Source organism: Amphiura filiformis, chromosome 14 (genome assembly GCF_039555335.1).
Source record: "Amphiura filiformis chromosome 14, Afil_fr2py, whole genome shotgun sequence".
In the NCBI taxonomy this organism is placed as follows: Eukaryota; Metazoa; Echinodermata; class Ophiuroidea; order Amphilepidida; family Amphiuridae; genus Amphiura; species Amphiura filiformis.
Window position 1 is genome coordinate 55,898,433 of NC_092641.1, and position 72,089 is coordinate 55,970,521.

The following is a 72,089-nucleotide window of genomic DNA, read 5'->3' on the forward strand; positions in this document are numbered from 1 at the left end:
CTCGGAAACCATATTATATCTACATGAATGGTTGAAAGTGGGTGTACATCTCCAACTATATGATATAACCTTTTTTCTGAAGATAGCATTTAGTAGAACGTGTGTTAGGGTAGCCTTTTCGTTTTGATGTTTCATGTATTTTTTTAACACACACGGATGCTGATATTTTATAAAATCGTTGGCTGTATAAAATAATGTAATACGTAAACGACAATGCACGTTGTACGTCAAAGTCAAATGTGACTAACAATTCTATGATAATATACACGGACTGATGAAGGTATTTTATAAATTCGTTGGCTGTTTAAATGTAAGTAACCTCATAGATTGTACCATACGTCAATGTACGTTGTACGTCAAACTCGAATGTGACGTACAATTTTTCGATAACACACACGGATTGATGCAGGTATTTTATAAATTCGTTGGCTGTGTAAATGTAATAATCGCATAGATTGTACACTGACGTCAATGTACATTGTACGTCAAACTCACATGTGACGTACAATTCAGCGATAATATACACGGATTGATGCAGCAATGGCCAAGTGGACCAAAAAACGTGTAAGATTATACGTGTGACAAGATGGCCTCTTATACGTGTAAGATTGCATTTAAAAGGGCATTTCGTGATCCACAGCTTCATCCCCCACTCTTCTCAAAAAAAGTTGAGATTTTTATACCACTGCTGGAATCCTCTGGCTACATAATGTGTATATACCAAATATTTCTTGCAGATTATTTCGTAGAGCAAAAATATCGTCAATTTGAATTACGTTCTGGTGTACCAGAACGAAACTAACAGTGGCTATGGAGCAGTGTATCACCCATAATCATTTATAACTCACTAACGCAAAATCGGAATCAACTGAAATTTTGGGAATAACCTTTTTTCGTGGATATCTACTGAACAATGTCATAAAAAGAGGATGCAAGGATCACGAAATACTCCTTTAAGTAGTAGTAGTACGACTAAGAGTATGAGCGGCTTGAGCCGCGAATATTCTTACAAACTAGTAGGACAAACCAAAATGCTCTTATAAGTAGGAGATGTGCTCTTATAGCCAGCTGTCATGGTTTCAAACTTGTCATCAACTCCAATTTGTTTATCTATAAACCTGTCACCAACTCCAATTCCTTTACTTTTGACAAGAGTATGTACGTGCAGGGACTAGGCAGATAATTGGAAGTTCATTGCATGTGGGTCTGAGCAAGGTAGATGGTCATTGTATGTGTCTGGATTTATAGACTTGATTTGACAGTTTGTTGTTGTGTGACAGCTTTGATTTAGTTGATTCCTTCCTATATGCATTCATTTTTGCATTGCTTTCTTTCCTTCTTCCTTATTTTCTTTCCTGTCTTTCTTTGTCTTTGCAAGTCCAGAATTAGGGTATAGTGATTTACAACATCAATCTCTTATTGGTCAAGTATGTTACACTATCTGTTGTCACATTATTGAAAGGTGTTCTCTTATAAAGTTCTCTTATAAAAAGACACAACCCACAGTTCATATTGCACTGCGCAATTTCAATATGGAAAATTTTAGCACTGCTGGAAAAACTTGGTACGATGTGCTACTTCATTATGTAATAACCGCACCCATTGCGACAATATATACGTAATCCATGTATTAATTAAGGACTGAATTTTAATTTAAGCTTCAATTTTGGTTAACTTTACAGATTCAGTCTTTTTATTAAAAAAATGTTGAAAAGCGACGCCGCTATTTCAGCGCCAAAACTAGCATTAAAACTTGTTCCGTTAGCAGTAATTCGAACAGGGCCTACTTTTCTTGTGAAATCGAATTGTAAAATATTACATATCTATTTTAGTTATTTGATAGGTTAGCATCTTTCAGTTAAATCAGAACATGCCATAATAGCCAACCTCACGAACAACATGGTCCCTAAGGACACCATGATATTGTGTCCGGCCAGTAGTAGTCTGTGTTACAGACCGTGTACCTATATTATCCATAGGGAGAGAAACTACTGGGAACCACACACTCTCGGAAACCATATTATATCTACATGAATGGTTGAAAGTGGGTGTACATCTCCAACTATATGATATAACCTTTTTTCTGAAGATAGCATTTAGTAGAACGCGTGTTAGGGTAGCCTTTTGTTTTGATGTTTCATGTATTTTTTTAACACACACGGATGCTGATATTTTATAAAATCGTTGGCTGTATAAAATAATGTAATACGTAAACGACAATGCACGTTGTACGTGTATGGATGGCTATTCGGGTCATTACGTGTATTGATACGTGTATTCGAAATTCGAATACGCGTAATAGAATAGGCCAATCAGCGTTTAGATTCGAGAACGTGGGTTACAATTTCGACCTCGTGAGACTGCCCGCATGTGATATCAAAGCAATTGGCACTTGTCCTCGTGCACTAATAACAAACTTCACTTAATAATCAAAAGGCTTATACTTATTACAAGAATAAGAAGCGGGAGAAGAATGTGAATGAAGATTATTTTGAAACGGACCCGATATAGCATTCATTTCTACATACTTACAAAGTATGATGTTTTGCATAACTTTTATTTTGCAAAAAGAAACACCGCGAGATGTGAGTTGTAAGGGTGCAAACTACCAAATTACTGTTTCTCATCATTTATTAGACATTCGGATAATCATCCCTAAAAACAGAAACATATAGTCATGCAGCGTACACTTTTAAAACATGTGTTTGAACCTGAGGTAGGCATAATACTAGTTCCAGGTTTGAACATAAACACTAACTTATGCAGGATACACCCCATGCAGCCTACGCCTATACGGTAGGTATGACAAAACACGGAGAAGCTGAAGGTCACTCTGTATATTTTTCTTCTACCTGACCAGCATGCAAATGCATCAGAATATAGACAACCGCAGGTCAAGGCTGTGTATGTGTTGTTCGGTCGGCCGCTTTAGGGGCAGGATACGGTCACTGTTCTAATATTCTCTACTTTCAAAGAATAATTCATATTATAATTTATATGTAGCCTAGCCTAATACTTTAGGATTCAATGTGGAGACAGATATATACAGATATTGCTAATTCATTTGTTACATACACTATCCGCTGTTTAAAATGTTTTATTCCAGGACGGAATAAATGTAGGCCCTATTCCACATAGAATAAAGTTGGTACTAAGAGTGGAGTGTAGGCCTATCCTATCTATTTTTTGCTACATCAGAAAATATTTCAACACGGAATAAATGCATAATTTCCCCCAGAGAATTTTTGAAAAAGCATTTCGTATAAAGGAAGCCGATAGGCCTACCTTTAACCCTCAGTTCTCCCCTTAAAAGGTATGAAAATACCAAAAACGACTTTATTCTCTGATCTTTTAGCATGTTCTGTTCATTCCCGTCATTTCTTACAAACAACCGCGTGATGTAGCACGGTGAGGATTAAAATTATCTCCGAATTTTTATCTGCAGTGAACGAGGTTGTTTACGTGCCTCGATTTAAATACACGGGCTTTAAAATTTCCCTCCCACGTTCTCGAAACTCAACGCTGATTGGTCTGTTCCATTGCGAGTATTCGAAATTTCGAATACACGTATTAATGAACGTTATGATCTGTTTAGCCAACCATATACGTCAAAGTCAAATGTGACTAACAATTCTATGATAATATACACGGACTGATGAAGGTATTTTATAAATTCGTTGGCTGTTTAAATGTAAGTAACCTCATAGATTGTACCATACGTCAATGTACGTTGTACGTCAAACTCGAATGTGACGTACAATTTTTCGATAACACACACGGATTGATGCAGGTATTTTATAAATTCGTTGGCTGTGTAAATGTAATAATCGCATAGATTGTACACTGACGTCAATGTACATTGTACGTCAAACTCACATGTGACGTACAATTCAGCGGTAATATACACGGATTGATGCAGCAATGGCCAAGTGGACCAAAAAACGTGTAAGATTATACGTGTGACAAGATGGCCTCTTATACGTGTAAGATTGCATTTAAAAGGGCATTTCGTGATCCACAGCTTCATCCCCCACTCTTCTCAAAAAAGTTGAGATTTTTATACCACTGCTGGAATCCTCTGGCTACATAATGTGTATATACCAAATATTTCTTGCAGATTATTTCGTAGAGCAAAAATATCGTCAAATTTGAATTACGTTCTGGTGTACCAGAACGAAACTAACAGTGGCTATGGAGCAGTGTATCACCCATAATCATTTATAACTCACTAACGCAAAATCGGAATCAACTGAAATTTTGGGAATAACCTTTTTTTTTTGATATCTACTGAACAATGTCATAAAAAGAGGATGCAAGGATCACGAAATACTCCTTTAAGTAGTAGTAGTACGACTAAGAGTATGAGCGGCTTGAGCCGCGAATATTCTTACAAACTAGTAGGACAAACCAAAATGCTCTTATAAGTAGGAGATGTGCTCTTATAGCCAGCTGTCATGGTTTCAAACTTGTCATCAACTCCAATTTGTTTATCTATAAACCTGTCACCAACTCCAATTCCTTTACTTTTGACAAGAGTATGTACGTGCAGGGACTAGGCAGATAATTGGAAGTTCATTGCATGTGGGTCTGAGCAAGGTAGATGGTCATTGTATGTGTCTGGATTTATAGACTTGATTTGACAGTTTGTTGTTGTGTGACAGCTTTGATTTAGTTGATTCCTTCCTATATGCATTCATTTTTGCATTGCTTTCTTTCCTTCTTCCTTATTTTCTTTCCTGTCTTTCTTTGTCTTTGCAAGTCCAGAATTAGGGTATAGTGATTTACAACATCAATCTCTTATTGGTCAAGTATGTTACACTATCTGTTGTCACATTATTGAAAGGTGTTCTCTTATAAAGTTCTCTTATAAAAGACACAACCCACAGTTCATATTGCACTGCGCAATTTCAATATGGAAAATTTTAGCACTGCTGGAAAAACTTGGTACGATGTGCTACTTCATTATGTAATAACCGCACCCATTGTGACAATATATACGTAATCCATGTATTAATTAAGGACTGAATTTTAATTTAAGCTTCAATTTTGGTTAACTTTACAGATTCAGTCTTTTTATTAAAAAATGTTGAAAAGCGACGCCGCTATTTCAGCGCCAAAACTAGCATTAAAACTTGTTCCGTTAGCAGTAATTCGAACAGGGCCTACTTTTCTTGTGAAATCGAATTGTAAAATATTACATATCTATTTTAGTTATTTGATAGGTTAGCATCTTTCAGTTAAATCAGAACATGCCATAATAGCCAACCTCACGAACAACATGGTCCCTAAGGACACCATGATATTGTGTCCGGCCAGTAGTAGTCTGTGTTACAGACCGTGTACCTATATTATCCATAGGGTGAGAAACTACTGGGAACCACACACTCTCGGAAACCATATTATATCTACATGAATGGTTGAAAGTGGGTGTACATCTCCAACTATATGATATAACCTTTTTTCTGAAGATAGCATTTAGTAGAACGCGTGTTAGGGTAGCCTTTTTGTTTTGATGTTTCATGTATTTTTTTAACACACACGGATGCTGATATTTTATAAAATCGTTGGCTGTATAAAATAATGTAATACGTAAACGACAATGCACGTTGTACGTCAAAGTCAAATGTGACTAACAATTCTATGATAATATACACGGACTGATGAAGGTATTTTATAAATTCGTTGGCTGTTTAAATGTAAGTAACCTCATAGATTGTACCATACGTCAATGTACGTTGTACGTCAAACTCGAATGTGACGTACAATTTTTCGATAACACACACGGATTGATGCAGGTATTTTATAAATTCGTTGGCTGTGTAAATGTAATAATCGCATAGATTGTACACTGACGTCAATGTACATTGTACGTCAAACTCACATGTGACGTACAATTCAGCGATAATATACACGGATTGATGCAGCAATGGCCAAGTGGACCAAAAAACGTGTAAGATTATACGTGTGACAAGATGGCATCTTATACGTGTAAGATTGCATTTAAAAGGGCATTTCGTGATCCACAGCTTCATCCCCCACTCTTCTCAAAAAAGTTGAGATTTTTATACCACTGCTGGAATCCTCTGGCTACATAATGTGTATATACCAAATATTTCTTGCAGATTATTTCGTAGAGCAAAAATATCGTCAAATTTGAATTACGTTCTGGTGTACCAGAACGAAACTAACAGTGGCTATGGAGCAGTGTATCACCCATAATCATTTATAACTCACTAACGCAAAATCGGAATCAACTGAAATTTTGGGAATAACCTTTTTTCGTGGATATCTACTGAACAATGTCATAAAAAGAGGATGAAAGGATCACGAAATACTCCTTTAAGTAGTAGTAGTAAGACTAAGAGTATGAGCGGCTTGAGCCGCGAATATTCTTACAAACTAGTAGGACAAACCAAAATGCTCTTATAAGTAGGAGATGTGCTCTTATAGCCAGCTGTCATGGTTTCAAACTTGTCATCAACTCCAATTTGTTTATCTATAAACCTGTCACCAACTCCAATTCCTTTACTTTTGACAAGAGTATGTACGTGCAGGGACTATGCAGATAATTGGAAGTTCATTGCATGTGGGTCTGAGCAAGGTAGATGGTCATTGTATGTGTCTGGATTTATAGACTTGATTTGACAGTTTGTTGTTGTGTGACAGCTTTGATTTAGTTGATTCCTTCCTATATGCATTCATTTTGCATTGCTTTCTTTCCTTCTTCCTTATTTTCTTTCCTGTCTTTCTTTGTCTTTGCAAGTCCAGAATTAGGGTATAGTGATTTACAACATCAATCTCTTATTGGTCAAGTATGTTACACTATCTGTTGTCACATTATTGAAAGGTGTTCTCTTATAAAGTTCTCTTATAAAAAGACACAACCCACAGTTCATATTGCACTGCGCAATTTCAATATGGAAAATTTTAGCACTGCTGGAAAAACTTGGTACGATGTGCTACTTCATTATGTAATTACCGCACCCATTGTGACAATATATACGTAATCCATGTATTAATTAAGGACTGAATTTTAATTTAAGCTTCAATTTTGGTTAACTTTACAGATTCAGTCTTTTATTATTAAAAAAATGTTGAAAAGCGACGCCGCTATTTCAGCGCCAAAACTAGCATTAAAACTTGTTCCGTTAGCAGTAATTCGAACAGGGCCTACTTTTCTTGTGAAATCGAATTGTAAAATATTACATATCTATTTTAGTTATTTGATAGGTTAGCATCTTTCAGTTAAATCAGAACATGCCATAATAGCCAACCTCACGAACAACATGGTCCCCAAGGACACCATGATATTGTGTCCGGCCAGTAGTAGTCTGCGTTACAGACCGTGTACCTATATTATCCATAGGGAGAGAAACTACTGGGAACCACACACTCTCGGAAACCATATTATATCTACATGAATGGTTGAAAGTGGGTGTACATCTCCAACTATATGATATAACCTTTTTTCTGAAGATAGCATTTAGTAGAACGCGTGTTAGGGTAGCCTTTTTGTTTTGATGTTTCATGAATTTTTTTAACACACCCGGATGCTGATATTTTATAAAATCGTTGGCTGTATAAAATAATGTAATACGTAAACGACAATGCACGTTGTACGTCAAAGTCAAATGTGACTAACAATTCTATGATAATATACACGGATTGATGATCAAATCAATCAAATCAATCAAATTTATTTCCATGTCATATTACAAACATAAACATTATACATATAAGTCAGTACATCGGTTAAATTATATTATGTTAATGAAGAATTAGACAAAAATAGTACAAGTTATTCTGTTATCATGACATGGAGGAGCTGTTCGAAAGGCCAAAAGGCCAGCAGTGAACGACCCCTTACTTACGCTACGTTACGTTACGTTACATTACCTTACATTACATTGTAAATTAATTTTGCAGCAAACATGAGAAAAAAAAGATAATACCTTATGCCTAATAAAGAGTGATATTACAGATTATAATCAACCAATCAACTGAAAATGCAATATTTTTAAAATGAAAATAAAAAGCATGGACCCACGAAGAATACTAAGTATTTTCCCTGACTATTAAATCTAGTAAGACATGATAATAGCATTTCTAAAGTGTGATTTGAACATATTTAGAGATTTAAGAGTTTTGGCATCAGAAGAAAGTTTATTCCAATGAATAGGGCCAGTGGTTCTGACACCTTTGGATGAAAAAGTGGTTTTATTTCTAACCAGTTGGTAATTATTGATATATCTAGTGCTGTAATTATGAATGTTTTGCATTAGATTGAAATAGCTACTGAATATAGATGGAAGCATTCCCATGGAATACTTACACATAAATACACATAGATAAAACTTGTACATGTCCTGTATTTTAAAGAGCTTGAGATCTTTAAAAAGAGGACTGGAGTGAGATCTGTAGTGAGACAATGTTATATTTCTTACTGCTCTTTTTGAAGTTTAAATACTTTGTCTAGATAAATATTATGAGAGTTACCCCAAGCCAAAATACCGTAAGAAATATAAGGTTGTATTAAAGAGTTATAAATACATAAAAGATTACTTTTGGACACAAAATATTTAAGCTTATTTAGAACACCGATGGTACAGGAAATGGTATTCGAAATAGCTTCAACATGGTGTTTAAAAGATAGGTTTTCGTCAATAATTATTCCTAGAAATTTAGTCTTGTTTACTCTAGACAAACAAATTCCGTTTAGAATCACGTTAATATTGGTTTTGAATTTAAAGGTCTTCTGTGGAGTGCCCATGATCATGTAATTTGTTTTAACCGCGTTTACGGAGAGCTTGTTGGCTTTAAACCAATTTGTAACTTTCATTAATTCATTGTTTACAATTTGAATTTTGCTAGCCAGGTCCTCATGTGCGAATAGAATTGTTGTATCGTCCGCAAACAAGACAAAATTTAAGATAGAAGAAGTGTTGATGATATCATTAACATATAGTAAGAAAAGGAGTGGCCCTAATATTGAGCCTTGAGGTACTCCGCAAGATATGCTCTTAATACTTGATTTACAACAATTATAATACACATATTGAGCTCTGTCACTTAAATAGCTTTTGAACCAATCTAATACGATTCCTCTAAAACCATAATGTTCCAGTTTATGTAGTAGGATGTTATGATTTATGGTATCAAAAGTTTTTGATAGGTCTAAGTAAATACCCAATGTTGTTTTCTTATTATCAACTGCTCTGTAGATATTGTCCACTAGTTCAATAATTGCCATCTCAGTTGAATAACCTGATCTAAAACCAAATTGCTTGCTATTTAAAATCTTATATTTATCCATAAATGATAGGCATCTGTTGAATATGATACGTTCTAAAATTTTAGACAAACATGGTAAAATTGAAACAGGCCGATAGTTCGAATATGATTCCCTATCGCCCTTTTTGAAAATAGGAACGACTTTAGCCAATTTTAAGTCCTTTGGAACAGTACCTGTTATAGTAGATAAATTAAATATCTTGGTAAGAGGTAAGCATACTTCATTGGCTATCCTTTTAATTAATAGGTTGCTAAGGCCATCATGACCAGGGCTTTTGTTAGAATCCAATTTACCAATTATTTTCAAAATTTCGTTTTCAGATATAGGGGACATGAACAAATTACAAGGCAGTGGATTCGATAAGATTTGATGAAGGTATTTTATAAATTCGTTGGCTGTTTAAATGTAAGTAACCTCATAGATTGTACCATACGTCAATGTACGTTGTACGTCAAACTCGAATGTGACGTACAATTTTCGATAACACACACGGATTGATGCAGGTATTTTATAAATTCGTTGGCTGTGTAAATGTAATAATCGCATAGATTGTACACTGACGTCAATGTACATTGTACGTCAAACTCACATGTGACGTACAATTCAGCGATAATATACACGGATTGATGCAGCAATGGCCAAGTGGACCAAAAAACGTGTAAGATTATACGTGTGACAAGATGGCATCTTATACGTGTAAGATTGCATTTAAAAGGCATTTCGTGATCCACAGCTTCATCCCCCACTCTTCTCAAAAAAAGTTGAGATTTTTATACCACTGCTGGAATCCTCTGGCTACATAATGTGTATATACCAAATATTTCTTGCAGATTATTTCGTAGAGCAAAAATATCGTCAAATTTGAATTACGTTCTGGTGTACCAGAACGAAACTAACAGTGGCTATGGAGCAGTGTATCACCCATAATCATTTATAACTCACTAACGCAAAATCGGAATCAACTGAAATTTTGGGAATAACCTTTTTTCGTGGATATCTACTGAACAATGTCATAAAAAGAGGATGCAAGGATCACGAAATACTCCTTTAAGTAGTAGTAGTAAGACTAAGAGTATGAGCGGCTTGAGCCGCAAATATTCTTACAAACTAGTAGCACAAACCAAAATGCTCTTATAAGTAGGAGATGTGCTCTTATAACCAGCTAAACAGTTATGTTTGTTTTTTGTTTTTTTGCTATCAACTGAAGAAATAATTTAAAGGCTTATATCTTCATGAATGGTTGAAAGTGGGTGTACATCTCCAACTATATGATGACCTTTTTCTAAAGATAGCATTTAGTAGAACGCGTGTTATAGGAAAGCCTTTTTGTTTTGATGTTTCATGATTTTGTTCACACACACGGATGCTGATATTTTATAAAATCGTTGGCTGTGTAAAATAATGTCATACGTAAACGACAATGCACGTTGTATGTCAAACTCAAATGTGACTAACAATTCTTCAATAATATACACGGATTGATGAAGGGGTTTTTATAAATTCGTTGGCTGTGTAAATGTAATAACCGCATAGATTGTACCATACGTCAATGTACGTTGTACGTCAAACTCAAATGTGACTAACAATTCTTCGATAATATACATGGATTGATGAAGGTATTTTATAAATTCGTTGGCTGTGTAAATGTAATAACCGCATAGATTGTACCATACGTCAATGTACGTTGTACGTCAAACTCGAATGTGACGTACAATTCTTCGATAACATACACGGATTGATGCAGGTATTTTATCAATTCGTTGGCTGTGTAAATGTAATAATCGCATAGATTGTACACTGACGTCAATGTACGTTGTACGTCAAAGTCAAATGTGACGTACAATTCATCGATAATACACACGGATTGATGTAGCAATGGCCAAGTGGACCAAAAAACGTGTAAGATTATACGTGTAACAAGATGGCATCTTATACGTGTAAGATTGCATTTATAAGGACATTTCGTGATCCACAGCCTCATCCCCACTATTCTCAAAAAAGTTGAGATTTTGGAATCCTCTGGCTACATAATGTGTATGTACCAAATATTTCTTGCAGATTAATTCATTTAGCAAAAATATCGTGAAATTTGAATTACGTTCTGATGTGCCAGAACGAAATTACAACAGTGGCTATGGAGCAGTGTATTACGCATAATCATGCATAACTCACTAACGCAAAATCGGAATCAATTGAAAATTTGGGAATAACCTTTTTCGTGGATATGTCATAAAAAACGGATGCCAGGATCACGAAATACTCCTTTAGGTAGTAGTAGTAAGACTAAGAGTATGAGCGGCTTGAGCCGCGAATATTCTTACAAACTAGTAGCACAAACCAAAATGCTCTTTAAGTAGGAGATGTGCTTTTATAGCCAGCTGTCATGGTCTCAAACTTGTCATCAACTCCAATTTGTTTATCTATAAACCTGTCACCAACTCCAATTCCTTTACTTTTGACAAGAGTATGTACGTGCAGGGACTAGGCAGATAATTGGGAAGTTCATTGCATGTGGGTCTGAGCAAGGTAGATGGTCATTGTATGTGTCCGGATTTATAGACTTGATTTGACAGTTTGATGTTGTGTGACAGCTTTGATTTAGTTGATTCCTTCCTATATGCATCCCCGGGATATGCATTCATTTTTTGCATTGCTTTCTTTCCTTCGTCCTTATTTTCTTTCCTGTCTTTCTTTGTCTTTGCAAGTCCAGAATTAGGGTATATTGATTTACAACATCAATCTCTTATTGGTCAAGTATGTTACACTATCTGTTGTCACATCATTGAAAGGTGTTCTCATATAAAGTTCTCTTATAAAAAGACACAACCCATTGTTGCACTGCGCAATTTCAATATGGGAAATTTTAGCACTGCTGGAAAAACCAGGTGCGATGTGCTACTTCATTATGTAACTTGAACCGCACCCAGCGTGACAATATATAGGTAATCCCTGTATTAATTAAGGACTGAATTTTAATTAAGCTTCAATTTTGGTTAACTTTACAGATTCAGTTTTTTTAAATGAATGTTGAAAAGCGACACCGCTATTTCAACGCCAAAACTAGCATTAAAAATTGTTCCGTTAGCAGTAATTTGGACCCAGGCCTACTTTTCTTGTGAAATCGAATTGTATAATATTACATATCTATTTGAGTTATTAATAGGTTAGCATCTTTCAGTTAAATCAGAACATGCCAACCTCACGAAGAACATGGTCCCTACGGACACCACATTGTCTTCAGTAGCCATATACTTTTAACCGGAACTCATCCCGGGGATGGAAAACGCACTTTACTATGTGCAGAATATCACACCACGTTCATCCCGGGGATGGAAAACGCACTTTACTATGTGCAGAATATCACACCATGTTCATCCCGGGGATGGAAAACGCACTTTACTATGTGCAGAATAACACACCATGTTCATCCCGGGGGTGGAAAACGCACTTTACTATATGCAGAATATCACACCATGTTCATCCCGGGGATGGAAAACGCACTTTACTATGTGCAGAATATCACACCATGTTCATCCCGGGAATGGAAAACGCACTTTACTATCTGCAGAATATCACACCATGATCATCCCGGGGATGGAAAACGCACTTTACTATCTGCAGAATATCACACCATCTTCATCCCAGGGATGGAAAACGCCCTTTACTATGTGCAGAATATCACACCATGTTCATCCCGGGGATGACAACGCACTTCAATATAACACCATGTTCATCCCGGGGATGGAAAACGCACTTAACTATCTGCAGAACAGCATACAACATTCATCCCGGTGATGAAAACCGCACTTTTTTTTTACTAAACTCCTCAACAAAAGTTTGGAAAGTTTTTTCAGGTATCTGTATCTCCAATTATTTGTGACATATTCATATCGTGTTGCATATTACTGGATAGCTACAATACTCCCCTTTACAATGACACCCCATTTGAAACAACAATATTTTTCACGGCTGAGTACACGCCTTGTGAATGTAGTGGGGTCTCAAAAAGAATTTGCCAAATTGACCATTATTCTGTGCAGCAAGCTGCAATCTCATAACTTCACAATCTGGGACCTAATGCAATCCTCCAAGATGACACCGCTCACCCCACATAGCCACGGTAGTCAACGACTACCTAGAGAATATGGGAGTAGAGTCAAAATGGCCTGCCATCAGGCCAGACCCGGCAGACCTCAACCCGATTGAACACTTGTGGGACCAGCTTGATCGTACTGTACGTGCCAGAGAAGCCCATGCAACCACATTGAATGACCTGCGACGAATCCTTGTTGAAGAATGGAATTCCATCCCACAGTAACGTGTAACCAGGTCGGTGAGCAGCATGAGGAGAAGGTGCCTGACTATTGCGACTGCCTGTGGTTTTTCCACCCGATATTGAGGTTAGCGGCCAGCTTGTTTGAGCACAGAATAATGGTCAATTTGGCAAATTCTGTTTGAGACCCCACTACATTCACAAGGCGTGTACTCAGCCGTGAAAAATATTGTTGTTTCAAATGGGGTGTCATTGTAAGGGGAGTATTGTAGCTATCCAGTGATATGCAACACGATATGAATATGTCACAAATAATTGGAGATACAGATGCCTGAAAAAGTGCATTTTTCATCCCCGGGATGAACATGGTGTGATACTCTGCACATAGTAAAGTGCGTTTCATACTGCAGTTACTGTCCGTTTTCCTATACACAATACACAGTGCTCTTTCCCATTGACGCGTGACCTTTACAAATAGCCCTACGTTAACAGTATGGGGATATGACTAGTTAACGTCGCTGTGTGAAAAATAACCGGCCAATATTAAAAGTACTCTTCTAAAGTTCTAGAAAATATAGTTTTTAACATGTCCTAAATTTTTAGCTAATTTAGATGTTTGGAAATATTCGTACTTTGGTGTTTTAGTTAATGTTATAGGTAATAGTACATTGCCTAGTTAACGTCGCTGTGTGAAAAATAACCGGCCAATATTAAAAGTACTCTTCTAAAATTCTAGACAATATAGTTTTGTAACATGTCCTAAATTTTTAGCTAATTTAGGTGTTTGGAGAGGGTCGTACTTTTGTGTTTTAGGAAGGACATGTAAACGACAGATAACACCAAAAATATGAAGAAATTATTTCCAAACCGTGTTAAGTCAAAAATCATTATGTTGCTCATTTTCAAGAATGCTGGTTTACAAAAAGCACGCCATTGTCTGATTTCGTGAACAAAGCCACACATAACATTGTTTCCTTTCGTTTCCTTTATAATCGGTTACCCAACTGAAGCTATGAATACCAGCTTTATTGCGATATCGCACATGAAAACAGTCACTTGTGCACAACCAGAGAAGATCCGATTTAATCAGTTGAGCTGTTTCAATGAGTGTTATCTTGGTTTAATAGCTTTTAATGGGGTTAAGTCCTGCAAAGGTCGAGATGAATTCTACTGTAGACATGACTGCATCATGTTCCATCCCTGGGATGAACATGGTGTGATATTCTGCAGATAGTAAAGTGCGTTTTCCATCCCCGGGATGAACATGGTGTGATATTCTGCACATAGTAAATAAATATTTTGATAAGGGGAGGGGGTCATACAATCATCCACCCAAAGTTTGACATATAAGCCTATACAAACGGTAATTTTGGCTTTAAAAGTGCAAAATTTTGCCCTCTTCACACGCATTTGTTCCACTTGTGCACTATATTTCACCATTTTGACGTCAATTATGTCAATTTTTTCGCAGAAAGTTTTTTCCAGCCCATCCGCCAATTTCAAAAAGAAATCTATACGCCACTGTGGATGTGGTCTATCTTGTATGTACGCATTTGTCCTGGATCGTAATCGTCCAAAGGTAACTGATATATGGATACAAAGTCCTTGTTTGGATATGAAACGCTGCTATATTAAACCTTTATTAATAACTTCTCACATATACACTCGAATTGTTGTTTTGTGTACGATCACTTGCTTCTACACATGCTATGAACAAAAATGGCCGATTCGAAGCTGCTAAACCCAGGAGGAACTGCTGGTAACGTGGATCTTGTCAAATGCGGCATCTGTCATGCTACTATTGATAAGCCTAAATCATTACCATGTCTTCATACCTTTTGCTTGAAATGTCTCGCAAGTTGGGCTGACAACTTGGCAAAGAATGATCCTGAGAACTACAAGAACGCGGTATCGTGCCCCACCTGTCGCGAGGATTTTCCATTACCACGAGGTGGTGTAAAGGAACTCATGAATAATTTCTTCGTCAGCAAATTGAAAGAGCGAAATGAGATTTTGAGAAAATTGAACGAGAAAGATGCCAAGATACCATGCACCTCGTGCAATAATTCTGAAACCCAGGCGGTCGGTCGGTGTGTAGAATGTAGTGACTTCTTGTGTAAGCGATGTGCAGATAATCACAAAGACATGCGTATATTGCAGCAACATCATGTTCTTACCTTGGAAGAGCTTCGCACAGGAAAGTTGACTATCCATGATCTACCAGAACAAGAGATGTGTCCAAAGCACTCGGGAGAGGTATTGCGATTTTACTGCGCGACATGTGATGAACCTATGTGCCGAGATTGTACCGTCGTAGATCACCCGCGTCCCGATCACAATCAGGTTGATTTGAAGAGCACGGCCCTGGAGAAAAATGACAAACTCCAAGAACTATTCAAACATGCAGAATCGATTCCAAAAGCTCTTGATGTTGCTACGGCGCAGGACGAGAAAACGCTGACAGAACTGGAAGCTAATGTAGCAAAGGCAATCGCTTTATATAAAAAGACATTGAATATAGCAGAATCGGAATTCGAGCAGAAAATGGCAGAACTGGAAGCAAAACGAAGGAAGGAGATAGAAGGACATAGGGATGGTTTGCAGTTTCAAAAATCGCGTCTTTGTACTGCATTGGAGATTACACAACAGATTAACAAGATCGGATCCGAGCTTGATGTTGCCACCATGTATTCATCTCTCGCCCAAACCATGGAGAAAAACACATTGAATGCCAAAGGTGTCAGGAGTTCAAAGGGCAAAGTTGCATTTATACCGAGCGAAAGTCTTGGCAACGGTCTCAATTCTCCTGGTTCGATCAATACCTTCGAGCAGTGGACTTTTAAAAAGACAATCGCATCGGGGCAGTTCAGTGATGGAAGATACATCGCTTTTGACAGAAATGATGATATTGCAGTGGCATCTAGCAACAATGTCCAAATTGTTGATGAAAACGGAACACCCAAACGGAAAGTTCCACGTGGTATGGAAGGCAGCTCGTTTTCGTTTGGTGCCCCCAAACCGGATCCGCCTTTGTTTAGTTCATCATCGAGTACGTCGTCCGGGTTTGCGTTTGGTGGTCGTGTTGGTGCATTACCTGCGGCAGCAACTTGGGGTCTGGCAATCGCGCAGAATGGTGACTACTTCATTACGGACACGCATCATGCGGTGAAAGTTGTCGATGCTAAGGGAAAGTTCAAGTACAGCTTCGGAGCTCAGAAACCGGCCGCGGGAAATTTCAACATAGGCCTACTAAGCAATGATAATTCACGCATGTCCGGTCTAGCCATCGACGCTAAGGGTCGCGTGTATGTCGGAAATACAACTCAACAGTGCATTAGCATCCATAATCAAGATGGTAGTCTTGCGTCCAGCTTCAAACTAGATAACTTGACTCCGTATTTCATTGCCGTTACCCCAGATAACCACGTTATTGTTAGCGACCATGCTAACAATTGCACAGTTCACGTTTATGACACCAATGGCACTCACCTCCACACGTTTGCCACTCCACCTAGAGACGGTCGGCCGCGGTTCGGAACTGACGGTAACTTTTACCCTACCGGATTATGCGTAGTCGAAAATGAGGTTTTCGTCGCCAGTTACCAAGGAATTCCAGCAGTCTACCGTTACTCTCTCACAGGTGACTATAATGGAATTCTGACCAAAGATGTCACGTCTCCCTGGGGAATAGCAATCAAAGACAATGGTGAACAACTTGTTATTTGCGACAACAACTCCATCAAAGTATTTGAACTGAAATAGGGACATTCCATCATCATAAGTAGGCCTAACAGTCCCGGCATTCTGTGTATCCGCAGGTATTCATACTCGTCGGAAATATCGCGAAAGGAGATATTTCAGATGAAGAAACGTGATTCCGTGTATCCGCGGGTATTCATACTCGTCGGAAATATCGCGAAAGGGGATATTTTAGTGAAGAATAAAGCACAAAAATGGGGTAATTTTTCATACCTCTTGTTCGCGAAATTGATCAAAGGTGCTCTTCATTTACGAATCACATGCCTAAATCATCGTAATTTCATTATTTTTCATACAAAAATGGGGTAATTTTTCATACCTCTTGTTCGCGAAATTGATCAAAGGTGCTCTTCATTTACGAATCACATGCCTAAATCATCGTAATTTCATTATTTTTCATACATGCAAATAATAGTTATAATCCTCTTACGTTTCATTATTCCCATTCGGCGAACATTACATCACATCCGTCCAATAAATGACTTAATGAAATCTTTAAATTGGACAAAATTGGATGAAAGGTGGAAAAATCAGCTTCTTGTTGTAGTGTTTAAGTGCCTTCAAGGTTCAGCACCATCTTATTTGAGTTCTCAATTTATTTTTACTGAATGTATGCATACAAAAGGTACTCGTAGTCAATCTTCAAAAACTTTAGTTGTTCCACTTTGGAAGAACACTCTGGGTAAACGTACATTTCACTATAGAGGAACTAAGTTGTGGAATAACCTTCCAGTTGGTGTGCGTTTAGATTATGACTCTTTGAGTCTACACATGTTTAAAAATGCTATTGTTTAAGTAAGATTCATAATCGCATGATTGTTTTTTCAATATGTTATATGTATTATTTGTAATTTTGTATACTTATTTTGTTAACATTTTGTATGTAACAGTTATCTGGACCTCTTGGGAGACCAGTACATATGTATTGAAAGAGCTATCCAGAATAAAGAAAGATTAAATAAAATAATATCCTACGCGTTTCCGTCAGAAAGAGATATCGTTCGCGTTTTTCTTAATTGCAGTCACAAAATTCAAGTCGAAGCATTCAAAATTTGGAGTATAATAGGACATGGGGTTTGCTCATAAATTTAGTTTTTTTATGTTAAATTTTGATAATTGGTGATAAGAGCTGTTTTCCAAAAATCAGATTGCATAACCTGAAATTAGTCTCAGTGCAAGTCTTAATTGGGCTTGATTGGCAGGGCATCCAAAAACACCATGTAAAAATACATGTTTTTCAGGCATGAGAATGATCATCCATGAAAAAACCTAAAAAGTTTGAAAAAGCCTGAAAAAGCACATGAATGAGGCTAAAAAGGCCCAAAATTAAAAGAAAGTGCAGAAATTTGGACCACAAAAAAGCAGGAAATTTCTCATGCCTGGTTTTTGGCCCTTATTTCCAAAAAATTGACCAAATATTAAAATTTGACTTTTATTGCCAGTAAGAACTCAAGGATTAGGATGTACCTGTTTCCTTTGGTAAAACAGGATATTTTTTAATCCCAAAAATTAGAGCTGAATTTTTCCGAGGCCAGAATTGGGAGTAGTAGCCTCCCAGCAAACACAAAACGTTTTACAGAAAACTGTTATAAATGTCAGGATATAATTATAAAGGGTATAAAACGTTTTAAGGGCTGGGGTATGAACGTTTGGACAGTATTTATTTTGGGACATTAGAGCACATCAGACATATCGAATCGCATTCTGAATACGAAGAATGTCATTCTGATATCAAATAATTTTGATTTTTGAAATTGCAATTTAATACACATTTTATGGCAAATCATTAAAAATTGATATTTTTGATATTTAACAGTACTAAAGTAAACTTTATAAATCTGATGATTTATACTTAAAGTGTATGTAGGTGGGATGAAAAGCCGACGATCAATTGAAAATTTTGACCTTTCATTATTGAAGATATGGATTTTTTTTCCAAAAACACCAACAAAAAAGGTCTTTTGGGAAAAAATCCATATCTTCAATATGAAAGGTCAAAATTTTCAATTGACCGTCGGCTTTTCTCCCTGTTACATACACTTTAAGAATATATCATTAGATTTATATAATTTACTCGAGAACTGTTATATATCAAAAATTAGAAAAATATCAAATTTTTATAATTTGTCATAACATTTGTATTATATTGTGATTTTCAAAAAATGAAAATTATTTGATATCAGAAAGACATGCTTCGTATTCAGAATGCAATTCGATAGGTCTGAGGTGCTCTAATGTCCCATAAAAAATACTGTCGAAACACAATAAACGCTCATTTTAGATCCCTTAATATTATACACAGAAAAAAAATTGAAACTTGCTGTAAACCATTTACATGTACATTTGACAAAATATTTGGTAAAAATGCTTTCCAAAAACATTTTGTAATAAGATTTTTGACAAAATGTTGTTGTAATGTTGTTTCATATACTTACAAAACCTTTTAAAATGTTCCTCACAACCTTTATATAACCTGACATTCTTGAAATGTTATTAAAATGTTTTGACCAAAAGAAAATGACAGTACAGTTATTACACCCTGTAGAATCAGCAATAGATAAATGCAATGCCTAAAAAATTATTTGATTGGCGTAACCCGACTGACCCTAAAAGTAGGCCTGACACTAGAATTTTTTTTGCAAGAAAAAAAATCAAAAGAAATTATAAAATAAATAAATAAAAAAAGTTTCAAATCCAATTTACGGAACCCTGTTTTTGCCCTGTAAAAAACGAAACAAAAAATCCCTACAGCTGCCTACCCTAATGTTACACCAATCGAACAATTTTTTTAGGCCTAATGGTCTTCACCTGTTGTGTGATTATGGATTTGACATTGATACAAAATGGGCTATTCCAGTTGAAATCCACACTACCCCTGTGGAAGATTTTGGAAATATCTTGAATAGAGGGAGTATGTTTTTCAAATATAATTGGTCAGGGTTAATCATTTTGAAACCCATACTCCCCCTGTGTTATGGCTTTACCCATATCTTACGCAACTGGAGTGAGTATTTCAAATGGAAGTTACCAGATTGTCTACTTTATTCAAAACTCATAGTACTCCCTTTGTGAAAGACTTCCACAGGGGTAGTGTGGATTTCAATTGGAATAGCCCATTGATATGCCTCTTACAATGATAAATTCCTACAAACAATTGTTATGTGTAGTGTAATTAACGTGGTATGTCAGCTATGAGATATTATTTTATAGCATTTTATGTCAAGCGACTAAATATTTTACAGAACTGCTTTATTCAAATGAGTTATTATTTGCTGATATTACAAATTAATGTGACAAGTATTGTGTATAAATAAAGGACAGTTTGAGTTAATACTGTATGCACACTACAATCATGAATGTTTTTTTTGTTCACCATATTAATGCACTTTGTATAAAAAACAAAACAAATTTATGTACATTGTACTTTATATCAAAATTTATTCACAACGTTATTTTGACAAATTAACAAAATACTTTATTTTGTTTTTAAATGAATGATTCTGAATACAATGTATTGTAAGTAAAAATAACACACATATTTCAGTTTTAATCAAGGTATTAACAAAATACAAAAACCTAAATTATATCATCAGATGGGATGGCACATGCAATATTATATAATTTATATTATTGGTCAAAATATTACAATGCATCTAGCTCAGTTGACTAGTACAAATAATTATGAACTGCTTACAGATAATCATAGACTTTGTCTTTGTTTTTTGCTGCTTATAACTAAAAAAAGTTGTTTTAGTATGATATGGATGGGTAATGTTTTTCAACACTTTTAGTCAACTTTTTCAAACATACAGCCCAATTTTTTGCTATATATTGTCATAGGCGTAGATCCCGGGGGATGGGGGGGATTTATCCCCCCTATTTTGCCAGGGGGGATGCTCCATACAATCATCCCCCCCCAATATTGATGCCTGAATATAGGTTTCTGACCAAATTAACCTCATATTTGCCCATTTTAGCCCCAAAAGTGCAAATTTTCGCGCGCTTCGCTCGCATTTATTCTACTTTTGCACCATATTTCATCAGTTTAGCTTCAAAATAGCAAAATTTTTTGCGCGCATTTATAACATCAACTTATTCTGTCGCCAAAAGGGGCTGGATTCACTATTCTTCAAGAATTTTTTTCAACACCATCCCCCCAATGTCAAAAAGAAATCTACGCCACTGCATATTGTAGCCACGATTTTTTGAAATGTGATAACATTTTTGCACAATTTTGTAAGAACTGTGATTGTTTAAATTTGCCAGATATTTGGTCTCTAGGTATACCAATTGGTCAAATTGTCTTGGAAAATTGGTATAAGGATGGGTCCTTTTTATTGATTATCAGACACACCTATATGTACATGTATACTACACAAACTACACTTGAATAAACCCCAACCCCAGGGGTTTTACCTAGAGAGCTACATACACTGAATAAGACCTATGTATGCATGCACACATACCCAGATTAGCTCCTTTATACCAAAACATGCCAACAAGCTCCCGACATCCCTCTGAATAAAATATAACAGAAATATACAATAATCTACAGAAGAATAATAATACAAAACCCTGACTTAAGTAATGGATATAACCCTATATTTAACATTCAAAACAAACTGAATATATTTTGCAATGTTTATATTTTACTTTTTTCCATTTTGATATATATCCTTTTTTTCAAATAAAATCAGAAATTAAAATTAAGGCACACTTGGCTGGACATTTCAACCAGATGCATAAAGACCCACAAAAGAAGTTTGTCTCAGCTTCATTTGGCCTAAAACCATAAGCCAAAAAGGCTATGCATACATGTATGTGGGCTTTCTTTTTTTTCAATCACTTTAGCCCATTTTTTATGTATTAAAAAACAAAACAAACAAAAACAACTTATGTACTATGGAGCAAAACATTTTGAAAGAACAAGGGGAGAAGGTCTCCCTTCTTGCTCGAAATACCCTAACAAATCATGCAAAAATTTACAAATTGTAGCTTTCTTTAAATCTTTAGCCCTGTTTCTCAGAGACCAAAAACTATAACATTATTAAAAGTTGAAAAAATATTGTTTTACTGATACAGATTGGGAAGAATTTTCTCCTTTTGCTAAAATCATCAACTGATTTGGATAGACAATTTTGGACAAAATTCAGAATATTTTACAAATATGTTTGCAAAAAATCATCAAATGTTTGCAAAAAATCATCAAATATTTGGTAGATTTTTCAAACTTTTCGTGATATTTTATACCATAAGTGAGACAATTTTTTGCCCTTGGAAATTTCGCCCGGTATACCACTGAAAGACTGGTCCATGATAACACCACAAGAATGGCCTATAGAACATGGCACATGTAAACCTCTTACATTTCAAATCTAATGAAAAAACTACCATAAAATGATGAAAGAGTTGTAGTACTGTTTATATACACATAAATATACACTTCAAGTATAAAATAGAATTGGTTATAAATTTACAAAATTAACACACACATAATAATGTATGTTTTGTTTTTGTTCATATTGTGCTTACTCACACCAAGGAAGTAAAAGATGACAGGAACAACAACAGATAAACCTTTTTTTAATCATTTGTAACTTGAATTCTCACACAGGTTGCAAAATATTTCACCCGAATTGTGAGTCAAAAAATCAAAAGGTTGCCCAATTTTTCTCTTAACCATTGTGTGCTATGGGACAGGAAACTACAGAACGTCGTGGGCAACATTTTAAAAAAGTTGCCCAATTTTTTTATTTAACCATTGGTTTCTATGGGACAGGAGATTGCAAACGTCGTCGGGAAAATATTCAAAACTCGCCCAATTGGGCTACCAAATAGCAGATTAAGTGATTCGAACCCACAAACTCGAGCTACCTTGCGATTATGAGTTGGAATCTCAGGCCACTGTGCCACATGCCACCCTAAATGGAAACTAAGGCTTCTGCATACAAGTTCAAACCGATGGAATCGGATAATTTTAATTTCCAAATTTGGCGTGTTTGTTTGTAGCCAAGTTTGATAATTTCCTCCAATAGTCTGTGAACAGTCACACTCTATAGCAGGCCTCAACTAACTTCCATGTACGTGAAGTACCACCTTATAATTCTAGAAGCGTGACTAGCCATGATAGCTTAGCGCCTAACAGACCGGTCCACTCCGTCCAGAGCCAATTTTCCATTTCAGGGGGTTTTGGTAGCCGAGATGGGTTATATAAGTACAATTTACAAAGTATAATTTGTTTCATGTACTTCAATTCAATACCAACATTTGTCTTAAAACGGAATTACAATGTATGTGGTGCACCACAAAATAATGGCATGTTTTCCACCAGAGAGTGCCAGGTTAGCAAAAGGAGTCGGACCAAAGTGATTCGCCAAGGAAAAAAAATTGACAATTATTTTGCTATTATGTATTATTTCAGTGTACCACAAAGTAGATTAACTAATCCTTAATACCTTTGTTGTTCCTCTCATCTTTTACCTCCATGCTCACTGCTCAGACATCACAAGTTGATTCAATATATCTTCCCAGCATGCATTACAAAGTTGTAAATGTAATAAAGGATTATTTAGTTTGATCAGCTCGTAATCGACGGGCCGTACAACATCGCAAATTAATATCAATATATTTTATGAATTGTCGTATGTATGACATCTCACCATAAGCACCACAATTCCTGCTAATTACAAGCTGATCAAAAGTTAATTATTTCCACAGGCTCAAGAAGATGTTAAATTTCTAGGATATGTACGCATTGAGGCTTATCTTGCTGTGTAACAAACCTTGACCCATACATGTATATACAGCACTGTCGGCACAGCATGATATCCCTTCAATGCTATATCTTCCCAGCATGCATTACAAAGTTGTAAATGTAATAAAGGATTATTTAGTTTGATCAGCTCGTAATCGATGGGCCGTACAACATCGCAAATTAATATCAATATATTTTATGAATTGTCGTATGTATGACATCTCACCATAAGCACCACAATTCCTGCTAATTACAAGCTGATCAAAAGTTAATTATTTCCACAGGCTCAAGAAGATGTTAAATTTCTAGGATATGTACGCATTGAGGCTTATCTTGCTGTGTAACAAACCTTGACCCATACATGTATATACAGCACTGTCGGCACAGCATGATATCCCTTCAATGCTAGTTATGCCTAGCAGTCAAGTTAATCAGCTCAATCGATAAGGCGTTCGACTATGGTGCGAGAGGTTGCAGGTTCGAACCCTGGTGGTGCCTTGTAGGCCTATGCTCTCGTGGAAAAATTGAGTTAGCTTCAAATTCCCCTAGACAAGGAACTCACTGCTAATTTGTCTCGTTGTAACCCGTACGAAACTCGGGGAGCTGATCCAGGTTGCGATGATTATTTGTGGTATGTCTAGGGTATGCACTCTTGAAGCAGCAAAGTCCCTGAATTGTTGTTTAATGGTTTATGGAATGATGTGGGGCCATAGTGGTCAGCGACAACCTGTAAAGTGTGCTGAGGCTTGTGGATCAACGTCTAGGCGTTGTGCCTGTGCGTAGCGCACTATAAATCACTGCGCTTTTTTTTTTTTTTTTTTTTTTCAAACTTGTGGTTGATTAATGGCTGCAATAACTTGCAATGCATTCTGGGATGGAATCAACCTATGCTCAGACACTGTCTTCTCTCACTCTTCTTTATAATACTGCATACAAAATGGATTGATTACTGTATCTTAAAGGCCTATTCAGTGATCCCAGCGAAGGTGTAGAAAAAAAAAATTGTTTATAAATTTCCTAAAAGTGAAGGATAGTAATACAGATTCATTTACAATGTTTAATTTTCTATTTAATACACAGCTTTCAGTTAACCCCTAGCAGGCTATGTTAGTACATCTAAAGGTAGCAAAATCTGCTGAATTTTGATGATTTTACGATAATCCGGATGAGCATATCACTGAATGGGCCTTTAAGTGACATAGAGAGATTCCTATACACTTTAAAACAAATACTTGGTCTGAATGGTGTAGATTTTAAATGGAGTCACTCATTCAGGGAACCTCATTTGAAATTCACACTCCCTGTGTGGAAGATTAAAGTTATGTCTTCCATAGGGGGTGTATGGATTTCAACTAGAATATCCCCTTATGTCCCTTTAGATAACCCCCTCTCCTTTTTTCCTCAGCAACTTAGAATATGTTTTATTTTTATTGGACATTATCTGCTCATACACCCATTAAAAAGAAGCCCTTCTTTTTTTGCTAAAAACAATCAATGAATGCTTATTGTTGATAAAATGGGAAGGGGATAATAAAGTTTGTTCTATCTAGAGTAGACCTAACAAGGTTCCATATAGTTCAGTTTCTATTTTGCATGTAGCAAAAACCGATGACAAAACCCAGTTCTTGGGTCCTTTGTAAAGTTAGCACCATACCACACTTAAATTCTTATAGTTTTGTATTGGTTAATTTCTGCAATCAGAAAAATTACGACCAAACAAAAAAGATGAGCTTCTTTTTTGGGTACACCATTTACAATGTTCTACAATACACCTACATATCATTGTACTCTTAATTTTTCACTAGTCTCGTGATCATTCTTTCTGTTTCCTTTTGACGATCTTATGTGTTTGTCGTAGTAGCGGTACATGGCGGAAATGCTTGTCTTTTAGAATGATGTGAGGCGCTTTGCTTGGATGAATACCTGTGCTTCTTGCGGAGTCCACTTGTATACCTGCAGGAGATAAAAAACACGATTTCAGATAACTTTCGCTGGATTGATCCTGGATACTCATCTTCATTTCATCCTCATTAAAACCATTATGTACAATTTCCATTAAATTTGTATTTTGTTATTCTTTACCAAAAATGTAGAAATAATATAATATTATAAACTATCAGGATGGGTTTCTGTCTGTTTTAAGCCAAAATAATGAGATAACATGTATACATAAACCCCACAGGCTCTATGACTGTTTATCGTGGAGTTCCATATGCATGGATTTAATGTGGCAACTACTCTACCACATGGTATTTACCACATTATGTTGACATACAATCACAACAAATTTGACTGATGTAATCAGGAGTAATTTGGGACATGTGTAAAAATAAATTTTATGGGCATTTTCAAAGATTAATCAGCCAAGACATGACTGATTGGATGATTGCTTGGTTGATTGCAAGGTCTTAGGTAGGATTTGAAGGTTTGGGTGTGTAAATTAAAAAAACCTGGGACATGTAAATTAAAGATCTGCGTACAAAGTATAGGTCATGTGGGCAAAAACTGGGTGTGTATTTACAAATTTCAGGGAATGTCTTTTGGAATTTGCAGGAGAGCATGAAATAGCTCTTCTGCAGCATTCAAGGAGAGCTGTTTAAAGCATTTACAATCGAATGTAAGGAGAGAATGGTCAACTAAGGAGAGCTAAAAATCACTCTCCTATATCAGATTTAAGGAGAGCGATAGAGAGCGATTGCTCTCGCTCTCCTTAAAAGGCAGTTCCTGAAATTTAGGTATATAAAACACTCCCTGTAACATGGCTGGCTGCATAAGCCCTCGGTTGATTGATTGCTTACTTGATTGAGTAATCAAGTATAATTATTGAAGATGGCAACACATACCCAGTGGCGGCGCTACGGGTGGGGGGGCAAGGAGGCATTTGCCCCCCCACTTTTGAGGCAAAAACCCCAAATCACGCAAATTTCCACTTTTTGCAAATTTTGCCCCCCCCATGAAAATCACTTTGTCCCCCCAATGCCCTCCCGAAAAAAATTCCTGGCACCGCCACTGCACATACCTCCATTAGATAACACCCAACCAGTGTGACACTCCGACTCCTGCCAGCTTTACAGTGCACATAAACACTCTCTTGTTTCCTAGCTCTATCTAGGATAAAATGAACTCCTTGTTCTATGCTGTCCATACTAGGTGCTTCCGAAAAATCCACTGTAGGCAGATGAAGTTGCTCTACTCCGACTTGGGCCCATTCCTGTATTACAAAAAAGAAATGAAAACTTGTTTAGTCATGAAACAGAAGAATTCTCGGAGAAGGTCATTTTCCCAGCCAGTGCAAAGTCAGAGTAGATCTATGTATGAGGGTTGATTTCAAACCCGGGGGATCACTCACATAAATGGTCTGTACGCATGCGTGACCAAAAAAACAAGGAAAAGGGGGTGTTATTTTAGGCAAGGCAAGCTACGCGAGTGACGCATTTAGGGTCTAAAAAACACAGATTTTCAAGAATAAGGGTAGTTTTCTGAAACTGAACAACTTGTTAGGGTACCTTTTCAAATTTTTGGTAAATTACGAGTCCAAAAAGGGTACATTTTTTCATTTTTACTAGCCATAAAACTCATTAGGGGTACGTTTTATATTAAATTACCTTATTAAGGGCCTATAAATTTGCTGGTAGGGTAAAACACGTTTAGGGGATGTTTAAAGAAAACTTGGTCATGCATGCATAGATTGCATACACTGTCATACTTGAGTGGCCCCCCTGGGATTTCAAAGCACCCTCATACATGTGCATGCACCCTAATTTTGACATAAAACTGTTTTAGTTCGCTCAGACTAATGTTGGCAATTACTACGAAACTGAGATATAGCCAGAAATAGGTTATGGTTATATAGTTAGTCATACAAAATCAGTTATAAACATGGGGTTTGCGACTGATATAAAAGGGAATTTTTTTACTTCATATAAACCTGATAATAACTCAACTTTGAAAAGAATATGACTTAAGCCTGAGTGGACTTGATCGGTCATATCACGGCTTTCAAAAATGTATTCTTTGACACCAAATTACATTTTCTTTAAAACCTGCTTTAAAAAACTAAATTTTTTTGGCTTGAGGTCAATACCATTCACAGGATACCACAATTTGACCAACTAACAACCCACTGAGGCTGGGAAAAGCTGCGACTGGGGAATTAAAGCCAATGGAAGCTACATGCAACAGATTCTCCAGCCAAGCTGCCAATGGGCTCCTAGCATTTTATTTCATGACGTTTTTAAAGCTCTGACAATACAATTTTAAAACAAATTACATTACGAGAATAATTACCTCAGCAGTGGGTGAGTACTTGAGTTCATGTTGCTCATTTAGAGATATAACACCCCGGACATTCTCCTTGTTAACAAGCTGTACAGAGGAAGAAAATTTGTGAGTAGTAGGCTACAAATGTGTACAGGATGTGTTTTAGTAGGTACATGTATGCTAGGTGAATTCAAATTTGCCATTTTTGCATCATTTTATATATCAAATTAAAGCCCTCGAGTAAAGAAAGCCAAAACTGAAAACCTTTTTGTCATAGCACTTTCCGTAGCAAAGTTACATCTTGTCAAAAATTGACTTTCATCAAAAAGATTCTGCTAGCAAAATTCCCCAAAACAGCATTTCGGTGCTGTTTCTAGATCTTAGTCTCATGATGATAGCAGCTTTTATTAATGGAACTGCTATCAAAATCCCTCTCAAATTCCATGTGCGATTGTCTTATCACCATAAAAAATCATATATTTGGGTCAAGTGAAGTACAGAAAACATATTTATGTAGGTTTCCTTGACCAGCCTGTCCAATCTGTTCTTTCAAATTTCTATGTAAATATGTATTGTGTTTGGGCCCCAGTCTAGGCGAATTTGGCTGACTAGCAAATGTGTTACCTAAGGAACTTTGCCTCTCATACCTAGTTTTAGGATGGTGTTATTTTAGCATACTAAAAAAGGAAGTATTCAATGGAAATAGACAGCCTTACTTATTAAGCCACACAACAACCAATTTTATAGATTATTATATAGAGAAGCCATAAAGAAAGGTTTGTTCCATTGACCTTTGCCTGTACATTTTGGCATATTTTTCCTTTTCTGAATCAGTGGCAATGGAGACATTTTCCTTCCTTGGATCTTGCCCCCTAAATTCAAGTTCCCCCTGGTACTGCCACTGTTTTAGAAGTGAGAGAATATTTTTGTCTAATGATTAAAAAAACCAAACAAACTAAACCTTGAAAAAAGCGACCAGGCCCGTAGCCAGGATTTTTTTTGTGGGGGGGTGCTAATTTTGAAGAAGTGGACTTTTTATCACAATTTTGACCTTTTTGGACGGGGGGTTGGACATTTTGGACCAAAAGGCATAAAAACCTTTATTTTTTAAGCTCGCTACACTTGCAAATGACACTTTTTGGGTAAAAAAAGGGGAATTTTTGTCGCTACCCCCTGGTTACGGGCCTGAAAACGACATGAACAAAAATGAAAAAAACAAAGACAAAACAAACAAATACATGTATGTGAAAAAGTAAACTGGCCATTTCAAAACCTTTCTGGCTTGCAAGATGCTGATGCGAACATGTGCATACACTCAACTCATTTACAAGCTAAATGGCACAGTAAACTCTCATTGTCTATCCTATGTACACTTTACGCTCATCAGTACTAGTCTACTGTAGTAGACCATTTTAATTTATTATCCCTAATCCCTCTGACCATGGAAAATCAATCCTGTTCTGATCCAATAGTTCCGCTATCCATGCATGAGAAAAACGGTCTACTATATTTACAATGAACTATGCACTCTAATACTGGGTATGATGTTACCTCATTAAAAATGCAGTCTTGGTTGTTTATACATAGATCTTGTGGTTTATGTTACCTGACCCAGAGCTACCCCACGTGGGTTGGGTTCAGTGAACACAGTGGGTTGGGCTAATGCATAAACATGTATGCTTGCCAATTTGTATATTGGTTTTAAGATATACCACCCACATTGATTTTTACTTCATTAACATTCATCTCAGATGAAAAGGTTGAGAGTATGTGTTAAGATATGGTTGGTGGGTCACACAGGTCATGTTCAACTAGAGCAGTCCCCTTTTTCTAGGATGCATTGGAAAGGTATGAATTGTTTATCAAAAAAGGGGAATGCAGAGCAGTCTACATCAGTACAGGGGTAGACATAAGCAGCAATAATCACTAATCAGCTTGCCTTCAGGCCAGCTGGGAAGTTTTCAGGCTGGCCCAAGGGAAATCCACTGGCCCAGATTCTAGTTCATTGTGTTTATAATACTGTAACATGTCATAATTATGCCAAAATCCCAAGTGGCCCACTGGGCCATCCAGATAGAAAATATCCTGCCTCAACGAGAAAACTACTGGCCAGGGCCAGCAGGCCAGTGGCTAACTTGACCACTTACCTCATCAGTATAACTCCTGAATGGCAGAGCTCCTACAATAACAGCTTTGTCAATCCTATCATACCATCTCCTTGACGATACATTCTTCATAAACACATTCCACATCAATGTTGGGTAGAATGCCATTCTGGCCATGGTAACGCTACAAGATGAGATGCTGGCTTTGATGTATTCACTAAATGGTTCCATGCAATTTTAGTCTTCAGTAGAAGATGACTGTTATGGTATTTGTCAGCGCATTTGAATAGTCATGAAGTAGCTCTTTATCAGATGATATCAATTTCAGCTGCATTTAAAGTAAATAACTTCGTAATATTAATGAGTAATTAGTTTGCCAGGTATTTAATGTTTTTAAGGGTTTATTTGAAATAAAAAGTGAGGAGGACTTCCTTAATGTTTTTCAAAGATCTCATTTCTGCATAATTGTTACCGTATGACTTATGTACCATACCGAACCATACTTTATAAATTATAGGAACAAAATTAAGGCTTTAGACTCTAGTTGTCAACGCTGTCCAACCGAAAAATGATATTAACATACTCTGGCATCGAATGCGTACAACTATTGTTTGTAATTATTCAAGTTCTTGAGTAAAATATATGCAATGAATGATGATCAGATCATTCATGGCATGCATGGGTACATACTGCAAAGTAAGCTTTGCGTTACATGTAGATAATATTTTGAACAAGCTGAACAAGCTTAACATATAACTTTGTTGTTCCTCTCAAGCTAGTTGCACATTCTACAACACCACTATTCATCATTGGAATGCTTTGCCAAAGGGAATCAAGCAAGTTAATAAAATCAATACTTTCAAAATATTAGTCAAAAAACACCTTGCTGGTCAAGCTAATTAATTAATTTAAGCTGGTGCAACATTTCGTGTTGGTGTTTCATATTTTTTGTCTTCACTGTTTTTTGCATTCCCCCTCCCCACACTTGTTTAAGGACCCAATGGAAATAAGCTTTTCTTTTGAAAAGCTTTTTGGGCTATCCTTGGTGCTCTGCTGTTTTATAATGTTTTTATAATGTTTTATCATCTAAATGTGTTGTTTTTAAAATGTGTGCATCTTTTATTGTTGCTAATTCTCTATTTATATGTAAACATTGTAATTTCTGAGTACCGAATAAAATAAAATCAAATCAAATCAAAATCAACTTTTGAACTTTCATCACAGTCTCAGACATCGACATCGTCATCCGTCTTTAATTAATCAGTACCGTAGCCCATACTTAATTTCTATTTATAATTTAAGTCACACAAATGTACATGTACACACTGACACAAGTGAAGTCAACACTAGACAACAGTTAGTCTCAACTTCAACTTAGACTAAGCAAATTCAAGTTCAATTTCAAGTTCAAATCAACTTTCATATATATATCATTCATTCATTTAATTTTAATTTTTAGTAAGCTTACTTACGTTTAAAACTTAAACATTTAGTAGCAAAAACACTGAACATATTATTAATCCGGAACTGTAAGCAAGAAACTAGTTACATGTACATATCACCCATGCATTATTCCACACACACACATTTATACACTAATAAAACTCACCGACACGTAAAATGCCATTGGCCGTGATTATTCATTGCCAATAAATTTCACAGCTGATTGCACATGGTAAACATTTCAGTGCTTCTAGGAATAAAACATTCAAAACTGTTTTTTCTCTCAATTATGTACAAATACTTCATTCATTATTGTATAATAGTTTGTTGGTAACTTAATTTTTGTAATTTTATAACCAGAAATGAAAAGAAAGATTAAATCTAATTGTTATTTTTTAGATTATTTTATGAAAAACTTTTCTACTAATAGAAAAACACAACTGACCCACCATGAACTATGACCCTAATGTGACCTTCAAATACGCATGAAACAGCAAAATGGAAGAAATTGGCATCGTAACTGTGGACAAAGAAAAGGTAAAATTGTTAACAAATTATAAATTATTTTGATAAATTTTTAAGGTAATGTTAAAAACATTTTATTCTAACTATATGTTCATTTTTGTGTGCAATTAGACGTTGCTGTTGACAAATATTTAATTACAAAGTTACCACATTATGCAAAGTAGTAAAATTCGGCAGCCCTTTTCAAACTAAAATGTCACACAATAATAGTGCCAAAATGGTCCACCAAATGGCTTCAATTTGCAAAAGTTTCTCACTTCTCAGGGGGCACATCCCCCCTCAGACACCCCCCTGCGTATACAACTTTATGTAAAACTTAATCTAAAGCAATATCGGATAATTTATAAAGGTCAAAACTTGTCCACGAATGACTTCAAGTTCATTTGGGCCGTCATTTCGCAAATTTTCGGCCTTTTCAAACATAAAATTGTACACAATAATATAGTGCAAAAATAGTCGACCAAATGGCTTGAATTGGGTCTTCATTTTTCAAAAGTTTCTAACTTATGAGGGGGCACCCCCCCTCAGACACACCCCTGCGTCGCGCAAGCGCTCCGGGATGGCCGCTTCCCGCTCAAAATTGCCCCCCCTGACTGCTCTGGAATCCGCCACTGCGCGCCATTCACGCAATACGCAAAGCGCAGTTCGCGTAGGTGCTGCGCCCAGCTGTTTGTTACGCCATTCTATGAGTCCCGCCTATTACGAGCTGATCAGACATGTCAGAGTATAGGGCTGGCTAGGCAGGCTCTCCTTTTCTCTCTTTTTTTTTGGGAGGGGGCCGGGCCCACCCCCCCCCTGAATCTGCGCCTGATGGCGCGTGCTTTTGTGAATTTACGTGTGCGTAATGCACAAATCAATTGTAGTCCGGGGATAGCGGGGACCTACCCGGGGATGTAATTTTGGAAACTGTTACAAACATGTTACAGTCCCAGCGCACAATCAAACTTCTTACCAAGTTAAAATTATGCAAATTTCCTAGCACTGCCCCACGCACCCACTGCATGACATCACGTGCACAGAACTGACGAATCATGTGTGTAGGATCGGTGAAATTTTTGTAAAATTTGGCAAAAAACAGCTCGTGCATATTGTCCGTCTCCGTTGATAAACTGCAATTGCCGCAGTGAAATCCATCATGACCACTTGAAATAAGCTTCCAGCCAAGTCAGAAAAAATATTCCATGTCCAACAAAAAATTATAACCAAAATTACAGATAAATGAAATTTGAGTATCTTCAGTCATCCAAATTTTTGCTCATTTGACGCCAGAAAAAAGTCAATTTTCAAACGGCAATATTTTCCGAACGGAACCATTGATTTTCATTCTGTTTTCGCCATAGCCGAGCAGCCATCTTGAATATTACAAAATCACTGAATAATGCATGTCTGAGCCCAGTAAGGTCAAAAATTCATTCATAAAACCGTGTCGGGTCAGTTGCAACGATTCTGATCGGCCGAATAAGACCACGTGTTTGTGACGTGTTGGGTTCATGAATATTTAATGAGCAGCCTGACACGGTAAATAAAGATAACGGGGATCACCAAAAGTCCGATGCTATGCACTTTGCATGCTTAGTGGTGCCTGGCGTGCTAACTGGCTCCTTTAATTCTAACTTCGTACAGCGTGAATGGGGGTAGTTCGTTCGTGCAGCGTAGTCCCCGCAGGGCGGGGCACTATTGCCGTGTATATCCCCGGCCAAGTCCCTGCCCCCTAGGCTAGCCCCGGGCACCATGTTCAAAGTCCCCGCGAGTGTTTCCCCATTGAAAGCTGTGTTTATTATCGTTAACTGCACAAGTTATGTGTGCAATTCTAGAGAACGTTGACTGACAGAGGGTGTCAATATAGGCTTACGTGTCGCTTTTGAAAAACAGCGAATCATGCGCATGCTCAGCAGGCAAATATGACAGCGATTTAGTACACTGATCATGCGTGTGATTCAGGTTTCTGCAAAATCGATTGAGTATGCATCTTTAGAATTAGAAATGACCAGCGATTGTGTGTTCTCAAATGGGTTTTATCATGTTAATTAGTGCCTGACACTATTGTATTGGTTCGATCAAGCATTGAAATGCTTTCATTTTTTGTACTGGATCGTTCAAGCATGCCCAACAAATTTTTCAATGTAAGTGCCTCTGGCCCTAGTGGAAGTAAAAACGGATACTATGGCCAGAGTTCTAGTGCTAACCAGACACAAGCCAATTCTACCTTTAGAAAAGCCGGCAGCCTTATTTCTATAACCTCCCTATATAATGAGTTGCGACCTTTTAATACAATTTTGGAATTCAAAAAATTATGGCTTTACCCTACAGATACAGGCAGGTACAGCAGAGAAGATGTAATAAAGAGGAGGTTGAACAAGCTATCCTCAAACAAAATATGTGTGAGACCGCTCATTCAAAGTAAATGATGAATCACCCTATTTAGCTGCTTTACAATAGAATACCACAATGGGGTTTGAACCGGGATGGGTGTGATACAAGTTGCAGCTAACTGCTTTTAGGGATAGGTCAGTGTGTGCATGTCATCATGCCATGCACACCATGCATGCAGACCCTGTCATCTTGTCAGATTTCGGATAAAATATGACTGAAGTTCCATGGCAAATTATAATGTTTGCTGCTTGTTGCCACTTTCAGCCTCTATTATTTATGATAAAGAACGTTTTCAATTATCAGAATATCTTTATTAGGTTTGCAGGAAATGACAGGAAAACACATAAAATAAAAAAAATAGAAATGTATATATTTACAAAAAAAGGGCGGATTTGCGGGGAAATTTTACAGCACTCGATTTCTTTCTTGTATTATCCACACGTGGTATTCCATCCAAGCAGCAGGTCCTTAACACACGCGTTTCATACTTTTCAACAAATTCTCTATAGAAACATTGGAAATATTTCCAATTCTGAAGTGAAAATCGGTCAACCATGGGCGGTCACACACATAACATCATAGGATATTTCAAGTGGATGTTTAACTTTAACTACTTGAGAATAAAGGACTATGAATAGATGCGACAGGATTACCTACGGGATTATCTCAAGGATATAATTCTGTTGACCCTCCTCTTTATTACATCTTCTCTGGGTACAGCTATAGACTTTTTAAAAGTTTAAACTTAACTTATGATTTTTAATTATTTTGCAGACAGAAGAAGCTCCTGTGGCCAAGGTGGAGGAGGTTTCTTTGTCCAAAGAGAGTACCGATGATCTATACAGCAGATACAAGGTAAATTTTGAGCTCCGTTAATGCACATGTTCACCAATAAAAGAAATATAATTTAAATATTGATACCTGCTTTGCCATGTTGTCAAATGTCAATAATCAGCGACCTACAGCAAAAGTCACGGCATTCACCTCTGCATGTAGCTTATGGAAAAATGTGGTAACGTCGCGATATAATACGTACGACATTAGAACTGTTTGATGACCTGTTGTTGACATGTATTTCGTCATCAGTATACAACACAGGGAATACCCTCTGTCGAGTGATCGAGCCGAAAATGGGATTTACAGGATTAATTTTGAGAAAAAAGGGAACTAAATTGAAGTTTATCGGCATTGTTATCATGATTTTTGTTGATGAATTGGCTGTGGTAAACTGGTAAGCTTACGAAATTACACTGAGAACTTTTTCTATGGTTGTCCATCGGACAACTGCCTTTTTAACTTTTACTTAATTATTTTGGTTGTCCCGAACAATCAGACAACCGCTTAATTTGAACGCTGCTCACAATTATGTGTTATATGGACATTAGGAAAAAAAAAAAGGTTTGTCTCAAAGCTTGTGTGCGCATTTGTAAAATCGCGCAATTTGACAAAAAAGAAATGCGCAAATTTTTTTTATTTCAAATTTTTTTTTTAGTTTTAGTTTTTCCAGAAAAATTCTGCGAAAATCAGACTTTTTTCCTCAAAATACCGTAAAAAAAGTCGGGAATAAAATAAAAAAAAAAAAATTGCATTTCGCATTTGTTTTCAAACCACTCGTGATCTTAGAGACAAACCTTTTTTTTTTCCTTACTAAAAAGGGGTGGGGTTGGTAAAAACTGTTCGACTGGATTGACTGAATCAGTGAACCCCTACATGTACTAGGATGCATTCTATTTGGCACCAATGGATAACTAAATTGGGAAATCCTAGCTCATTAGATTTTTGGTTTAAATACACACTAGCTGCTGGAATAGCCCTATTGGTCATCAGATGGACATCCTAGAAAGAGAACATGTTCTAAATTCTGAACATGGTACAATTAGGGATTCAATCATGTTTCACCGTTGTTCATCACCGTTTAAACGGTGATGAACAACGGTGAAACATGATTGAATCCCTTTCAACAACGAAAAGAAGCTGAAGATCGATAATTCACGATTATTTCACGAGGAAATGTCAGTTAATCATTGTCACTAAGCCTTACAAAAACTTCGATGATTTCTCTGTTAATATCAGCAATGACTACAGAATAAAACGGCAAAGTTTAGCCGCTACCTAAAAAATACTGAATTCAACTTGTAAGCTTGCATATGCACAAAGGTTCCAGGCATGACGAATTTTACGCGCTCTCGCGTAACGCGTAGTCTCGCTCCAGTAAAAGTTAGCGTAGTCTCGCTACAGTAAAAGTGTGGATTCATCACGAATTAACAACGGTTAGCTCCTGTACAAAGGTATAGGAAGAGTTGTTGAATATTTCAACAAAGACATTATGTTTTTTTTTTTGTTGGACAGAAACTTCAAAGGCAGCTGGAGTTCTTGGAGGTGCAAGAAGAATACATCAAAGATGAACAGAAGAATCTGAAGAAAGAATTCCTACATGCCCAGGAAGAGGTGAAGCGCATCCAGAGTGTACCACTCGTCATTGGTCAGTTCCTGGAAGCTGTAGATCAACATACAGGCATTGTAGGCTCAACTACAGGTAGGTGATATGGGTTAGAATCAATGTGGAAGAAAGTCTGCCAATTGAAGATCTTCCGGGCTTCAAGCGGCTCTATATTTTTGAACTCTTCAGGATATTTTCTGTATTGTTAAAAATGTGCTATAATTCCTATAGTTTTTTCCCAAATTTAGGAAATTAACAAACACATCCATCAAAAAATTATTGTCAATGCCATCAAATAAAATTTTTTATTGAAACAGAAAGTGAAAAATGTTTCATATTATGTGGATGTGGTCAAAACATCAACAGTATTCGCTAAATATGCGCTGCTTAAATGTGACTAAAACACTTTCTTGCACGCACCACATGTTACACACCAAAATACTGAAATCCTTGTACAGGGAGCTGTCTGATAACCACTAGGCCTAACATTATTATCGTAGACCTCCTCATTACTTACACAAAATCTAAAAACTTACCCACTTTGCAGACAGGAAACTATTTACCTGCCATATAACTTGTGGAAAATTTACTGATGTAGCTAGTGTGAGGAAGACATTTGAAGTGACAATGCCTTGGTTCACTAACCACCTGAGTGAACAAATTCTGTAATGCTTTTATTAGCCAGTTTATGATATTGATAAACATTTCCTCACATGGACTTCATCTCTGTTACTAGAAAATACATTGTGTCATCATTATCAGTTTCATTCTTAGTGTGATCTTTTTTTTTTTTTTTTTTTTTTTTTTAACGACATGGCATAACTGGGCATTAACAGCAGAGACAAATAAATCATTTAGAAGCTGCTGACGAGGATGCACCCAGAAAGCGATTAACCTCCCTGCTAAAGCTGGCCCTCGATCTAATGGCTGGAATTTGGGCAGGTAGAGAATTCCATAATTGGGCTGTAGATGGTAGAAATGATCTTTCATGGCTGACAAGGTTTGATCTTGGGACTTCCACTGCTAGGTCATGGGATCTCACAGACCGTCGCAACCTGGGGTCATGGACATGGATGTCTGGCATCAGCTGGCATAACAACTCTACGAGGAAGGATTTCAATAAGCTAACATATTCTTTACACACTATTTTTGTGTTTCATACAGGGTCCAACTCGTATGTGCGCATCTTGAGCACCATAGACAGGGAGCTTCTCAAACCCAGCGCATCAGTAGCTCTACACAAGCACAGTAATGCACTGGTGGATGTACTACCTCCTGAGGCTGACAGCAGCATTACTATGCTGGGTGCAGGTAAGATGACTAATGAATATTCACTAGTGAATAATGACTAATGACAAAGCTTGATACTAGTACAGCAGGCTAGTACATTGATTAACTGGCATATTTGAGATTCTGGTAGATAAATTTAATAGTGGGCTACTCCATTACAAATCCATGCTCTCTCTATGGAAGACATGACCGTAATTGCTCATACAGGGGGTTTAGATTTCAAATGGAGTCACCCATTCAGGTAACTCCATTTGAAATTCACACTCCCTATGTGGAAGTTTGAGGTCATGTCAACTGTAATAGGGGGTGTATGGATTTCAACTAGAATAGCCCAGTAGAGCTTTTAGTGTACATCTAGGCTACTCACTTTGCATGGCAGTTTCATTGAGAAGTCTAGAAATTTGTCAGGGAAATATCAGAGAAAACTCCGGGACTATTGTTGTGTAAGATTAAACAACAATTCAGGGAGTTACTGTTTAGAAGCACACACCCTGCACAAACCACAATAAGCCATCACAGCCAGCAGCAGCCCCTGGATTTTGTAAGAACAATCAGCAGTGAGTTCTTTGCTCAGAATTCAAGCAAGTTAATTGTTGTTTACAAAAGCAGACTAAAAAGGTTAAAAACAAAAAATTGTTGTATTGGAGTAACCTGCCCTACCTTAAAATTGGGCTCAACCCAAGACTTTTTTAACCCCCAACAAACCAAAAAAACACTGTGCGGTGCTCCTCTTTAAAAAGGAATGCAACTAACACAGAAAATATGCGATTGCAGAACACAGAGATACAAAATAAAGCATTTTTCAGAGTTGGCAAAAACCGTTTTGTCAATTTGTGATTTATTTGACTGTGAGATCGAGTTACTCAATATAGTACAGAAAGTGAAAAGAGACAAAAAATTCACCCACCCTAACCTATTTTGCAATGGCCAGTTACTCCAATACAACAATTTTATTTTGCCTAACGACACTGCGGGGAATTGAACTTGTACCGTCATGCATCAGTCTAGTGCCTTATCATTGAACTAAATTGCATTTATTTACTCATGTCCGCCGCCGTTTGTTCCTGTCAAAGCCACTGGGCAATGTGTAGGCATCTCTCTTGGTGCATGAGTGATGCATTTGAGTGACATCAGTCATGTTGATGTTATGATGAGCTAACTTGATTACTATAAAAACTTGTTTTCTCCCCCCTCCCCACCCTCTCCAGATGAGAAACCTGATGTGTCCTACTCAGACATAGGAGGTATGGACATGCAGAAGCAGGAGATCAGAGAAGCTGTAGAGTTACCACTCACCCACTTTGACTTGTACCAACAGATTGGTATAGATCCTCCTAGGGGAGTACTTATGTATGGGCCACCAGGATGTGGTAAAACTATGCTGGCTAAAGCAGTAGCTAACCATACTACAGGTGAGTTAATTAGACTTGGGTCACTTTGAGTAACCCTACAGACCCCTGATACTTTGATTAAGATCATTTGTATTTGAAAAATGGTGTAGACTCATTTCAAAAATTTAGTGCTGTATTTTTCCGGAATGGGGAGTAATTTTTGAGTCACTTTAGTTAAGACTTGGGTCACTTTGAGTGACCTTTATAGACCCCTGATACTTTGAGTAGGATCATTTATATTTGAAAAGTGGTGTTGATCCATGTAGAAGGGTACTTAGGATGTGAAAAGTATACTAGGGAAAGTAGTAGCTACCCACATACAAGTAAGTTCGGAGTCACTTTAATTGACCCTCTAAAATCGCTGCAAATTATGAGGTTTAAGTAAAGGTAAAGGAGGTGATCCTGTATAAACAGTGATTGGACTGACCATCTCTCTTTTATTGGCGATTGGGCCAGACTCCTCCATGTAATGTTGTTATAGGGGGATCGCTACACCTCCTCCACAGCAAATCTGTAACATTCCCAGCATTTAAGAATGCCGGAACCCATTTATACACCCGGCTGGAGAGGAGTAATCGAGATAAAGTGCCTTACTCAAGGGCACAACATCGAGATAAAGTACCTTACTCAAGGGCACAACACGATGGCGTCTACGTCATATGAGGTCTACATCATATTTCTGTTCTGTCAGGTGGTAAATTAATCTTTATATTTTCTAGAAAATCACAATCACCATTTTGCTTCACCCAGGCAACTCTGTATGTATAACCCTAACCGGTTTACATTTTAAAATAACCATCGTAACTTGGATCAGCTTTACTCGTAAACCAAGACAGTCTGAAGATAGCTCACTTTTTTCATGAGAATTTTTTTTTAATCTTCATGTATTTTTATTATCAAAAGAAAGAAATCACAGAAAAATCACAAGAAATCACATGAAAAAACACAAAAAAAGCAGCATACAAAAATAGATTACAGTGGTACAACTAAAACATTGTACATGTGAAAAACAAGATCCACAATGTGCATGGGGAAAGAGGGAGTTATAATTCAAATCTCCATTTTTTAAATGCACAGATAATTTACCTTAAAAAATACCAGAAAAGTTTTAAAAGAAACGAAAGTAGGTTTTTTGTCCTGAAATTTACACAGATGGATATATTTCAAACATATGTACATAATATATTTATCTAAGGGCTAGCAGGGCACTCCAAATAATTTACCAAATGTTGCAAATCAAAATATAATGTCATGCTTAACTTTGATAACTTGAACAAGCGCCTCCCAAATAGGTTTAACAATATCACAATGGCAAAAAATGTGAGAAGAAGTTTCCGGAACTTTATCACAAAAAGCACAGTTGGGAGAATTTTTTCTTTTGTTTTAAAATAAAAAATCATTAAAAGCAATGGCATCATGAAAAAAATGTTGAAATAAAATGAACATAATTTTATGAGAAAATGTTTATGGCTGCAGGGGTGCAAACACTTTAATTATCTGTTGGGCTAACCTAGATGAGATGTCTGTGTACTGATTGGTCTCTCATTTCAATTTTAGCTCAACTCAAGCGTACCTTTACAGTAATGATTTCTATGTGTTACAAAATTTAAAATCTGTGTTACAAATTGGACGATTTCCGTGATTTTCCGTTTTCCACTATAAAGCACTGAAAAGTTCCAACAAACATGGTTTAGTTCAAACAAACATGGTATTTTATCTTTCTTTTTACTGTAGTATGGCCAGACTCTTGCATTGTAGCCCTAGAATTAATGCTGTAATGGATTGTTTAACTGTTGATTGCTGCTAAAAAATCCCTTTTTTTTTTATAGTTTTATTTTGCAAATCAATACAAAAGTTAGACATTTTACACAGTTTTTCACTATTTTGTGGCATTTTCAAATTTCCATGAGCGAACCCCGAATTCCGTGAATGTAGGCTTAAAATAGCTGTGATAATCTCTTTAGATTCACGCAAATCAGCTCAGGAGAAACTCTGCCAAAATGGATTCTCAACAAATTTCTGATCCTGCTTTACACTTTGCCCTGTTTCTTTACAGCTGCCTTCATTCGTGTTGTTGGCTCCGAGTTTGTACAGAAGTACCTGGGTGAAGGACCAAGGATGGTAAGAGATGTATTCCGATTAGCCAAAGAGAATGCTCCCGCCATTATCTTCATTGATGAGATTGACGCCATTGCTACCAAAAGATTTGACGCTCAAACTGGAGGTGAGATCATAATTGTTTCTGTAATAATGCTGATTTTGTAAAATGTTAACAGTTGTTGGGGTAATCTTTTAATTAAATGACAAGGAAACATTCAAAGTCTTTTTTTTTTCTGGTAGGAATGTCTTATAAATAGGCTTCCCCATTTTACCTGCTTTGTGAGAGGAGGTATGAATGGTTAATCATTTTCTTGACAAGTGCAAAATTGACCATTGACTGAGCGTAATAACTATCTGAACACATCACGGTTTTTTGATGTGATCATTTATTATTTTATCTAACAAAACATATAAATTATAATGTTCAATTCTAGACCTGAAAAATACCAACAGCTATCACAATTATAGACTGTATATATACACATAGATTTGTTAACATCATTGTTCAACTTTTCTTAAAAATGACTCGGTTTTACATGCCATCAAACAATATGTATGTGGAAGACTTCAGGCCTGTAATCAGTAAGTTGTTGCTCTGAGGAGCAAACAACTGGACCTCCAGAGATATGCACCAGTTGGAGTAGGAAACAGGTTCCATACATTTTCATGTCCTTTCTGTCCCAATTTTACGTGAACATATTTTTAGAGGAGGCAACCCCCGCCTTGGTTACCTGTGGTGGGTTTGTAATGTTGTATGACAGCTGTTGGATTAACTTTTGTTATTGCCTTTATTTTTTCAGCTGACAGAGAGGTGCAAAGAATTTTACTTGAACTGTTGAACCAAATGGATGGCTTTGATCAAACAGTCAATGTCAAAGTAAGTCTTGCGGCTAGGGCATTGTGCACAAAGAGGGCCAATTGTCTAGTTGATAGCTAAAATTTGGGTTGATATCAGAGTTAACAAGGTTTTATTTCCACCAAACAAGTTTTGTTTTTGTGGCTGTTGTTGACATAAAAGTGCAGATCACTAGATGGGCTGATTTGCAGCTGGCATAAACAATGAAAATGCCAAATTGATATCTTTAGTATGCTTGCTTCAAATGACAATATGTTTATATCTTATGCTGTGATGTACTTGGTGCTTGTGCAAGGCACTCCCCATCTTAAGATCGCTTGCCTAATTTCCAAGATGGCCAATTAAAAAAAAGTAGTACAGTTCAACCTCCATTATTCAGACCTCTTTTATACCATCTCTCTGTTATCCAGTCACATTACCTTACTAGGAAAACATGTTTTGATTTTAAGGCACTGGTTAAAGTTAAAGAAGGGCATCAAGGCCAACAAGTAATGAAGAATGCCTTGAAGTTGACAAAGATCTGGGGTTTCAAGACCTTGTTTGTATACTATTGTTGGTGAAAATAAACTGAAACTGAAACTGAACTGAACTGAAAAAGAACATGCAGGCAATGGCTTTGGTGGCCTCCCTGAAATGTAAGCCCTGACCTTGACACCTTAATATATGCACTGAAGCAATTAGAAGACAATATCTATTATAATACTGCACAACACTCATGTACCATTTCATAGTGTAAGAACCCTATACTGGGTAATCTTTTTTTTTGTCCCAAGTTTAAAACTTCAGTCATTAAAGTCAAAGTTGCACATGTGAGTAACATAATGGAAGTTACCTCCTCAAGCAACCAACACCAAAAACACTAATTTCCAGTCCCACCCCTGATGATCACTGTCACTTTTCATTTCATTACAGGTCATCATGGCAACCAATCGTCATGACACTTTAGATCCAGCTCTTCTCCGTCCAGGTCGTCTTGACCGTAAGATTGAGTTCCCAATGCCAGACAGACGACAGAAGCGACTCATCTTTAGTACCATCTGCACCAAGATGAACCTGTCAGATGAAGTAGATCTGGAAGATTGTATCCTTTCATATTCAAAACAAATCACCTTATTCTGTTATAGGCAAAATTTACTCTCTTCACGCGGGTGTCGACTGCAGACGATTATAGTTTAATGAGCGCGTATTACTTGTTGAGAGAGAAATTAGACCGAAAAAAATACATGCGCTCTGATGTTGATGCACACCGCAAGTGCATTATTTTGTCTAATTTCACGAGCAATAAGTAATACAAGTTTATTAATCTATTTCATACACGAGAAGAAAAAAAAAACACGTGATTTTTACTTTTTTATATATCAAATTATCACTAAAAATGTTGGAAAATAGAACCAAATTTAAATGCATCAACCCGCCCGAAAAATGACTCAATCCCACGCGACGCGAACGCGCGCGAAACACTGCGCGTAGTACGCGGAGTGCACAATATACACAATCAATGCATGTTTCGTACTTTTCTAACATCTTTTCTGATTGGCTGCTTTGATATAGGAGTGTATGAACAAGTTTAAAAAAAATTTAAATTCAAAAATTTCAGAAATGTAAATTTTCATGACCATATTTGGAATCAGCATGAAAAATGCATTAAAATGAGTACAAACAAGCCTAGTATTGATTCAGTAGTTCTTAAGATAGCTCTTGATATTTTGAGAAAATATTTTAAAACTTTTTCCATTGAAGCGCATGGCTAGCACGCAGAGCATGTAATTCTCGATCATGAGAGGATGTACCTTCTTCATCCTGTAGCGTCTGGCATACTTTTTGTTGAACAATGCAATCATGCAACTGAAGACCATGATTGGATGAGCCCTATGTGTAATGTAGGAATGTACAAATCCACCCTTGAAGACTTTTAACAGGGTGCAGCTCCCTCCCCTAGTTTCGCCATTGATTTAGAGCAAGCTAAAGGTGTTAACACAGACTTCTACAGATCATGTATCAACAGTCTAAAGGCCCTGTGTATTGTATGCTGTGAATTCTTGCATATTCATGAGGGCCAATTGTTCGATTGTGCTGTGTCTAACAATCACGCCAGCCTTGTATGCCTTTGCGTATACGCAATAGAGTGTTACGTGCCTACGTGATAGACCGTAAAATATGTGGTAAGTGCATAGCAGTTTTGCCTGTTGCATTTCATAGAACAATCGGCCCTCATTATTGGGTGATGCTGAGAGGTGTACGCAGTCTGTTACCTTTTTTCGTCCATGGGGGCTAATTGCTTGATACTGTAGTTGGATGTTTTCCTTAACGGTAGTGATCAACAGATGTTGCCAGACCAGACAAGATTTCCGGTGCTGATATCAATGCTATATGCCAAGAGGTAAGACAGAATCAGGATTGTAATAATAGCTTTAATTTGACACAGTCAGTCTTGCATAATGTTGTGCAATTGAATTACATTGGCAATGTTACAAACTTTGTTCAACACTAAGTGACCGTGCAATAATTAGGAACGCTCTTTGGAAAGTTTACCCCAGCTCATAATTATTGCGCAGCCCCTTACAGTAGGTAAAACTTGTAACATTGTAGATTGATGTAAAATGGCTTGGCCTTACTAATAATTACAGTTGGACACGGCACCAAGTGTAATTTGCAAATTGTGTGAGTGGTACATGCTTTTTGAGAGTATGTGAGACTTTATTTACAGGTAAACTAGTAAATACCAAATTGTTTCCACTGTTTAAAGTTGAACATAGTATAAAATAGGCAGGGATGTTGAAAATAAACAAAAAACACAATTATAATAATGGCAACAATGGCAAATTGGCTTGTTCCAGTTGAAATCCATACACTGCCTATGGAAGATATTAACTTAACCTCCCACATAGGGGGTGTAAACTTCAAATGGGAGTCTCCCATTCAGGTAACCCCATTTGAAATTCACACTCCCTGTTTGGAAGATTAAAGGAATGTCTTCCATAGGGGCTTATGAATTTCATCTGGAATAGAACATTGCATTGCCCCATACCCTTGCCTTAGTGCCCCCAAAAATGCTTTCGTTAGGTGTCTGACCCTTCCCTCTGCCCTCAGTGGCCATTTTTACCCCTCCCCATGTAACAAAAGGATTTTCATTTCCAAGATGTTATCAAAGTTTTGGTTTGTTCCCTAACACTTTTTACTTGAACTTAAGTTTCCCAGTTCATTTCATGGAAAAATTGCAAAACTTTGTTTAATGCAATATAATCATCATGATGCTTTATCGGAAGTTCTTGATAAATATTTTCCCTTTGAAAAATGTGTAGTTTCATATAGCATGCTAAGGTAAAAAAGGGAGGGGGAGTTGGGACTTGACATCAAATTATTTAATATTTGTTTTAAGCAAGGTATATTAATGAACCTATTATATTTGTCATCTTTCAACAGGCTGGTATGCAGGCAGTTCGTGAGAATCGATATGTCATCTTGGTTAAGGACTTTGAGAAAGGCTACAGAAACAACATCAAGAAGGATGAATCGGAGCATGAATTCTACAAGTAGACTTATTCTGAATCTCAATAGTTCAATGTCGTCAATTAAAATGTGTTTAAAAACACAATGATGTGGTATATTTGTCCAACATGAGGGTATGAGGCTTAATCCCATTTTTCATAATTTAACTAAAGAAGTTGACACATGTTGACATATGAGCAATTTAATGAACATCTTCAAGTGCATTTTGGGTCCAACAAGTCAGCTCTAATCCTAACTTACCTAAAAAAACCTTGTTCTTAATCCCGAATATGGACGTGATTGTTCAGCCAATTAGATTAATATACTAGATCCAACTTTGATTCGCTCACTTCTTTTAGAAGATTATTTGCTAGATTTGAACTGTGGATTTGCACTGCAAGTCTAACACCTGCATCATTCAATTGGTCAATCGGAACCCCTCTTCTGTATCGATGTATAGTGCATGTGCTGTTTTGGCAATAAAAATGAACTTTGGTAGATATGCAAATCCTTTGCAAATGAATAGGGAACTGTGTCATCAACAACAGTGCGCATCTCAAGTTGTTTTCGTTTACACTTGCAATGTAAGTGTTTATCAAACCCTGCTTGTATGTTGTACACCAGTTATCATAAAGCACTTGAAGATTTTGAACTAGGCTTCAGTATCTTGCAAAGACCTTTCGCACTGACCGGCCGCTTATCCTGATCATCGCGTAAAAAGAACCGGGTCATGAGATGCTAAGCAGCTTGATCAGCAGATGAAAAGCCAATGTGATGGATGATGTGATTCAATTAACCAATCGGAATTCAGAACCACACTTCTTGTTCACACTGCTAACAGCACCAAATCGGGCAGTGCCAAAGGTCTTTGCAAAATACTGCAGTGTTGTTAAATTACAATGTATTTTGTGGTGATTATGATTTAACCTGGCAAAAGATGACAGACACTAGTGTCTCCTAAATAAAGATTTGGACATCTTGAAGCAAATGTTTCATAAAATATGACACAAGAATTCTTCCCTCTTTAAAATGTCTTAGCCTGTTGTGTCCACAGAATTAGAGAAGGAGAACCGGGAATTGAATTCCGAGGGAAACTGAATACCCCCAATTTTTGCTCCATGCCTGTATCAAGATGGCGGTCGAGTCCTGATTCTCTTTCTTTACACAGCCGTGACGTTAGTCACGGCTGTGTCTTTTTTCTTACATGTTCTTTCTTCTTTCTTTCTTCTGCCGACCACTACATTTGCTCTAGCACTTACATGCTCGTACCGATTTTGACCTAACTTGGTCACAACCATCATTGACCATGCCCCTACATGTCATATGAAACTCGTGGGGTCAAAGGTCAAGCAGGGGTCATAGGGGTCAAAACGTGATTTCAACTCAAAATGCTTCTTCTCTCACAGATTACGTGGGAGAGTGACACCACTTGCACACATGCATTGTTATTATCCAGTGTCTATGTGGTCCTCACAGATTTGGGGTCAAAGGTCATTAAGGGGTCACTTCCGGTATAAAACGAAAAACCTTCAAAAATTTTTATTTGCTAAGAAAAACATAGGACAGTAACGGTATGTTCACAAATAAATTGTAGTTACTCTGTCCATATGTGGTATTACACAGCCGTGACGTTAGTCACGGCTGTGTCTTTTTTCTTACAGGTTCTTTCTTTAGTCTAGCCGAGCGGCGGCTAGACTCCTGTTTCCCAGTAGTTTCTTTCTTCTTCTTCTTCTTCTTCTTCTTCTTCTTCTTTCTTCTTTCTGTCAACATTTAACATAATTTGCTCTAGCTCCTTTATTATTTGACCGATTATGACCAAACTTGGGCACAAGCTCCACTACCCCAGCATTTACATTTGACATGACCCATTTGGGGTCAAAGGTCATGCATGAGTAATTTTGGCTAAAAATGTGATTTTTACCAAAAATGCTTCTTCTCCTACAGATTACGTGGTACAGTAATGAGATTTATACATTGACCTTGGCTATAGCCGGGGCCTATGGGGTCCTCACAGCTTTGGGGTCAAAGGTCATTAAGGTGGTATTTCGCACATAACCAAATACCTTCAAAATGCTTCTTTTCCTACAGATTCTATGGTACAGAGATGCGACTGACACATATGCATTGACATTAGTTGGTGTCTATGGGGTCCTCACAGATTTTGAGTTCAAGGTCAAACAGGGGACAGAAATGGTTGATTACTGAAAATCACTTTAAAATTCAATATTTTCTGCATATTACGTGCTGTGATCATCAGAATAATGCCAAAAGGGCTCTAGCATTATGTTCATATCGATTGTAATCAGATTTGGCTTAAACATGGAGGAGGGTCTGTTTTGGGGTCAAAAGGGTAAAATTCTAAAGTTTGTCCAATTTAAATGAAAATTAGTATATGTGATCTTGATATGATTCAAAATATATTGGAGGTCATTTCAAGGTCACCAGAGGTCAACTAAAGGTCAAAAGGGGTCAAATTACAAAGTTTATTCAATTTGAATGAAAATTAGTATATGTTATATGGATATGATGCAAAATGTGGTGAAGGTCATTTCAAGGTCATCAGATGTCATTTCAAGGTCACGGCTAGACTTCGCAGCCTTACTAAGGATGCAATATATCTAGTTCTTTCTTTCTTTCTTTCTTTCTTTCTGCCGACCACTACATTTGCTCTAGCACTTACATGCTTACACCGATTTTGACCTAACTTGGTCACAACCATCATTTACCATGCCCCTACATGTCATATGAAACTCGTGGGGTCAAAGGTCACACAGGGGTCATAGGGGTCAAAACGTGATTTCAACTCAAAATGCTTCTTCTCTCACAGATTACGTAGGCCAGTGACACCACTTGCACACATGTATTGTTATTATCCAGTGTCTATGGGGTCCTCACAGATTTGGGGTCAAAGGTCATTAAGGGGTCACTTCCGGTATAAAACGAAAAACCTTCAAAATTTTTTATTGGCTAAGAAGAACAGAGGACAGTAACGGTATGTTCACACATAAATTGTAGTTACCCTGTGTATATGTGGTATTTTTTTTATTTGGGGTCAAAGGTCATTAAAGGGCCACTTCCGGTATAAAACGAAATACCTTTAAAATGCTTCTTCTCCCACAAATTACGTAGGACAGTGACAACACTTGCACATATGCATTGTTATTACACAGTGTCTATGGGGTCCTCACAGATTTGGTGTCAAAGGTCATTAAGGGGTCACTTACGGTATAAAACGAAAAACCTTCAAAACATTTTATTTGCTAAGAAAAACATAGGACAGTAACGGTATGTTAACACATGAATTGTGGTTCATATGTGGTATTTTTTTATTTGGGGTCAAAGGTCATTAAGGGGTCACTTCCGGTCTGAGACGAAAAACCTTCAAAATGCCCCTTCTGCCACAAATAACATAGCAAAGTGGTGCCACGTGCACCCATGCATTGACATTAGCCAATGTCTATGGGCGTTTTCATATATTTTGGGGTCAAAGGTCATTAGGGGTCACAACACGGCTGTGTTCGTGGTCTTAGACCACAGCTAAGTCTAGTTAATTCTGTGGTTGTGTACTTGTGTCACAAGTACAATATGTTGTCGTAATGATCTGTCACTTGTGAGGTCTAATCCGAATTCAGATTCTCCGATTTACACCACAGTTGCAAAAATCATATTGATGCAGTTTGTGGTACATGTACTTATCATGAATTGGCACTATAAAATAACATGACTGGTATTAATTATAAAAAAATTTACAAATGTTTTGTTGAGATAAAAACTGTACAAATATTTGGAAGGAAATTAAAGATCATATTATAATTAATATCAATAATGTCCCATGTATTATTTTCTCTAGTGTACATATTATTTTCTATAAGGCTAATCATTAGTTGAATAAAAAAATTGGTTCAAGTTAGGGTTTAGGGGATTCTGGGTTAGGATATTAGGGATATGGTTAAGGGTTAGGGTCAGAGTTACGATTAGAGGGTTATGTTTAGAGGTTAATAACTGTGCATCGGTTATTTGGAGGGCATTGTGAAATATCTAAACATTGTGGAACAGAGGAATATCCCAATTACACCCCGACAGATATTCCGAGGTCCAAACGCAATCCAAATACGGTGGCCAGCATGCGAGCAGTTTGTTCTACACACAAAATGTTGTGCGCAGAGGTTAATAATATTTACGCTGGAACAGTTACCCATTTAGCAATTTGCCTTTGGACTATCGACCTGTATAAACCAGTTATGGACCAATTCTGGTTCTAATGACTTGGGTGTCACAACAGATTAAGAAAATGAGCAACGCTAATAGTTTTGACAGGCATGGCAGTCCTGAGTGGTCTGTTAAAAACACAATGAAATCCTATTAAAGGGGGGTAACCCTATCAGTTTAGGATATGGATTGTCTTCAAACTTACATACAATTTCAAATATTGTCCCCTTTATGCATCTATGTGAGAAAACGAGAACATTTTCAGCATAAAAGTGAATAATTAGCACAATTTGTAAGCCAATACGTTGAAATGTACGCATGCATTGCATTGTGGTCCGCATCCAGAAACAACACTCCCGTGGCCGAAAAGTGCTTCGCCATACCACTACGCTCATCATTCTTGTGACAAAATATCTCATTCTTTTTATTTTCATTTGACCCTGATACATTTCCTTTTAATTTTGTATATTATCATCACATACATTTTACACTTATCTTTTATTTTAGGATTTGTTTTAATGAATAAATGTTTTTTTTATAATATTTTTATAGTGGGGACATTTTTCTCATATTTTTTTTTCATATTCCTCGTATCATACTTAACAAGATAAGGTCTTGTTTTGTATTTATTTCATCCCTTATGTATTTCTTTATTTTTGTTTTAAGCGTTTATCATTATAGCGCCCTCATTATTTCGGACTATTTCCGTTTGTGCGAATTGGCATGGGAGTAAAACGGCTCCTATTCACGGAATCATTTTTTTCCTACCCAGAATGTCGAAGGTGGTTACCAGTATAGCCTGTTTGTTTCTTGATTTCTCGAAAATACATCAAATTGGATCGTCATATTTCAGGATGGTAATGAGAAAAATATAATCTATTAAATGATACCAAAAACTCATCAACAATGAGAAAAATCGGGGGGATGATGCTGTCGATCGGGTTACGGACCTTTAAGCAATTTGAGGAATGTCTAGGCCAATTGAGGGGTGTAGATTTCAAATGGGATCACCCATTCAGTTAACCCCATTAGAAATCTACACCCCTGTGTGAAGCAATGTCTTCCATATGGGGTATGTGGATTTCTGGAATAGCCCATTATAGCATAGACTATAGAGAGAATAGTCTATGATTATAGCAACAAAATAGCCCAATATCAAGGGGAAATTAAGTTGGTGAGTTTAGAAAGAGTGAACAGTTTACCAATCCAAAGTGTTACAATTAAACAAGACAACATATAAATACAGATCCCGACCGGCACACAACCCAACTTGAAAAAAAAAGCAAGGGAATTTGCCGGCGCGGGAATCGAACCCACGACCTTCCAATCTCTAGACGGACGCCTTATCCATTAGGCTACCAGCTCCCACTGATAAACGGTGGTTAAAACTGGGTCTAATGTTGGCAGTCGAGGTATACAATATACACAAACAAATATTACGCAAGTGAAGGAGATCATTACTGATGCTTAATCGTTTCCCCAGTATAATATATGGTGAGTTTAGGCAAAAAAAACCCCACAAGTTTGTTTCCTGTAGCGCGCATTACGTTTTTGAAGGCTTATTTTGCGTATTAGAATTTTTTTTTTCCACAAGAAAAAAACCCAGAAAAATGCAAAAAATAATATAAAACACTACTGGAGTAAACATTTACAAATGAGCATAGTGAAAAACTACTGGAGAAAACATCACACGTTTTTTTAAATACCTTTTATAATCTGCAGGTTGAAAGGGGATCATAAATATTCCCATTCCAATTTGCAGCAAACAAAAGGTATCTTTTTTATTTGGCATTTCAAGACATGGATTTTAAAAAAAAACATGCATTTCGCATTTGACTTTTTTGACCTGCTACAGGAAACATGTTTTTTTTTTTGCCTTATGAGAAGATTGATAACTTTCTATTGAAAGCTGTGTGTACTGTAAATGAATTTATAATAAATGCAAATTCAAAGTTGTCAATCCTTTTGTTCCATGAAGGCATTTATTTTTTCAGATAAACATGACAATCTGAAATCATGTCATTAGGTAGTTGACAAAGACAATAAATTCTGAACATTTTATCAAACATCAACTTGCAATTGAATATATGAATACAAAAGCCACCTAAGTCCATACTTTCGCCAAATTGAGTTAAGCATGGGAAATTGTTGCTATACATAGGCCTGTCATATGTATGAAAGAACAACTCAAATTCATCCTCTGTGTCTATTAAGCATGTGAAAAATAGCATGTATGAAAGAATCACCCAATTCCATGATTTGAGTCTTGTAACACATTGATTGAAATCCAGTATGTATAAAAGTCCACTTGTAACACATTCATTGCTAGAGAGTGACTTTTGAACAAAAAATGGGTTTAATAAAGGAAAGTGTGTGGTTTATATTACATGGCAGAATGCTTATCAATATTATACATACCTGTGTGCTTTATTTTGTATTATCTTACTAGTGGTAATCTCATTCTAACATTGTTGTCTTTGTATATGATTCAAAAACCACCTAAGTCCAAAATTTAAAATTAACCCCACGAAGTCCCTGAAATGCTAATCGTCATACGTAATACAGGTTAATCCACTCATTTGCACGTAAAACTGACAATATTGACCAGGTAAATCTAACTGAAGGAATTAAAATGATACACAGGTTTTTCTCTCAAAATCACTTCCCATGGACTTAGGTGGCTTTTGTATTCATGTATTCAATTAACAACCTCTCAGTTTTCAATCCGTGTTCATTTTTATGAAATGCGCAGTCAAAATTTCTTCATTTTATGAAATACACAGTCAAAATTTCTTCATTTTATGAAATATGCAGTCAAAATTTCTTCATTTTATGAAATACAGTCAAAATTTCTTCATTTTATGAAATATGCAGTCAAAATTTCTTCATTTTATAAAATATGCAGTCAAAATTTCTTCATTTTATGAAATACGCAGTCAAAAATTTCTTCATTTTATGAAATACGCAGTCAAAATTTCTTCATTTTATGAAATACGCAGTCAAAATTTCTACAGTTAATTTGAATTGATTGTACAGATGGATTATCAAAGATTCCAATACAATTAGCAACGGCTTCAATCATAATTGAATTTGAACCAACAATGGTTCAGGTTTTAGCCTATTACGGTGCTTCCTAAAATGGGTCGCAGCCCATATGTGGATTGTGAGTACTTCTTTGGGGGTACATGGACTTTGAAAAGGACAAATATGCGTGAAGAGATTTATCTCATTATTAAGGAAATTTGTGAGGATTCTACGCAGCTTTTGTCTCTCATCAAAGTGCAGGGTACAAGATAAGCAAATACACACATCATATTAGTTTTTGTAAGTAACAATAATTTATTGTATTCGAACCAATATTTTCCCCATGAAATTTGGGTAACCAGGATTTTTTTTTAGAAAGCCCTGTCCCTTTAAAATGGTAATCAATATATTGTTAAGTTACAAGCACTCTCTACAAATAACTTTACATTGCATTGAAAACATAAACAGCATATAAAGACCTTATTTCCAAACCAGGTCCACAATCCTATGTGTATCATTTACTTGTATGATACAATCACAATTACTTTGTCAAGTTTGACATTAGCAACAATGAGTTGTACCATCAACAAGCTAAATTATTTACCATAACAATGCTGCATAACAATATGCAGACTATTGTTTTCATTTGGGAAACAAAGGCGCACACAGTATTGTTACTGCGCATCCATCCACTGTTTGCTTTGTAATAGTGCATCCAACTGAAATTAGTATCACAACCCATTGCAATATCACACAGGGAAATCAGATACATGGGTTTGTGGACTTAACACGGTTTGGAAATAAGCTCTTCATATCCTTTTGCAAATCCCTATAATTTAAAATAATTTTGCAACTCCCCAAGAATCATAACTCTGATAAATTACCCCCTTGTCCTTTTTAATGTTAAGCCCTCTTCAATGAATACTCAGTGTGTGATCAGGGTATACAGACTGTATCACACAATAAATGATTGTTATCCATGTTTCCAGTGATTTGTTTAAGACTGCCTCGTCAAAATGGCTATTGCAGTTGAAATACATACACCCCCTGGAAGACCGCCTTAATCCTACACACAGGGAGTGTATAGATTTGTAATGGAGTCACTCATGTAACCCCATTTGAAATTCACACTCACTGTGTGGGAGATTAATGTCATGTCTTCCATACTTTGGATTTCAACTGGAATAGCCCTGTAATGCAACACAAGATCCACCTAATTTGTTTTTAGATTTTAATGTTACGAGAGGTCCAAAAACTATAATTTCTGGTTATTTCAAGAGGAACCAATTACATTGGGAAAAAGTAGAAAATTAATTGTCAGGTGCATTACATAGTGAAGGATGTCAAACCCAAGGTGTTTCATGTGTCTATTAAAAGTAGACCTTTTGAAAGTGAAGTTTATGTTGTAAAATTGTACATCTCACAAAATGTAATCCATTGCCAAAGTTATCAATGGTTTTCAAAAGCAACAACATTTTACATCTTCCTTTCCAGACAAAACAGAAAAGATAAAAAGATCTCATTTTCACTTATTTGCTAAATAATGTACAAATGTAACTTGACCATGTAGTCACTGTGGATTTCACAATTCAATGGATTTTACCATATTGTGCAGGTCCGCCAGTATGTAATACACCCATCAAATATCACCTTTATCCATCATCTAATTTTAATCTTTACTCACTTATTGTAGCATTTCTCAAATCACATATAATACTTTTTTATAATACTATTTTCCCTATTCAAGTTTAAAAATTGAAAATATACAGGCTGTATCAAGATGACTTGCCCATCGGATTCAAGGTGTACTCCCGGGGTGTACTGCAAAGACTGTTACATCCAAGTCCAAGATCTGATCATCTTCATTTGTAGAAACAGCTAGTAATCATAAGTTTATTACACATATGTGATGTGATCAAGCAAAATCAGTCAGAAGTCGGATATATTGATTTTGAGATACAGCCAAAGACAGGAAATATTTCCTTTTGTTTCCTATTGTTTTGGAAACTCTTTTTAACTGCTCGTACATGTATCTTGTCCAATTTCAATGGGTTTCCTACAAGATTCTGAAAATTGACTATGTCCGACTTCAGACTGATTTTGCTTGATCACACCACATATTACAAACATTATATCAACAAATGACGAGGAATCTTAATTATAATAGAGTTTGATGTGACGGTCTTGTCCATGCATATCACTGAAAACAGATGAGCAAGAATCTTATTTTTGATACAACCTGTACAGACTATTTGGAGCACACAAAGAGTGAAGTTCTGCATTAGCTGCCTGGAGCACAAAACAGGTTAGCCACCTTTGTTTAACCATAGCAATTAACCCAATTGTGCACCAAGCAGCTATTGTAGTTGCAGGGACGGATTTAAGCAGTGGCCCGGTGGCCCTGCGCCAGTTGATTTTGCCTCGGGCCAGTAAACTTCCAGCAACACTGGCCCGGTGGGCCACTAGATATTTGAGCCTGATATACCTCATGGACACAATTGGATACAGTTTCTGCTCCACCTTTGAAAAGGTGGTCTTTTGTTCAAAATTTTGACCTTTTTTGAGCAAAAAGGGCTAAAAGACCTAATTTTTTCACTCGCTACGCTCGCAAAGGGGACTTTTTGGGGTCAAAAAAGGGGAATTTTTGGCGATTGGGGAGGGGGGTGTCCACCTTCTCCCTCCCCGCCCCTGTTACGGGCCTGGGAAAATGAAAATGCTTCTTTATTTGCACTTTTTGCAGTAGAACATGAAAAGCTGGGCCAGTAAATTTATTGCAGGGCCAGTAGATTTGCCCTTTCACTGGCCCGGAGGCCCAGTAGAAAACTGAAACCTAAGTCTGTCCCTGGTAGTTGGGCTATGTGTGCTCCAAGTATTCGACATGGTATACAACCCTGGTATGCCCTGATTATATCCAAACACAAAAGTTCTTTATCAGTGGTGTAGCTAGGGGTTAAGGCGCCGGGGCAAGGATAAAAAATGGCGGCCCAAACCTGTACCGATGGAAATACTTTTTGCCCAGAAATGATTAATTGTTGACCCCAACAATTTTACCCAGAGCACTTGAGAATCTAAGCGAGGGAGGTCAGTAACTTTCCAAAAAAATTTCAATGCATGTTTACTTTAACATAGACAGCAATACGCTTCACCGCCTGGGGCACATGCCCGCTTGCCCCCCTAGCTACGCCACTGCAACATAACAATAACAACAATCATAACAATAGTTATTTTATTCTTTTTTATATTGAGTTTTATTTTTCGGTGCACCGTTTTATTTTTTTTTCACCATCATTTCAGCGCCCAGAGCATGTGCCCCTATTTTCCCCTAGCTATGTCACTGTTCATATGCATTCTCTGAAAGCTATTTCCTACAAGTGACCATTGGATCATTTGGTAACAAATTTCTGACCAACCTGTCCTCATGAATTTCTTTCCCGTGTAAAAAGTTTCATTGTGGATTTGAATCCATTTCAATCTTGCCTCGTTGTTGGTTCATGTAGGATTGAAAAAATGGTTAGGTCAGAAAAGTTTGGTCACAAATTGAGGTGGTTTTTCATAGCATAATACAAAAGTGTGATTGGCAGTCCTTAGCAGACCATATCATATTTCGATAGTAATGCTGGAAGATGACCTGGGTATACATGCTGATAGCTCTGCATCAGTTCACAGATTTTGATCAATCACATTAACCTAGGACTCATACCTATATACCAGTGCACTGTCTTCTCCAGCCAAGCTGTAGTTTACAGGGCAGAAAGTCCTCTTTTGACAAAAAGCCTGAAAAAAGCGTGAAAATGACCAGATTGGCCCTAAAACAGGCTCGAAATAAAAGAAATTGCATAAATCTGGACAACAAAAGAGCCCAAATTCAGACAAAAAGCCTGAAAACTTACATCCCTGAGTTTACGACAGCCCACAGTGTTTGAGCTCCCATTGAATGAGGGATTCCCAGTGCAGCTAGGGAAAGCTGCACACTTGTAATTAGGTATGGGCCCCTTTGGAGTTTTGTACATTCCATGTCACACACGTAGTTGTTGAAATTAGTCCAATATTGCTTCCTTTCATGGAATACAAGCCCTGAAATAAAAAACAACAAGAAAAAAGGTTTGTTATGAAGCTATTCAAATAAACCAGGGCCAAGGTGGCAAATTTGCAGGCCACATGCGGCCCTTGACAATGTCCAATGGAGCCTGTGCATGTGGAGCATTTTCTTACAAAAAATAACGGTACAATTCTGGTTTACCCTGCGCACCCTAATTTTTTAGGGTTAGAGTTATGCACAGGGTATACCCGAATTATTCCAAAATAATACATGTAGATGTAACAATAGTAATGCTGCCCATGCCATCAACAAGACTAGAGGGCCCTGTTTACATACACCGTTGATTTCTCCACATTCATGTTACTGTAAAAGTCAATATTTTCGCGATTTTGAAGATTTTGTCAATTGCGCAAGAATTAAATTTCACGGTTTTGATATTGATACAATAGAAACCTAATGCAAAAGGTTATTTTCGCGAAATTCGCGAAAATAAAAACCTCACGAAAATTTCTACTTTTACAGTATATTAAGATAGAGAGGGCTCCCTTTACTGTTACTAATAAATTTGAGTATCGCTCTTTGTCCACAAGACGCTCCCATTCCAGTGACCGCTCCCACAAAAAAAATTTGATTGACAAAACCGGAGTGAACTCAAATCTTATAGTAATATAAAGAGAGCCCTCTCTTGATAAGTTTCATAGTATGAAAAATAACGGTGAACGTATACAGTGCCTCTTTAATAGCTAGTTCATTGAGCATAGAAAAGGGCAAAAGGCAATGGTTGGAGTCCTCTCTTGATAATTGCACTGAGTATTTAGGACCCCACCCCCCCAGGAAAAAACCCAATTGGACTACATGGTGTCTACCCATCAACCTGATGGACTTCACAACATGGCCCTTAGTCAAAATAGGTTGGACATCCCTGATATCCATTTATTAGGGAACAAACCAAAAGATTGATGACGTCCTATAAACGAAACTAGTTTCGTTTAGGGGGAGGGGGTAAAAATACTCGATTACGTTTGTACCAAAACATTGGTCTGAAGAATGTGTCATTATTATTATTTTGTCACAAATTTCAACATTTCTTTATTACGTTTCTGGCAGGGAGGGAGGGGTCGGCTGAGAAACGAAACTAGTTACGTTTATAGGACGTCATCGATCTTTTGGTTTGTTCCCTTAATACTGAGTATCTGGGTCAACAATTACCAAGCTCAAACAGTATTGCTGTTTCATCAAACATCTAAAACACCACAACCGAGGATTCGTGATAGGAACTGAAATATTTTGGAGTGTACTCAGGCCCGTACGCAGGATTTCATTTGGGGGGTGCTGATTTTGAAAAAGTGGACCTTTTCCAGGGGGGGGGGGCGATTTTGTGAAAAGTGGACAAAGTGTAAAAACCTGATTTTTTTTTTGCTCGCTACGCTCGCACATTCTGAAATTTTGGGACTTTTTGTATACCTTTCCAAATTGCACAACGGAAACTAATGAAGGAAAATTTTCATTTACCATGCAAATATTTTCGGTAACGAACTGTTACCATCCTCAGGCAGTAGTGACTGGCTGATTGTCTTCTTCACACCTGGATGGTTTAGGTGTTTCTAGAAGAAGACTTTCGTAAATCTTCGGAAGATCTTGAACCATCCAGGTGTGAAGAAGGTAATCAGCCAGTCACTACTGCCGGAGGATGATAACAGATCGTTACCGAAAATATTAGGCAAGCTAAATGAAAATTTTCCTGCATTAGTTTCCGTTGAAAGTTTCAAAAATAAATCTTTTTAAAAAATGAACAACTTACTGATGTCAGCGGCTTTATAAACAGCCCGATTCCTTCAATTTGCCTACAAGTTCCTCTACTGATTCTACTTTCTGTCCCGCCTCTCTGACCGGTGGATCTTCTACTTTTAATGTTTCTAAATTGGATGCGATGTCAACCTGCAAATCAGCTGCAGTCATCTTGGCTATCTTCTTCTTCTTTGCTTTCTGAAAAATCAAGCAGTGACTGTGACAGTTTACATGCATTTCATGTGGACTATGTCATCAGGGGCCACAATGGAGGTCATCATTTATAGGCAAATTAAAATATTAAATTCTCGATCATGAGAGCCAACTGGGGTACGCACAGGTATTTGCGTCGAGTGTACTACGCAAAGACCGGCGCTTACGGCGCAAACACAGCTTTTGAGAATTGACCAATCACACTGATTGTGTAATTGTTTGAAAAGTACGCTGGTATATCCTCTCATGATCGAGAATTAGTTATTTTGCCAATAGGATGCTTCATTACCTAGGAAAAATCACAAAATAGGGCATGGTCATAGGTCCTATAGGCGGCAATGGGTGACCATTATAGCTGGATTTTGGCAATAAAAAAGCATTCGAGACAGTGCAAACTACTCATTATTTGACTTCATTTTACATGTAAAACAATTTGAGACCATTTTCATTGAAATAGGAGCACACTTAGTTTTTGACCCCTGTGTGGCCAAAAAACTGACCACCCTCAATTTTGACTTTTCTGCTTACATGTACATGTATAACTAAAGAATGGTATGACGCAGTCGCAGATGGCTCAAACTATACTTTTTCTGAATCATTGTGACCAGAAGAATACATGTACTGTGTTTTTGACAAAATCTGAGCAATTTTGAAATTTCAATCCTGTTACATACAAGTATGAAATTTGACCCCTGCATAACCCATAGGGACACTTTTTGATTTTTTAACATAGCTTATCGTTTTCTATGCACGTTTTCTGATCAAGAAACATTGATTAGAATTAGTTGATTTCCGAGGGTGCATGCTAGACCCTTCTACCAACTAAACTAATATATAGTGCAGCTATGACCCAAGTTTGATATAAAATTGGATGGTTTGAACCCAATACTACAAATTAATTGGTCGAGCTATGAGTTTTAAAATATTGGACGAGGCGTAGTTGAGTCCAATATTTTGAAACTCATATAGCGAGACCAATTAATTTGTAGTATTGGGTAAAAAAAAACCATCCAATTTTATCATTATTATGTTTTCAGAATCTTACATAATTATTTTTTTTTTTTTTGAGTCAAAATCAATTACCGTACAGTGAAAACAAATCTTAAAAAAAAAAAAATTGAAAAAAAAAAAGGCCTACATTTCCGGATTTTATTTTTTACCCCATTTCCAAAATTCCAGAAATTTCTGTATAAGACTTACACTACTAGGCCTCTACTATGTCAATTTACATCCAGGGGTTCATACACCAACATTTACGACGCTTCAGTAGCTCTTCAGTAACTTCCCGGTAACTTCCTAAGTCTAAGATTAGAAATCCATCGTATTAAACTTTCAAGTTTCAATGCATTGTCACATACTCATACATTTAATAAAGTACGGTACCGGTAAAATTATTTATGATCGATAGGTACGTCTGTCTACTGAACAACGACCCTTCGGCTTCGTAAAGTTACGACTATGGTATTGGCAGAGTGAAATGGACCCCAGATATAAAACAAACTAAAGTGCAGGCTTCAACATGTTCAATTTCACGCAAAACGGTTCCTCAACAATAATTTGGACCACCACATGACATGTTCTAGGTATCCCAGGCAAACCTTAGTTAACACATTTGCTAGTCAGCGAAATTCGCCGAGACCGGGCCCAAACACAATGCATATTTACATGGAAATTTGAATTTTTTTCAAGAATAGGCCGGTGAAGGAAACCTACATAAATATGTTTTCTATACTTCACTTGACCCAAATATATGATTTTTTATGGTGATAATCAAGTCGCACATGGAATTTTAGAGGGATTTTGATAGCAGTTCCATTAAAAAAAGCTGCTATCGCCATGAGACTAAGATCTAGAAACACCCCTAAATGCCGTTTTGGGGAATTTTGCTAGCAGAATCTTTTTGATGAAAGTCAATCTTTGACAAGATGTAACTTTGTTACGGAAAGTGCTATGACAAAAATGTTTTCAGTTTCGGCTTTCTTTACTCAATGGCTTTAATTTGATATGTAAAATGATGCAGTTTGATGGCAAATTTGAATTCACCTAGCATACCTACATGTTCATCTCTTGCATAATCATCATGATGTAAGCTTACAATTATCTTCCATTTCAATCCAAAACCCTAACGTGTTTGTGGTAATCACACACCCTGTCATGTCTGTCGAGTCTTCTAGTATTCATGGTAGTTCGAAAAAACCCATTGACAGGTAGAAATCCTCAGGTTTTGTCAGGAAATTGGATAATTTTGGTTCATTTTCTATCGAAAAACGGCGAGGGTGCAATTCGGAAGCTGTCCACATTGAGATTTTGGGCCGGTTTCACAACTTACTTTACTATTGTCACGGAAATTCACCAAACCATTCTTGTTTAACAAATATGAACAAGTAGAAAATGCTACTTTGCATTTTCGTGCCTGAAATCCTTGGACAATTCTCTGTCGCTAGAGCCATCGCCGCTGCGCTGGCTGGCTGACAGCTAAATTTTATTATTTTCATTTTCAACAACATAATTTGCACACGGTACCAAGGACGGTACGATAGTCTCATTTATTTAATTTATGGTCCCCATACGAGTGGTCCTTAAGCTAAATGTACACTGGCGGGAAATTTAAAATGTTCACGCTAAATATTTGGGTATGAGCATGTGAAAAACAGCCCCGGTTTTCAATAAATAGCGTCCAAGTGTGTGAAAAAATCGGGCTCTTCAGCTCTGTACAAAGTATAGGGACCAAGATTCTGAAAACATAATAATGGTTGCAACAGGATTAGAACTGTTCACCTGAGAACATTAATCAGAACTTAAACCAAAACTTAACAAAATTAGTCACATATTCAGGTACCCTATTTGAAATTCACACTCCCTGTGTTAAGGTCATGTTTTCCATTGAGGGTATATGGATTTCAACCGGAATAGCCCATTTGGATCCAACTCACCATAATATTCGGAAGTGTTGCATATCTAGGTTCATTCAGCCTCAAATCTGCAGTGACAACTGCTGGAAGGGTAATCTTGATTGTCTCTAAGCCTCCGTCTATTTCCTAGTGACTACTAGCGTCTTATCTTCTACATTGACTTCTGATGCAAATGTACCTTGAGGCCAATCCAGATGTGCTGCTGTCATCTGACCTGTTTGGTTGTAGTCACCATCAATAGCCTACATGTGAAAACAATTCATTTATCTTATTAATTTTGTATTAATTAAATTACTTCTGAGTTTTCATAAGACTTTTTTTGTATTTTTTCCTTTACCCCTTGTGATACTCAGTGAAATTACTTCATCAAAAGCGTATCTAACAGGTTTAGTGGCAACGTTGGACTTGATTGACCCAGTTGAATTTGCATAGTGTCTTGAGTGACTTGATTGACTCCAGCTAAAAATGTGGCCAAAAATGACATGACTTGACCAGAATGTTTGGTGAATTAGGCTATTCCTTACTACTAGTGGAAGATTTTGGAAATATCTTCCACAGGGGCAGTATGAATTTGAAATGGAATGAACACATTAGGCAGCTCCATTTGAATTTCACACACCCTCTGTGAAAGATTCTGTGAATCTTCCAGGGGGGGTTCAAATGGAGCTGCTGATGTGTTCATTCCATTTGAAAGTCATACTCCCCCTGTGGAAGATATTTCCAAAATATTCCACAGGGGTAGTGAGGATTTTAAATGGAATAGCCCATTGTTACAACCCCTGACACACTCCAGGCCTTATGTTTGGAGGAGATCTGGAGCTGTCACTGCTAATTGCTTTTGGCATGAGTTAAGGTCCGTTCATACTACCACCGCAATTGCGATGCGGTGCTTTGCGATGTGGTGCGTTGTCGCATTGCATCATACTGCAAGTACTGCATTGCGATATCGAAATAAAGTTAAATACATTTTAACTGGGAAATGCAACGAGTTGCGTTGAGTTGCGGCAAAGGTAATCGATATATCGGCATCGCAAAGCAACGCATCGCAAATGCAGTGGTAGTATGAACGGACCTTTATAAATCATTCCCCTTAATTGCAATCAGTGGAGTTGTTTTTATGACTACATCCAATAGTTTCGCAATCAGTAAAACATACGTGGTTGCATGTCACAAATAGGTCACCCAAAAATGGAGGAGCCGTAACATAAAAATGCTTTCTTCCCACTTTAAGTTTAGTTTATTCTAAAAGTATGATACCTATTTTAGAAGGTTTGGTGTCATTTTGTAGATAATTATGTTCTTTGTCAAATACAAGAAACCCCAAGTCAATTGGACAACTACTTTGAGATTTATACTTCAATATGTAAGATGTGTCAATGGAGGAGCTGGGGCGGGTGAGCCGGGGCGGGTGAGCCCCATAGGGTTGTACACAAAATTGTGAAAATATGGCAAACTTCAAACCTTTGTATCTTAAAAAGTACAACTAGCATGGACACCAAATTGCACATATATCATCCTGGATTGTTAATCTACCTCATAGTAGATCAACTGTAACAAAAGATGTAACTAATTAATTGCCTAATTAAATACTAATTAAGACAGTTTTCCCTATATGTTACTGTACAATGTGTATGCGTAATGCTCCGACATTTCTAAAGGGCCTATCTCTTGCCCGAGTCACCCTGCTTATTCAAAAGTACACATATTTTTAAGGAAATTTGATGAGGAATTCAATTATGCTATTAGTTTTAGTGCCAGACATGGAGGAAAAAAGTTTTGATTGATAATATCATACAAATTGTAAAATTATTTTTTCAATTTTTGACCACCCTGTATGTTTAACAAAAAATAACAAACTCTTTCTTCCTAATTTGTTGGAAGGGCCCATGCAATGTCTTTCTGAATCCATATTTATTTTGAGCTGATAGCTTTCAGAAAAAGAAAATATGGGGGTTTACCATGACACGAAAGATGCTAATTTTGTTGATGTTCCACCCTGTATATTTCTTACCCACCCTGTATTATGATATGATACTTTGTTGATTTGGCATCCTTGTAATATAAGCTTTCCAGAAATGTATACTTTTAATGGTCTAAATTGTATTCATTAAAAGTTGTGTTAAAGTGAATCAAGATCGGTGATATTTTTATCATAAAACATTATGTTACACAAAAGATGACCAATTCATGACATGCGACCACTTGCAATGTATTGATAAGTTTACCAAATTCAATAATGTCCCCAAATCCATCCATAATAACTGAGTAACTTAGAATGGAGGATGTCCTCTATCAGGCATTAATGTAGAACAACCTGGCTCGCCCACCACACTCCTTAACAGCTCGGCCACTCTCCTTAAAAAAAATTCAGGGGAGCGGTTTGAACAGAGAGCATCTACATTAGTCCTTCTCAACTAGTTTATTTGAAGTGCCAACTGGAAAATTATAGTGATCATGAAGTGCCAACATGTCAATGGAGGAGTCTGCGAGGTAGCGCGTATGCATAGCGGATAAGGTGTGATGCTTTATCCAGGGCCCCTGGAAGTTCGTGGATTTTAAGGTTTTTTAAAGGCCCAGATTGGGTATTTTCACCCCCTTTTTGCTCAAAATTTAGGTGAAAAAATTATTAACATTACCGTGCGCCACTTCGACTGACTCCAAGCGCCACAAGTGTCGCTCACGCCGCCAGTTGAGAAGGCCTGATCTACATATTTGGGGCTGTAGCTATGGATTCAGGCATCCATGCTACAGGAGGTTAGAGTGGTCACTTTAATTTCTGGGAAAGTCCATGGCGGCTGCTTTGAAGCTATCTTCCCCCCTGTTGACAGCTCGCCTGTAAAATTTACAGAACAAGGCCTGCCACTCACCTGTTTTCCTAATAAAATCAGATCAGCTTTTTCTGACTCTGCAAGTTTAGCCATGATCTTTGACACCTGCAGTGGTCCCAGTGCTTCATAATCTTTACCTGCTGGTATCTCTACATGAATACCACGGTCTGCACCCATTGCAAGAGCTGTTCTTATGGTTTCCTGTAAATATATGCAAAGTAAAGTTTTGATATCACCATGTTTTGATTCAAATACTGAAGTGGCATGTGACAAACCTTTTCAAATTTAAGTTTTTCGATGTTTGTTTATTAATTTTACAGATCATCAATGCACAAACACAACTGTTTACTTAGCAGAGATGCCAGTCAGTGTTGTCAACAAATCCTGAAATGGCAAAAAATTTAGTGAAAAATGTACTTTGCCTATACATTTGTACAGGATCATAGTAAAATGTCCTGAAATCAAGAAATTTTCCTGGCTAGCCTGACCACAAATCAGCATGAAAGACATGATCAAGCGTGGGTATGACTTGTGTAAGAGATCAATGTCTACATCAGTGATGCTGTTTTTTGGTCAAAATTATTTATATTGAAAAATTACCATCATAAAATTACACAACAATGTACATACACTTTTCTTTCCATTACTGGCATATTGTGAAGTGCCAAATAGCAGAGGTGTCAGTTAGTTCAATTATGTTAGGAAAATGTTTCACCTGATGACCCCATGTTGTCAAAAGGGGTACCCTGATTCGCGATTTTGATCCCCTAGCTTACTGAATAAATACCGCAAACTGCACCTGGTTTTCCAATCTTGATATGAAATGGTCTATTTTGCACACCTCGATTGTTAAAAGTAAAATTAATATTTTGAACTACAATAAAAATAAAAGCACTATGGTATAGTCAATTTGTTTACAAAAAATTTCTTCAAATATTCTTTAGCCTCAAACTCTAACAATAGCTCTTTAGCTCATAATTTAGCTTTAGCTTTATAATTTGGCCCAATTTTATTTCACTACACCCAAAAAAATATGTCAGAAGCCCAGTGCTGTACAGTGCAAAACCTGATTGAGGAGCCAATGGCTCCTAACTTTATAAATTTAGGCGCCCAAATTTTGCTCCCAGGTAAAAAATATGTGGTGCCAACTGAACAGCCATGTGCGGTTGAATGTTAATAGCTGCTGTACTCAATCTACATATTCCCATTGAACTCTACATACTTCTTACTATACACAGCATGTACAGTGTAGGCCTATATGTTTTCCAGGAAGTCCCCATTGAGACATGATAAATGCATATATTCATAGCATACATTCATACTCTTGAATGCTACATTACATACATGTTTTGCATTTGCTGGCGATTAAATGCTTCAATAGAAATTTGGTCGCCATTGGCGCCAGGGATTGAATATTTAGTCGCCATCAGAAAAAATCTAGTCGCCAATGCGCCTAAAATGGTCGCACCGTACAGCACTGCAGAAGCCCCTATTTGGTCCGAAAATCAATTCTCAGTTACCATTTAGTTTGGCGCTCTAAATTTAAGATTAGTACCCCTGGTGTATTGTTCTAGAAAATTTGTATAAATATTCTTAACCCAATGAGAACTACCTGCCGATTGGCCAAAAAGAAGTTTTCATTATCAAGTGGACCAATCAGCAACATTGTTATTAGAATGATTTCACCACACGAAAAAATTGGGGCGAATTATTTGCAAAGCTCCATTCTGATTGGTGATTAAAGTGAAGATATCATGTAATTGACCAGCCAGTGGCAATGTTAGATCGGCAGGTAGAGGTAGTGCTCAGGGGGTTAAACATGGAATGGCAATGATGCACCTACTTACCTGACTTTGTTGTGGGCCTACACTGACTGCAATTACTTCCGATGCTAGCTTCTTTTCTTTCAGTCTGACAGCTTCTTCCATGGCAATCTCGTCAAATGGATTCATACTGTGCTTGACACCTTCTGTGACTACGCCCATCTTGTCCGGACGAACCCGGATCTGCAGAAACAAACAAGTTCAAAATAGTACAGCATTAGCTTCTTTCCAGTCTAACAGCCTCTTCAATTTTAATTCTATATTTCATCAATTCAAGTGGATTCATTTAAGGTTGGTCTGAACCCTGGAATTATGGAAACTTTCGGGCCTATAACTTCTAAATTGTTGGTCTAAAGTATATAAAAGTATACATATTTAGAATGGCAAAGACTTGATAAGTTCATCTGTGAGGTCAAATTTGGGCCAAAGTGTCATTTTTGGCCCAAAATCCCAAAAATAACGGTTTTTGGCCCACTTCTTTTTCGCGCATCGTAACAGAAAAATTCTTGGGCCAAATTTTTTTTTTTATTAATTTTTAAAAACTAGATCAAAATATCTAGGACCCGTTTTTTCATTTTTTTGAATTTTGACCAATTTCACCAAAAATATTTGAAATTTGGGCCAAAATCGGGCTTTTTTATGATTTTTTTGAAAAATCAGCATTTTTTGACCATTTTTGGTGCAAATTTCTCAAAGTTGGTCGAAATTCAAAAAAATTCACCTTTGGTCCTTTTAGTTTTAGTTTAGGTATTTTCGTCTCAGGTCATGCAGGTACATTTGAACCAACATGACCATAATCACATTTTAACATGTGAGCACGGGCTTCATTAAGCTTCTTGTGCACCAAGATCCTGTCTTAACTGTGTAATCCAATAGGAAAATAAAGAAAATTTGGATTTTGCCCTCAAAACTCCAATCAGCATGAATTTTAGTATTAATTAGTATTTTGTAGAACTAGATTATTGTTGTATTGTTCTTGACTATACCTGTATGGGTTTAATGTCAATAAAATTGATTGATTGAATTTTAGTAAAACTGCATTTGAATAATATTTGATACTATCAAGTAGTGAAAGCCACATTTCATGAAACATTAGCGCATTTTTGTAAAATGGCCCTTCTAGTGCTCAAAGATTTAGCCATAGGGGAGATTGGGGTTAGTTGAAACATTTTTCACAAAATCGTCTTTTTAACGCAAACCGATTACTTTCAAGAAACACTAACCATATCAGTATAAACATATACATACATGCTACAAATACAGCCTTAAACTTTATTGGACCTGCTTATGATTATTCATATAATCCAATTTGAAAATTTGAAAAAAAGTGTTTCAACTAACCCCACCCCTGGGGTAAGTTGAAACATAGGGTGGGGTTAGTTGAAACACGGCTTGTAAAAATTTCAAAATAATTATTATTGTGTTGTTAGGGTTATACTTCCCTTGAAGGCACCCTTTAACATACAATCAGTGTGAAAAAATGAATAAATAAATATGTGGGAGTGCGGGTCAATACTTTGGACACAAGGCGACGAGTGTCACCATGGACCAAAATATGAGAAGCCTAAAATATTATAAAATTTACTTTCTGTGTGCACTTTTTGCTTGTATTATTGCTTTTTAATCATATTAAAGCAATATTGAAGAAATGGTAAACATGTTACAAATTTTAAAAAAGTCCAATTTTTAACCATATTTTTCTATGCGATTTTCACGTGTCAACTAACCCCACCTGAAAAGTTTCAACTAACCCCGATGCATATTTTTACATTTCAAAGTTCATTACACAAAATAAGAAATACAATAAAACTTTTATTTACCATTATTCTGGGACTTACTACTAGTGCTTATGATACTCAAAAAATAATCCCTGAATCTTCAAACAACATGGAGATAACGCATCTTTTCTGAGGGGTATAAAAATTAGTCAGTAAGTCAAAAACAGATATTCCTTTCCCAAGCCAACACTGATGGGGCATCAGTGCTGTTGCTAATTTGGTAGATGACCTTACTAATACCTATTACTAGGTGCCAGTATTTTACCAAATTAATTTTTTGTGTCAGAAAAAAATACAATGTTTCAACTTACCCCGCGTTCCAACTAACCCCAATCTCCCCTAAAATAGGCCTACATACACACATGTTAAGACAGGCCCGTAGCAAGGACGAAAAATGTGGGGCGGCCATCACAAATATAGGGCGACCAAATTACAAATCTATGCCCATATTGAAATAAAGATACAAAGAAACACATAACAAATTTCTCAAAAAAAGGGGCGGCCATGGCATCCCCGGCCGCCCTGCTTGCTACGGGCCCTGTGTTTAAGACATAGGAAGCCATTGATAATAAGACACAAAATTTGGGACATTCAGACGAGCATGTACTTAATTCCTCATAACATTGCCAATTGTAGGCCTACATACATGATTGACCCCTCATTTTTTTAAATGATTCTCTTTTTAAACTAAAGAAAGCAATTTTAGATGAATTTATTAAATTTCAAAATTTTACGAACGTGCCTATACAATGTATACACCAATTCACTCGGTCGGACATCCGGGAACATTGTCCCCTTCGTCCCATTTGCACAAGCGCGCGCATAGCAACCAGCTCGAGAAAGGGGAACTGCAAATGCGTACAGTGGTTTTACAAAGCTATTTCCCCTTTGTGACGTCAGCCTGACCAAGTCCAAGAGAATCCATCATCATGCAGGTACGCCAGGCAAACCTTTATTAACACATTTGCTAGTCAACCAAATTCGCCTAGAACACAATACATATTTTACATAGAAATTTAAAAGAACAGGCTGGTCAAGGAAACCTACATAAATATGTTTTCTATACGGTACTTCACTTAACCCAAATATATGATTTTTTATGGTGATAAGACAATCGCACATGGAATTTTAGAGGGATATTGATAGCAGTTCCAAAAGCTGCCAACATTTAATGCATCAATTAAAAAAAAAAAACCAGCATAGTCTCATGTCGATAGAGCAGCTTTTCCATGTTTTTGGAACTGCTATCAAAATCCCTAATTCCGTGTGCGATCCTCTCGTCACGAAAATAAATCATATTGGGCAGGGTCTTAGCTACATGTAGAAATTGAGGGTTGCCCGTCATTTGAATAAAATTGCCTGTCCTAATTTGACCTTTAAAATATTTACCAGACCTCAATAGCCCATTGGGGGTTCAAAGAGTTCAAATATGTGCTAATATAGCCTTGTTCAACAAATTGGGTCTACTAAAAAGGTCAATTAGCTTCTCAAAACATACAATTTATAATATAACACCTGTCAAAGGCATTAATTTTGCCCGTCCCAGGAGCAAACTCCCCGTCTAAAATGACGGCCAGACGGGTGCATAGCTAAGACCCTGATATAAGCCCTTTCGCAATTTCAGATCATGGTGCATCATGGGTAATACTTGCCGAAAAAATTGGGAGATAAACACGATAAGGCTACTGTACATTTCCAATGCGGTGAACTGTGCCGTTTGCATAAAAACATAGATTTGTACTGGGATTTTGCCAATTATTTTGTCTTCACATGTATTTCTTCATGATATCAATAGATTTAATCAAATACCGGGGTACAATGTAGGCCTATCATGAAGAAATAAAGACAAAATAATCGGCATAATTCCAGTACAAGATGTTTTTATGCAAACGGCACAGTTCACCGCATTGGAAACGCACTGCAGCCTCCTCGTGTTTATCTCTCGTTGAAGAACTGTGTGACGATGTCTGAGCATGCGCAGTTGCAATTTTCCGAAAATGCGAAAGGGCTTATTGGGTCAAGTGAAGTAGACAACAGTTTACATGTTTCCTTCATTCCTTGACCAAGCTTTTCTTTTAATTTTCTATAAAAATATGTAAATTTGTGCTGAACGAACCCTGGTTTGGGTCAATTTGGCTGACAAAAAGCTGCTATCATCATGAGACTAAGATCTAGAAACACCCCCGAAATGCTGTTTTGGGGAATTTTGCTAGCACTAGTACCGTAGCAGAATCTTTTTGATGAAAGTCAATCTTTGACAAGATGTAACTTTGCTACGGAAAGTGCTATGACAAAAAGGTTTTCAGTTTTGGCCAGTGTTCGATTTACCACCTGCATACCTGCACCAGTGCATGTAACATTCCCTCTGTGCATGCAGCTTTTCACTACCTGCCTGCACACGTGCATGTACGATTTTAGCGCTAGCGATATGACAAGGCCAATATACAAAAGTAAGCAAGCAGTCAGTCCGATTGGGAAAAACCCAATCTATTTTTAGCGCAACATCTTCTGACTTCATTAGAAGGGCTGGCACAAATCGCACAATTGACAATTCCCGATACCCCTATCACGTGAGAACTGTCACTTTTTTTTCATTGACTTCCCTAGTCTTCTACACAGCCAGTTTGCATCGGTCTGATACTCGTCCATCCTAACGAACATTCGCGATAGCCACATACAGTCTGGTCCAAGACTATGACTTCCCTTAGAGGGGCTAGCGTAATGTGACATCATATGCCACCAATTCCCGATACTCTCGCACATGTAGAAGAGTGTCATTTTCATTTCATTGAAAAAAAAAAGAACCGGAATTTAAACCGTGGGAAATATTTGTCTACGTACGGAAAATAATCATAATAATGTCCAGCAAAAAAGGAAATAGCTCAAAAAACACTTGCATCATTCTGGAAATCGTGCACCTCGTCGGCGACTAGTTCTAGAACAGATGAAGCCACAGCATCCAGTGTTTTGGCTGAGAAATCGGCGAGTGAAGGGGCGAGTGATCGGCATAAAAATGACACTGACATGGGAGCCGGAAATATTATTACAAGCTTAACTGACAATGATCGTGATTCAATGTGATTTTATGTTTGCTTTAATTTTGGTGCATGCACACTTTTTGCTGT

General features: G+C 37.0%; 3 protein-coding genes across 3 annotated transcripts in view; 1 reads left to right on the forward strand and 2 right to left on the reverse strand.

Annotated features, from left to right (window-relative positions):
- Positions 1-24,238: 24,238 nt before the first annotated feature.
- On the reverse strand, positions 24,239-32,135 carry LOC140170329 (phosphatidylglycerophosphatase and protein-tyrosine phosphatase 1-like). Its single transcript, XM_072193696.1, is given in 7 exon segments — positions 24,239-25,948; positions 25,950-25,980; positions 25,983-26,031; positions 27,098-27,289; positions 28,366-28,443; positions 30,486-30,771; positions 32,053-32,135. Coding segments are annotated over 6 exon segments (630 nt in total). The 5' UTR covers positions 30,675-30,771; positions 32,053-32,135; the 3' UTR covers positions 24,239-25,857.
- Positions 32,136-32,318: 183 nt separating this feature from the next.
- On the forward strand, positions 32,319-47,293 carry LOC140170330 (26S proteasome regulatory subunit 6B). The gene is made up of 10 exons (XM_072193697.1): positions 32,319-32,423; positions 35,559-35,639; positions 37,134-37,320; positions 38,389-38,535; positions 39,723-39,926; positions 41,962-42,129; positions 42,806-42,882; positions 43,774-43,942; positions 45,186-45,241; positions 46,285-47,293. The coding sequence occupies exons 1-10, from the start codon at positions 32,385-32,387 to the stop codon at positions 46,396-46,398; spliced, it is 1,242 nt and encodes a 413-aa protein (XP_072049798.1). The 5' UTR covers positions 32,319-32,384; the 3' UTR covers positions 46,399-47,293.
- A 9,748-nt stretch (positions 47,294-57,041) lies between these two features.
- LOC140170331 (electron transfer flavoprotein subunit beta-like) overlaps positions 57,042-72,089 on the reverse strand; it is a 16,561-nt gene continuing 1,513 nt past the window's right edge. The window contains 6 exon segments of the mRNA XM_072193698.1: positions 57,042-57,657; positions 59,424-59,608; positions 62,557-62,661; positions 62,664-62,777; positions 65,403-65,564; positions 67,211-67,369. Coding sequence (XP_072049799.1) covers positions 59,438-59,608; positions 62,557-62,661; positions 62,664-62,777; positions 65,403-65,564; positions 67,211-67,369 — 711 coding nt within the window. The 3' untranslated portion in view covers positions 57,042-57,657; positions 59,424-59,437.

What these genes read in the sequence shown, in the direction of transcription:
- LOC140170330 (XM_072193697.1), top strand. Translation starts at nt 32,385, where the DNA reads ATGGAAGAAATTGGCATCGTAACTGTGGACAAAGAAAAG. An exon ending in ATCAAACAGTCAATGTCAAA is followed by an intron (nt 42,883 to 43,773) that starts GTAAGTCTTGCG and finishes ATTTCATTACAG; the next exon opens with GTCATCATGGCAACCAATCG. An exon ending in TCAATGCTATATGCCAAGAG is followed by an intron (nt 45,242 to 46,284) that starts GTAAGACAGAAT and finishes ATCTTTCAACAG; the next exon opens with GCTGGTATGCAGGCAGTTCG.